Here is a 64687-nt window from a genome sequence, read left to right on the forward strand (position 1 = left end):
TTCATTCATTTCTTGAGTTCCAATTTGATCATGAACGCCCACAAATTATTTTGTGGCAAAGCCATTCATAACTCCTCTTATAATACTAGCAGCTCATCTTGGCAATGAAGGAGAGCTCGGCCACTTTTTGTGTATGAGATGCAAGTACTAGCTAATGATTATGATTTGGGAAAGAAGTGATGATGCCTTTTTTTTCTTGTCTTCGATTATTTCATTTCCCTTTCCCCTTTATTTATTTATTCTCTGATGTTTATCTTTTAAACCGTGCTTTTGAGTTCTACGGTAGTTTTAATGAAAGTCTCAACAAATAATCATTACCATGGTACTAAGGCATTATGCAAAATCCAAGTAAATTGAATAGGTTAATAAAAAAATTCCATACCTGGAGAATTGCGGCACATTCACAGGAAAATCAGAGATAAAAATTGAAGTTTCCCTTGCAAAAGTTATAAAGGCGTGTAACTTTTTCAAAAATTAAAAAGTAGAAATCCTTGCAAGTTTTCTCTAAACAAGAGGAGATGAACAGGCAGATGCATCAGAGGTCTTTTTGCAGGAAACTCATTAAGTTTCCCTACTCGGTCCTTGGCGTCAACATATACAAATAACTTATGCACAGTTAATTTTTTTATCACAGCATGTTGAGATCAGGAACAAATCTAGAAACCGCACCACAGGTGTCTTATGTAACTTCAACAGCTGAAACTCTACTTATTTATAAAGGAAAATGATATTACAAAGAAAACTCACTTTCTATTTACACAATGATTTATCTACATTTGCAGAGAAAAGTATCTGACCTTGGACGGGGGCTTCGGCTTCTTGACCTGCCTCGTGATCTTGATAATGGTTCTTCTATCCTTCCTTTCTGACTGAATAAACAGAAAAATGAACAATCACATACGTGCTTAGATGTTTTAATACACAGATTACTTAACAAAATAGTGTTAAAAGAACTGCAGCCTCAAACAGCTCACATGTTTGATATGATAAAGAGTGATCACACAAACAAAGAAATTAGGAGGATGAATCTTGCATTAAATCGTGGGAACTGGAGGCCAAATGTCATGATGACTCACTAAAATGGAAAAAAAAAAAAAGAAAAAAAAAAAAAAAAAAAAAAAAAAAAAAAAAAAGAGGCACTAACATTCTTTCAGCATTTGGACCATACTTGGCAAACTGGACCATTATCTCCCTGCCATCAACAACCCTTCCTGAAAGAATAGAATAGAACAGATACAAACTGATACTATCGAGAATGAATATTAACATGAAATGTGGAATGATTACAGAAAATCACCATCAAGCTTCTCAACTGCTTTCTGGGCCTCATCGGCATATTTGTATCTAACAAATGCAAAGCCACGCGAATCTCCAGTCCTGAGGGAAGACAATATAAGCAAAACCCCATTTTAAAATAAGAGACGTAATTTTCTGAAAAATGTTTTCAAGTATGATAATATGTATATATCTTAGCATGTGCTTAAGTGATAGACATACAACACACTAGGGCATGCATACACAAATACTTGAAAACCTAATTAGAATAAAATAATGCTGGGAGATGGCATTTCTTCTATAGGAAAGAATAATTGAGAAAATGTATCTATTACAAGATCCATCAAGAAAGAGAGCAGAGGGTAAACGAACCTTCGATCTCTGGGAATAAAAACGTCTACAACTTTTCCATACTTGTCGAATAGGGGAAACAAATCGTCCGCAGATGTTCCTATTGAAGAATCAGAAAAACAGGAATAGATAATGAGGAATAATCCCAAATTAGCAGTAAAAAGAAAAGAAAAGAAAAGAAAAGAAAACAACAGACGGAAGGTGATGTTGAGAACGAGAAGAGAGAATGTGTCTTTGATATCCGGAGGACCGGATCTTCCGAAGTGCGACATATCTTCTGTTAGTTGTGTAGTAAGTGTGGTGTGAGAAAGCTAGGGTTTCTGTCTCCAAGGAAGGAATTCCCGATGATAGATTAAATAGATAGATATCTCTAGAAGAATTTCAACCGATTGAGATTTGTTTATCTTGTTCTCTCCAAATTAAATTATAGTATAACCCTCATTTCAAATTAATAAACTATTATTACTTCTCAAATAAATATTGTTAATTGAAATAAAAACTCAAATAAAACCTTGGATTGTCGAGCTAAAAAGTTTCTCAATGTCCATATCCATCCATCCATCTTTAGACTTTGGTTCGTCGGGCTAAAAAGCTCTAATGTCCATCCATCCATCTTTGGACTTTGGTTAGGTGTTAAGCCCATATCCATCCGAGTTGAATGGCCTCATATTTAGATAATTTCACCCAAAAAAAAAGTATTATCCTTATTTTATTAGTTACAAAGAGTGAAAAAATGGATGAAATAATAAGACCCTTAATTTTAAAAGCTCACGATGATAAATCTTACAAAAATGACATTTTTGTCCTGCGAAATGTTCGTTTTGCCCCCCTCGCGCCCACTTACCGCTCAAAGACGCGAAATAAGCGTTCTCATCTGAATCGTGTTTATGAACTCATGCGTTTTAGATGAAACGCGTGAGTGTTATTTCGCGTTAATGGAAATACTCGATTTACAACTATTGCGATTTATTGTAAACGATTTACCACTATCGCGATTAAACATGTGAGTAATTGTTACTTTGAGCAAAAGTCATAGGGATCCAATTTTCGTGTACGGACAGCAACTAGGACATGAGTACAAAGAAGACCAAATACATAAAATATCCTACAACTACAAGTCATTTCGTGTAAGTTAACTTTAAAATTAGATTCACCGTCATGCACATAAAACTCGAATCGGTTAAGTGGATTGACGTTATACAGTTCTAACATTCTCAGCTTTCTCACGTAAAAACTTTTCATAATATTGAGATAAATATTCTTTGTGATCATTCGTTTTTTCTCTTCTATTATGAACTCATTGTTGTATTGTGAATCTTAAATAGTCAGCTAAGGTTGATATGTGATACTTTCTAGCTTCCCTACTCTAACTATTAAAACTCTCGACGTAATTGTTTGTCATTTGATTGTATCGTTTACCGGTGGAAAATGCACGACTCCATCTCTCTATCCCAATATCTGCCAAATAAACATTGAGACGGTGTCTATCCCAATATCTGCCAAATAAACATTGAGACGGTGTATGCACGAGAAGTCAATTCAAATTATGTGTGACAGTGATCATTTTTAAATTTGGCCATTATTTCACGTCTTTGAACGGTAAGTGAGCGCGAGAGGGGCAAGACAAACATTTCGCAGGGCGAAAATGCCCTCTTTACAATGTTTATCAAGCGTGTGCCTTTTTTTCTTGCCTTTTTTGGAATTAGAGGTCTTATTATTCAATTTCCCTACAGAGTTGATGCAATGCAAACAAAAGAGTTGATGCAATGCAAACAAAAGATGCTGATAAGATAATATATAATATATATTTAAATTATTATTATTTTTAAATGTATCTTCCATTAAAATTTATTGTGTTTTAAATGAAAATCAAAATCTTGAATTTAGTTGAAACTTCTGTAATATTAACACTTATTACTTTTTATTTCTTTAAAATGGTTTAGTCCAGGATGACTAGTGAAAAGATATACTAATTTTCTTTATATACCAAATTTTTTTATTAAAAAAAAAATATTTTTTATAACAAAATTGATATGTATAATAGCATTTATTTTTATTTAAAAATAAATAAAAACAAAGTATTAATTTCTTTGGTTTAATTAAAAATACATAAACATGCCCCACTAGTATTATATAATTGGGTTGGGTTGTTGGTAGTTGATAGTTTAGAATCCAAAAATCGCAATTATACAGTTGGTAGAAGAAATACAATTTGGTCAACCAAGCAAGAATACACTCAAACTCAATAATATTCTCCATGTCTAATCCGCCAATCTTATCTTTCGTCTTTTAAAAAAAAATAAAAATAAAAAAAAGTTAAATATCAATTTTTAATTTTAATAGTAGTTCAGATGATATTTTTTAGCATGAGAGAGGTTTCATTTACTTTTTCCACCCTATTAATTTGGGTTGATAATAGTTTTTTTTTTTTTTTTTTTTTCTGTTTCATATCCTCTTTAACCATCCTATTTAGTTGGAAATATTTAATTCAAATAATATTTTCATCTATTCCATTGAGTTGTTTATTGTTCATATTTTCCAATTAATTGATAATCATTAATGGAATCTTATATTACTACTATTGACAATAGGTGTAAAAGAAGAATGACGAAATTGTTTTCACAAATTTTCAATAAAAAAGTGAATGAAACTAATTTTTATTTTTATTTTTATGTATATAAACTCTTACATATATATATCTTACCATAAAATTTGTATGATTTTGTAGAGATTCATTTGCTTCTGTTCTACTTCAAATTTTGATTGTCACTGAAATCAAATGAGATAGTGATGCGGTGCGAGTCGAAGAGGTGTTTATGCGAAAGTTGCAGCATCCGAAAATATATCGCAAGTGTCAGATTTCGACGATTGCCTAGTGTTTTTCGGGCGGAAACGTTTAGGGGCTCAAAATCGCATTTTTATTAGTTTCGGGTGTTTTTTTTGCAATTTATTAAAAGTTGTTTACTTCTTTTGCAAGCTAGGGTTTGAGTATTTAAAAGAATCTTAAAACACTTTGTGAGGGGAAGATTATTAATTAGAAAACGAGGTTTCCTCAATATCTATCAATTTTCGGTATTCGTAAGAATCAACGAATCTTGATAAAGGTTCATCCTAGCAACGCACGCTGCATCAGTTGGTATCAGTTTCCAGTCGACCCTGAGGTATGCCGCCCCGAAGACAGCCGCGCAACCCTACCCCTGGTGCTGATGATGGTGACCTTGCTGAGTTGCGACGTGAAAACGCTGAGTTTCGCCGTGATAACAACGATTTGAGGCGGCAGGTTGAATGGTTGACGCAACAGATGGATGCATCTATGCACATGCACCACCCTGAAGATGATGTTACGATGACAGATGAAAACCCTCTCGGTGGTCTTCGGAATCGATCCCCTGAACGCCCCAATCATCGCTGGGAGCAGGCTTTCAGGGTGGACATCCCTAAGTTCGATGGTAGTCTACCACCGGAAGAGTTTATTGATTGGCTTTCTCAGGTTGAAGAGATTCTGAATTTCAAGGAAGTTCCTGCAGATCGTCGTGTACCCCTTGTTACGATCCGCTTACATGGTCGTGCACAAGCATGGTGGCAGCAGTTGAAACAGACACGTGTTCGTCATGGTAAGGCAAAGCTCACGAATTGGGACAAATTCAGGAAGCATATTAAGGCTGCGTTTCTACCATATAATTACGAACGTAACCTGTACCAGCGGTTCCAGAATCTTCGTCAGGGTTCTCGTTCCGTGGATGACTATTCCACTGAGTTTTACACCTTTGTGGCTCGTGTTGACCTGTTTGAGTCCCCTCTCCAGTTGGTTTCTCGCTATATTGGTGGCCTTCGCCTCCAGTTGCAGGATATTTTGAATATGTTTGATCCCTTGACTGTTTCTGAGGCACATCAGCGTGCTTCACAGGCTGAGAAACAGCTAGCCAGGCGCGGTTCAGGTAGCTTTGGAAAACAGGTTGTCCCCACTAGTGGCATTGGTTCTTCTTCCCAGCCGGCCCATCCCACCCCAGCCCCCCCTCGCAGCACTACAGCCCCCCCGCAGGGACGTCCCAGTGGCTTGCGTTGTTTCAATTGTGGTGAAGTTGGCCATCGCCAAGCAGAGTGTCGCAACCCAAAGTCCACCAATCGTGGTCTTTTTACTGAGGTAGATGATCCTGACTCTGCTCTTCCTTCAGATTCAGCCCCAGTGTATGATGTTTATGATGATGAGGCAGCGGAGGAGTATGTTTTTGGTGATGTTGGCCCCCTTTTGGTGATTCGTCGATCATGTTTAACCCCTCGTGCTCCTGACAACGAGTGGTTACGCAATAATCTGTTCCATTCCACTTGTACCATCGGTGGCAAAGTTTGCACCTTCATCATTGATGCTGGGAGTTGTGAGAATGTGATTTCTGAGGTTGCAGTTTCGAAGCTGGGTCTGTCCACTGAACCTCACCCCAAGCCTTATCGCCTGTCCTGGCTGAGTCAAGGTACGGATGTTACAGTTTCCAAGCGCGTACTTGTTAATTTTTCCATTGGTTCCCATTATCGTGATGCTGTATATTGTGATGTGGTTCCTATGGATGCTTGTCACCTTTTACTTGGTCGCCCTTGGCAGTTTGATCATTCTGTTATACATGATGGGCGTGCTAATACCTACACGTTCTTATTTCATGGTACCAAGATTGTGTTGATGCCAAATCAGCCCAAGAAGGGTGCTGCCCCCACTCATCATGCGTCCCCCCCTACCACCTTGTTGTCTCGGGGTCCTTTTCAGACCGCCATGGTCGAATCGGGCATGGTGTTTGCTCTATTTTGTTCGCTGATTACCTGTGGTGCTAGTTCTGAGGTGCCTATTCCAGTGCAGCCGCTGTTACAAGAGTTTACAGATGTTTTTCCTGAGAATCTGCCTTGTGCCTTGCCTCCTTTGCGTGATATCCAGCATCACATTGACTTGGTTCCAGGTGCTGCCCTACCCAACCGTCCTCATTACCGCATGAGTCCCAAAGAACATGAAGAGTTGCGTAGACAGGTGGAAGACTTGCTGGCTAAGGGACACATTCGAGAGAGCCTTAGTCCCTGTGCTGTCCCGGCCCTTCTTACCCCAAAAAAGGATGGGTCTTGGCGTATGTGCATTGATAGTCGTGCTATCAACAAGATTACAGTGCATTATCGGTTTCTTATTTCCCGGTTGGATGACTTGTTGGATCAGTTGGGTGGTGCTTCTGTGTTTAGCAAACTGGATCTCAAGAGTGGATACCATCAGATTCGTATTCGCATGGGTGATGAGTGGAAGACTGCCTTTAAGACTCGTGAGGGCTTATATGAGTGGCTGGTTATGCCGTTTGGTCTGTCGAATGCTCCTAGCACCTTTATGCGTGTGATGAACCAGGCTCTTCGCCCTTTCATTGGGAAGTTTGTAGTCGTTTACTTCGAAGACATCTTGATTTACAGTGACAGCGAGGTAGCACACCTCTCCCATCTTCGTGAGGTGTTATCTGTTCTCCGGCGTGACAAGTTCTATGCTGCTTCCTCGGAGTGCACATTTCTTACTGATTCTACCCAGTTCCTCGGTTATGTGGTGTCTCGGGAGGGCCTGAAAGTGGACCCGAGTAAGGTACTGGCTGTCAATCAGTGGCCTCGCCCCTCTTCGATCACTGAAGTTCGCAGTTTTCATGGTTTGGCTTCCTTCTATCGGCGTTTTATTCCTCACTTCAGCAGTGTTACGGCTCTTATCACTGATTGTATGAAGGGGGTTAAGTTCTTCTGGACGGATGATGCCGAGGCTGCCTTTGTTGAGATCAAGCACCGACTCACTTCAGCCCCTATTTTGGTTCTTCCTGATTTTTCCCAGTCATTTGAACTACATTGTGATGCTTCGAAATTGGGTATTGGGGCTGTACTTAGCCAATCTGGGCGTCCTATTGCTTATTTTAGTGAGAAACTGTCTAGCGCTAAACTTCGTTTCAGTACCTATGATATTGAGTTCTATGCTATTGTCCAGGCAGTCAAACACTGGCGTCATTATTTATTTCAGCGGGAGTTTGTCTTATATACGGATCATGATTCCCTCAAGCATCTTGGTGGTCAGGACAAGATTTCTCATCGTCATGCTTCGTGGGTCTCTTATTTACAGCAGTTTACTTTTGTGATTAAACACAAGGCTGGTGTGTCTAATCGCGTGGCTGATGCTTTGAGTCGTCGTCATGGGCTGTTGGCGGAGATGCGTGTCCATGTACCCGGCTTTGATTCGTTTGTGGACCTCTATCGTGATGATCCTTTCTTTTCTCAGGTCCTCATTCGCATCCAACAGGGGGATTCGAGGGACTTTGTCTTGGAGGATGGGTTCCTTTTCCGCGGTGTGCAGTTGTGCATTCCAGATTGCAGCCTGCGTTTGAGGATGATTCAGGAACTCCACAAAGAAGGCCGTGTTGGGCGTGATCGTACCTTCCAGCTTCTTGCAGCTTCTTATTTCTGGCCTTCGATGCGCAAAGAGGTGGGGCGTTTTGTTGCTCGTTGTCGTGTTTGTCAGTTGGCTAAGGGCGCTTCGACTAATGCCGGGTTATACTTGCCTCTGCCTATTCCCACTCAACCATGGTCTGATGTCAGTATGGATTTTGTCCTTGGGCTGCCACGTACCCAGCGTGGTTCTGATTCGATTTTTGTGGTGGTTGACCGATTCTCGAAGATGGTTCATTTCATTCCCTGCAAGAAAACCTCTGATGTTGTGGCTGTTGCACAGCTTTATTTCAGGGATGTGTATCGCCTTCATGGACTTCCTGCCTCCATAGTTTCTGATCGGGACACTCGCTTTGTGAGTCACTTTTGGAGGAGTCTTTGGCGTTTGGTTAATACTCAGCTGAATTTTAGCAGTGCCTATCACCCGCAAACTGATGGCCAAACTGAAGTTGTTAATAGGTCTTTGGGGAACCTTCTGCGCAGTTTAATTGGGGATCATCCTAAGGCTTGGGATCTGAAGCTGCCTCAGGCCGAGTTTGCTCACAATCATGCTGTTAATTGCTCCACTGGTTTCAGTCATTTCCATGTGATTTACGGGCTGTCTCCGCGTGCTCCTCTTGATTTGTTAGCGCTGCCCAGCAAGGTGCGTCCTCATTCCACTGCTGCGGATTTTGTTGGTCAGTTGGCTCAGGTTCATCAGACCACTCATGACCGCTTGGTTGCTGCTACTGCCAAGTACAAGGAGAAGGCTGATTCGAGAAGGCGTGCTGTTGATTTTGAAGTTGGTGACTTTGTGTGGGCTATTCTGACTAAGGATCGTTTTTCAGCTCATGAATATAGCAAGCTTGCTGCTAAGAAGATTGGTCCTGTTGAGATTGTGGAGAAGATCAACCCCAATGCTTATCGTTTACGCCTTCCCAGCCATGTGCGTACCTCTGATGTGTTCAATGTGAAGCATCTTGTTCCTTTTGTGGGTGAGTCTTCTTCTGATGAGGATGATGCGGTTCCAGATTCGAGGACGAATCTTTTCTACCCTGGGGGGAATGATGCGGTGCGAGTCGAAGAGGCGTTTATGCGAAAGTTGCAGCATCCGAAAATATCTCGCAAGTGTCAGATTTCGACGATTGCCTAGTGTTTTTCGGGCGGAAACGTTTAGGGGCTCAAAATCGCATTTTTATTAGTTTCGGGTGTTTTTTTTGCAATTTATTAAAAGTTGTTTACTTCTTTTGCAAGCTAGGGTTTGAGTATTTAAAAGAATCTTAAAACACTTTGTGAGGGGAAGATTATTAATTAGAAAACGAGGTTTCCTCAATATCTATCAATTTTCGGTATTCGTAAGAATCAACGAATCTTGATAAAAATTCATCCTAGCCACGCACGCTGCATCAGATAGTCTTTGGATTTTGAATAGAAAATTTACTTTTGTGATTTATTAATAGAATTGAACATTTAGATAAAATGGTTTGATTTAATTTTGTACATAAAAAAGGCGGCCATAACATAAATGAAACATGAGAAACCGGTGAGGAAAAGAGATATTTGTTAAAAGCGAAGTGTTTGAATGCTCGCTCTACTACACCATTACATTGCATTGCATTGCATTACATTGGTTTCTCATTTAAGTGTGTGAGTCAACTTAGGCAGTTGGCTAATGTACTACACTCTCATCTACTCTCTCTCTCCCTCTCTTCTAACTAACTAAATATATATATATTCAAAAAGCCTAATTTTATTCACTGCATCACCCTCCTCTACCCTTACAGTAGTTGAGAAATTAAACAATCAGTATCCCTCCCATTTTTTTTGGCAGCAGCAGGCACTAGTAATTATTATATTTATTTATTTATTTTTGGTAGTAGTTGGCTCACATAATTATTAATTTAGTCTAGCACCCTCCATCACAATTACCCTTAATAGCTAGCTAACTAGCTAGCTAGTGCCTGTTGCTAGTATTTGGCCCCTATCATTAATTATACAATTAATCTACTTCCTAACTATTTATCTATCTATACTACAATTTCTACAATCTAATCTAAATATCCAACCCTATAACTATATTCAGGCACTCATTTAATAGCTACTATAAGCAATTACAAATTAAATCAAAACAAAATATATCTATGAAACTAAACCCCATATATATAGTAGCACAAGTTACGAAAACAAACAAAATGACATGAATTAGTCAACAAACGTCTAAAACCATCCCAACATCAACCACAAGAGAACCAGCAAATAAAATAAAAAAAAAAACTCAAAAATCATGAGTATGCATGCACTAAAGTCTACATATGCATAATTGTTTGGCCTTTTTGGAAACATTATTTTAACTGTAAGTTTAATTTACAGACAGGAATAATTCACATGATCATGATCATCTATTCAAACAAAACAAAATGATATGTTTTTACTATTAAATTATTGGGCCTGAGATATATAGTGAAGAAATTAATAAGATATATAATAGACTTAAAGTGTCTCTGTCTATTCTCCTCAACATTAATTTGTCACTCATATTTTTTCCTAGTCAACAAGATTGTAAAGGTAAGCAGCACTGATATAATACCAAATTAAGATAATATAATTAATGATAGGGGAGAGCATGCAATTAGCATTAGAATAATTAGTAATTAGTAATTAGTAGTCTAATCATGAGAATATACATTGAATAATATATAATGGTAAACAAGAATAATAATAATATATGATAACTACTACTACTACTACGTACTTACGTAGCAAATTAGTACAAGAAGGAAAAAACATGAAGGGCCTGGCCTGGTGTGTGGGTTGGGTTGGCTGGCTGAGTGAGAGGGTTCTAATTATAACAATATTATTAATTAGATGGAATTGAGAAACACGTTGGTCTGAGATGTGTCCGTCTCTCTCTCTTTCTCTGTGTGTGTATCATGAGATCCTTAAGTTATAAATTAATATTATTGTTATTTAGTAGTAATTAGTAATTAAAAGAGATAAATATGAAATTTAATATTATTAAAAATGGGTTAGTTTATAAATAGAGGAGGAGGAGGAGGAGAAAGAGCTTTTTTTTTTTTTTTTTTTTTTTTTTTTAAATTAAGTTTTCCCTCCTCTCTCTGGAAGTTAATTATTATTTGCCATTAAAGTTTTGTTATATCACTAGGATAGATGATGATAGCACATTCAACACCTTCTTCAACTGCACACACTCCCCTCCCTCTATTTATTTAATACATGATCATCATCCATATTTCATTTCCCCTCTCTCTCTCAAGATAGCTACGTACGTACTTACTCTATTTATTTATATTTATTATGCCACCGCTCTCTCCTCACCGGCCCCTCCAGCTCCCCGGCCCCATGCATAATTATGTTTCCTTATTTATTATATTATATTATATATAGACATACTTCCTTCCTAGCTTTTAATTAATTAATTATATGACACAACAACAACAACAATATGATCAGTCAGTCAGACTAATCAATTACCCGCTAATTAATTTTCATTTATCACTACTACTAATTAATCCCACTAAAAATGAAACAGACAGATCGACAATATATTGTACGTAAGAGAGATCATTGGTAGTAGCTAGATAGGTGGGTTGGAATTAGTTGTGTAACTAGCTAGCTATCTATCTATCTATCTAGTTAGTTTTTGGCACTTGGATGCATACAATGCAATGCAATGTAATGCAATGCAATACAAGGTAACCAAAGAATTAAGTCGACGAACAACCAAAACAATTAATAAATATTAATTGCTAGCTACCTAGAACTAACTACTGATCTACATCTCTATCTTATATCTTATATAAAAGAGCCTTAAATGACGGAGCCCCATGGAGTAGTAGTAGAAGTAATAATATTACTGCCAGCTTCACTTGAGGATCACTGTCATATATATATATATATATATATATATAACAGAGAGAGGTGGGGACGTTCTCACTTTTAAGTTAATTAACCCGCTTTCTCATCTCCTCCATCTATATAAGTTATATAGCTAGCTAGCCCACTCCCCATACAATACAATACAATACAAAAACATCATCATCCTCATCTTTCAAAACTTTAAGCCGGACGAACTTAATTACCCTAGCTAGCAGCAGCAGGATGGTTTCATTTCAAGCTGCAACCCTATCACCATCTTCCCGATCAAGAAGAAATCAAACTCCAGAGCCTGCAGGAAATTCCTCAAGGAAGAGAAAATGGGAAGAAGATCATGGAGACAAAACTGATCATCCTCCTCAACCTGCAGGGATTTCCCTCAACCTGCAGCCCAATTATGCTATGAAATGGGCTAATTTGGATACCCAGCCACTGATCAGTCCTCAACCTGAGCCACTGATCAGTCCTCTCCATATGAGCTTGGACCTCGAGCTCAACTTACCCTGTGGATCCACACAAGGAGGGAGAAAATACCATGCAGGTGATCATCATCACAATAACACTAATCAGCATGGCATTGGCAGCGGCTTATTATCATCAACTCACGATCATCTGTCCTTGAGTTTCGGTGATCATGATCGTCTTCTTCGAAAGAATATAATTAATAATCCAGTACTGGTGTCCGTCGAGAATGGTACTCATGATCATGGGTGGGATCAGAGAGAGATGGTGGCGGCAGTTTGCAAGAAGTGTCACATGCTGGTAATGATGTTCAAGGCTTCACCAGCATGTCCCAACTGTAAATTTATGCACCCTCTTGACCAGAGCCCTCCTAACCTTTTCAAGCGAGGAGGTGGTGGTGGTTTAGCCAGATCTTGTGTTACTTTATGGAACTAGCTATATATATATATATATATATATATATATATATATATATTAATTAGCTAGAAGGAAAAGCCAACTATCCTAGCTAGCTAATTATATATCTAAGGCTAGCTATCTATCTATCTATCTATCTAGCTAATTGACAATTACTTACCTTCTGTATCTTATGAAGTGTACAGATGTCCTATCCTCCATTGTTTAAAGCCATCGTCTTTGCTGTGACGTATAGAAGAGGTCAAGCATATATATGCCATTAATTAATACGTCTTTTGTTCAAGTAGTGGACTGGATGGCGGGCGGGTCTTATAATCATCAGCCGTCCACTTACCACCAGCACCAAAAACAATAGTCTCTCTCTCTCTCTCTCTATATATATATATATATCTTTTTGAAATGCATATAGTATGGTATGAAATGACTAATGAATCAGAAGTTCAATCTCTATCCATATGATGTCACGCCATTTCTCTAGAGGCCTGATTTAAGTTGCAAGATCTAGGGGACAAGAGTTAAGCTACTTTGTACACTTCGCATTCAAGACTGTCTAACTAAAAAGATTATGACCCCTTGTCATTACCAAATTCCTTTAGCACTAGCTAGTTGTTTGGCTTATGTTAAATAACTGTTCTCACCAGTGCTCAATCCATTCCTACTCATAAACATGTTGGCAGCAGTTGAGTGCACAAAATGGGTAATACGTCTTTGGTATGAACTAACTACGTACATACTACTAATGATATCCAGTTAGATACAATATCCCAGATTTGAAAGCAAATTAGAAGAACAGAATTTGCCATCGGTTTCTTTTATCCCAACACCAGAAAAATAAAAAAAAAAATAAAAGAAGCTCAATACCTACAGAAATCCATAAAATGTGCCCTTAATAGAGAACATGTGGTATCATGGGAAAGAAGCGTCTACTCACTTTTCTTAAGAGAAAGAATGTAACGATTTCCTCCCTCTGCAAAAGGCCTGAAATTGAAGGAAGCGATCATTCTCCGGATCTGCCAAGAAGCATTTCTGGGAAGAATGTTCTGAATTATAAGCAATGTATGTGAGACTAGTCAGAGACATTGAGCATAATTAAGCTGCACTCTAGATACTAATTAAATGCTTCATAATATATATCTTTAGATAACAACTGCTTCTACAAGGAATCCGGCAGACTTTGACAGGATGGTTTTTTTTTTTATATTACTATGTGCATATTATGTGGATGGGGTGAGCAACTATTGAAACCGAGTACTTGATGGATATATTGAAAGAAAGCTTCGCTGTGGTAGATCGCTGACTTCCAAAAATGAGTTAAGATGGTTAAAACCTATAGTTTGTTATCCAAAAGCCTCAATTTTCAACTTTCAGAATGTGAACTAAAAATCGATATGCTACTCTATAAGTAGAAAAACACAGAATAAATTACCTTAATCAGATTTCCTGTTGACTGGTCTTTTGAAGAAATTAGTACGTATGTGATTGCAGCTAAGTTGGGCGATAACTCTCTTCATCTTTTTTCTGAAACATTAATTAGGTAAATAAAGTGAAAATTTATACTAAAAACACGAGAGAAGAACAACTCAAAGCGGCAACAGGAAAATTTGTTAAAGCATTTCAAGACACTTCTATAACTCGATTATGACAAGTTCAATATATTGATAAGGGATAATCATGCATCATTAAGTACTCAAAAGGCACCTCTAGTCAAATGCATAGGGGTCATCTGCATATGGATTTAGAGACCCTTCGGTAAACAAATCCCCTATATTCGAAGGATGTGGGTTCCCAACCTTTGCCTCCTGCACAAAGATAAAAAGTACTACACTTAATTTTCAGCATTACTATCTAGTAATGACTGCATAACCCTAATATGCTTCATGTCCAGCATAGGTCAACCAGGCAACTAAAACATTTCTACAAAACAAACTAAGAAAACTTGGCATCATTAGACACCTTATGCACTTCCTTAGGTAGGCCTGCCTTTGGAGTCCTTCTTGAATGTTTTCTCGGCTCCTATTATAAAAGACAAGTGTCAGGAAGTGATACATGCAGATGATACAACAGTGAGATAGTTACTTGAGACGGTGTTTCTTTTAAGAGAACATACATACCCCAAACATAACAGTACTCCTAGTTTTTCTTCTCTTTGTTATTGTCGTTCCATTAGCTGTTTCAACTTCATATTCATGGCGTGTTACCTGACGGATGAAATAAAATTTAATATTTATCATATCTGATAGGATCATTGGGTAGGTCAGTTCTAACATATAACTACAAAAGGTTGTTTTTGTATCAAAGTGAAGAGCATTCCTCTGTTTGCAATAGAAATTGCAAGAAAATGCAATCCCAGTGAAAATGTTCTCAACCTATTCAAGCACTAGCTCCTAGCAGATATATGGCTTAACACCTTTTGATTACTGCTCTTATGCAGAGATACTAAAGTAATTGAACACTACACCACTGGGAACACAAAAATATGCTCCCATTGAATAAAAAGTTACCTTCCTACTATGCTTAGGCATACCCATAGCAGAGTTCCCCTTTTCCACTTTTTTCATTAAGGTTGACACAGGTGTTTGTGCTCCGTGCGAGTAAGGAGAATCCTACAAGACCAACAGATCAAAGTAAGACCAAATCAATCATAAGGGAAAAAGGAATATTCATTAATCACCTTTGCTTCATTCTCGACAGGAAAATGATCATGCTGATTTCTTCTACCACCACCAGAGCTTACGATCTTTGATGACGAAATTTTGTAGTTCTGAGATATTTAAGTGTTACCACATTATATATAAAGCTGTGTTCAGATCCAATAATTTTTCTTAGAGTTTTTATTATCATTGAAAATGCACTTCAAATATTATTGTAGTTCAGGACAGTCAGCTTGCATTATCTTTTGCAAATAAAAAGTGCCATGATTATCCATGCAAATCCCTTTAAAATAATTGTTAGGAAACTAAAAGGAAGGTCTTACAAAATTTAGTACTAGGCAGTGGGGGTTATGCTAGCCACCTCAATAAACCAGGGTCACAATAAAAAAGAAAAAGAAAAAAGACATACTAATAACAGTAAAATCATTGTCATCTTTTATCTCTTTTTTTTTGTACCTCATTCAGTTTGTTTTACTCTGATTTCCTTTGAACTCATGTAACTCCTTTGCCTTTTTATGGCTTTTATTATATTGACGCTACGTCGTCTTTCACAAAAAAAACAGTAAAATTGTCTTTAGATTAGATTTAGAGCCAAAACCGCACAATGCACATGATGTGAAACATGAAATACAAATATTACATGGGGTATGATTTGCCTGACATAACAATGGATATAAGATTATCATAATGGCGTATCTGAACCAAGTTTAATCCACATGTCTCTGAGTAGCACAAGAAGTTAACCCACCAAAAGTCAGAATATTATTTGTTTCATAAACAGGCATGCAAAATATATATGAAAAAACATTCAGTAGAATTCATAGCTTTAGACCAAATGCAAGCAATATTCTTGGCAAACGAGGATTCTAACGAGTAACATAGAAAAAAAGATTAGTTTATAGCACACTGGAGCACAAGTTTATGTATGTTGACTATCTATTAGCTGACATAACTTAAGGAACAATAAAAGAAATCTAACATACAAAAAATGAAATTAATTTTCATATCAATATTTCAAGTTAAGATGTCCACTATTATCATGTGTCTGTCATCTAAGATATCTTAACCAAGTGAGCAGAATAAAACAAGACAATAGAAGAGTAAACTTAAAATAAGAGATGAGCTGCATAATTAGTTAATATTCAATAGTTTGTCCTACTATTAATTTGTTCATTATGCAAACGCAGTCTATTTCATTTGTTTGTCTCTTCCTTTTTCCAAGGACAAAGAACAATCAGTCATAGACAACTATAGTGCCATACCTTTCTTGAATTCACTTCTTGCTCCTCTTGGGGCTTATTGCCCATGACTTTCCATTGCAACTGTAGTAAAGCCCTTTGTCTATCCTCCTGTTATATAGACAACTTAACTAACATTTATTTGTGGACAGTATATTATATCAGCATGTATTCTGATGCACTGGAACTAACTAGGATTTGCAAATCTAGAAACCAATCAATTATCAAAGTAAGCATCCCTAGTTGGTGATGATGGTTATTGATGATTAGGGGTAAGAGGAAACTCCTCCGACATGACTTTGTCTCCATGTGATGATATTGATGGAGTGATTGTGCATACATCACTCTTTTTTGCTTCTTTTCTTTTGATTAACTCATGACAACCCATGTTATGACTTGTACCGATACTTTGTAATTTTCTATAATAGATGCGACCTTCGTGTTGTATCGAAGATTAATTTAAAATATGACGTTTCAAAAAAAAATGTATCCCTAGTTGAACAGCAATTTTCAAAATAGTTTCTATTCACTGCATAATGACAGCAAGATATAGGGAATCATGTGAACAGGTGATAAAGAGGACTGGTTACCTTTGACCTTTGGATCTCCAGCTCTTCCTGGAGTTGCCTGCATTGATCTTCATTCTGAGAATTTAAAGCTTTTATCTGAACTTCATGTTCATTCCTGAGTAATGTAATTTTCTAGAAAATCGTCCAAATTTGGAAGTTAACAATCTCTCTAACACTGATAGTTTCAGACATAAGCATAAAGAAGGAAATATACTTCTCTGAGCTCATTTGCAGCTTGAATCTGAACAAGCTTGAGCTCTTCACTATGCCTAGACTGGATGCTTGATTTCTTTTCCTCATGCTCGTGCTGGATATGGGTGATCTGTATACAAGATTTACATTTCAGACACAAATAACACCATATTCAGTTTATAAATAAACAAGCAGTTGCTATCTCAAAAAAGTTAAATGAAAATGGCATCTTATTTATATCCTTTTCATTGTGGACCTAGAATCCAAATAAAATAAAATAATGTTTCATTCATTTAGGTAAGGGACAGTAATTCCATAGTAAATGGTAACAAAATATGTGAAGAATATATAGCTGCCCTTTTACATTTTTGTTTTCATTACACATTTTCTACTTTAGCCTACTTGATAGTGGCATATAAAATATATATTGTATCATCATTCAGTTTTGGTTGAATAACACATACCATGGCAGCATGTTCCTCCTGTGTACGCATCAGATATAGGCGCGATTCTTCCTTGATTTCTTCCAGCTTCTGTTCGCACTTTCTTTCTACTTCCCGAATGGCTTTTTCTGCCTGAAATTCAATCATGTGGAATATAAAGCTCAGCTAAAAGATCATATGATAATTATGACATGGATTAAATATAGGCAGCTGAATTATATAACAAACCTTTTCTTTCTCAACGTTAACTTTCTGCAATTCTGCAGCCTCAAACTTCCCCCTGATATCATTTATGGCCTGATGCAAACTTTTACAGTGTTGGTAAAAGAAGAAAATTTACTAGCTTTTAAATATTATATGAATTAACTCACCTGATCATTTTTTTGAGATAATTCTTTCAAATGCCTTGATAGCTCTAACTGTTTACTCTCAAGCATCAGGTCATATTGTTTCTTCGCTTCTGAAAGTTTACTTTCAGTGTCAACTAATGAAGCCTTGATCTGCAATAATGTATGGTGTCATACAACTAGGGAAAATCAACTGAGTATGTGACATAGCAAGTTATTTTGAGAACCTCTTCTTTTATATCTTCTAGCTCTTTCTCTTTGTCTTCATGCTTGAGAAGTAGCTTTTCCTTCTCCTCCATGACATATTGCAGATTGATCACTTCTTTCTGCATAGAATCTATTTGTTGTTCATGCTTCTCCATTTCAACTTGCAAGTGATCCACTTCTTCCACTTTATTCTGTAGGTCTGTCAGCATTTTTTCTGTATTACTTTGGTTTTCAGTTTCTAGTGTTGAGATTCTGGACAAAAGATATTGCTGCAAGTTCAGAAAAGAAAAAAGATGAAGATTGATCAGAACAAAACAGTAAGTTACAACTACAGAAGGTTCTGATCCATAAGGACCATAACTCACCATTTTGTTCTCATGAGATTTTGAACTTTCCGATAAGTTGGCTATTTTCTCCTCTGATTTAGTAACCAACAATTCCATTTCAGCCCCCTTAGAGATAAGAGTTTTGGCTTCACATTCTAGTTTAAGAACCTTCTCCTCCGCTAAGCGGCATTCTTCCGCATGTTGTACCATCACAAGTTCCTGGACTTTCTGAAGTTCAACAACCTTATTGATCAGTTCACCATTTGTCAATAGCAGTACTTCTTTCTCTGCTTGCACATGCTGGGATTTCTCAAGAAGTAAATCATATTGGCGCTCAGCAAATTGAGCAGTAAGGTCCATCTCATTCCGAAACAACTTAAAGCAAGAGTCATACAAGGAGATCAGTTGCATAAGCTTGACTGAAAAGTTCAAACTATGTTGGTCCAGTTCACCCAGTCCTGCAGCTAGAACTTCAAGGAAATCTTTAAGATTCTTTATCTCTTGAAATGCTTTGTCTAATTTGCAAGAAAAATTTCTCTCACTGTCCAAAAGATCATCCTTCTCTTTTTGTAAATTTTCTTCTGATATCCTCAAATGCTTTATATCGTCTTCCTTCAACCTCAAACCAAGATCCAACTCTTCCATCTTTGCATTCAATATTTCGGTATCTGATCTATAAATTGCTAAGCTTGCTTCCAAATTTCTGGCCACAGTAACTGCATAAAACAAGCAAAGCATTGCAAAACAAGTTAATTTGCACATGCAGAGCCTAGTGGACTGAAAACAAATTAAATTCAGAAAAAAGGATATCAGCAACCACAAATTCACTAGATCATCTTTAAAGAGTATTTGTTTGAGTATTATACCCTGGTAAGATTATAACAGCAGGAAAATAATCTATCTAATAGTCACCAGCTAGCAGCCAAGTGCATAATATCAACGTCTTTTCCCAGTAATCAAACATTCACCATTAATCAGAAAATATAAAGCTACTTCCTCTTGTCAATATTTGTTATTATAACCATCTTACAAGTGTATTCCAAACTATTATGTCAGTTTCATTTTACTATAAACAAAGTTCAGCTCTGCAAGAGTGCTCTCTTCTTATAGTGATTGAGAACTTCTACTTAAATCTTACTTTACAGAATTCAACTAGATTGCCGATCTAGGCATTAGAGCAGGTATTAAAAATTTCAATTTTTTTTCCTGAAACTATTTCATAGGAATGAATACCTTTTTCTTCCAACAGCTTGGCATCACGAAGCTGTTCCTCTCTGAAAGATTTTTCAATATCTTCTTTCTCCTTTCTGAGTACAGTTAGCCTTTGCTCATCTAATAAAAAAGTAGACGAAAGTAGTGTTAATATTAGTCTAAGCAGAGACTTTGTTGTTTATCAGCAAATTACAGTGCGCTTATCACTGAGGTTTAGTTAAGAGAATTGTATTCGATAATCCTTGTGACACCAGAGTAGTTTCAAGTGAAAAACTGAGGACAACTTACAAATTTGAATAGCTTCTTTGGAGGACTCCAGTTTCACCGACAGTGACATCAGCTGATCTTGCAAGGCATCAAAAGCTGCTGAACTCAGTGATATTTTATCTTCCAGAAACACCTTGCTGTTCTCCGCTGTGGGAAAAGAAAGTGATATTAAGCATATAAATGCAGTGGTTATTGATGATTGATTTGCAGTTGCTCACCATCCTGAACCTGACCAACCAGTAGCTGGAATGTTTCAGTTAGCTGATCACATAATGCTTTGGTTGAAATGAATTTAGATTCCAATCCTTTCCAAACCTTCTCATCTTCTTTATGCTTCACTTTGAGCTTTACATTTTCATTAAACGCATTCTGCAGTTTCTCCTCCAATGAATGAATATCCTCCGTTAACTTCTTCAGCTTGGCATTCTGGAGTCAATAGGTGGTTTTATAAGGTTCTTATTCAGCAGGAATGCGATGGATAAGATTCAAAGCATACATACACATAAATAAATCACTTGAAATGCGTGATTTAGGTATATACGTATATATCAAGAGGGGAGGGAGAGAGAGAGAGAGAGAAAGAATATACGGCGAAATCAAGGTCCGCTTTGGAGGAAGCTTGTTCTTTAATCATTTTTTCTGAAGGCAAGCAAATGAAGAATATAGTTTAGCAAAACTTTTCCATATCTGAAAAGACCTATAAACGACTTTAGGTAAAAAGAAAAGAAAAGAAAAAAACCTGCAGCGAGCTTCAAGTTGCCAAAGCTTCCAGACGAAACGGAATCAGACAATGAGCGAGAAGAGATCACATTCGATTTGGAAGCTCCGAAAGAGGATCCAGGCATCGGCTTGAGGTGATCCAAGCTCTTGATGCCTGCTAGACTCATCAGCTTATGCATTTGTTTGTAAGTGACTTGGAACCTGAAAGATCGTCGTCAGTCGAAGCTCAGGCTGGCTGCACGGTGAAACAAATTTGAGTAAAGCCCTAGAAAACAGTTCATCAACAAGCTTGTTCGAACCGAAGATAGTTGGCCTTTTTCGCTGAACGGGGAAAAGGAATCAAGTTCATAGCTGTAGAATTTGATGAATTTTTTTTCAAGGGATGGATTGATCCGTCAGTGCATTTGATTTGAGCATATAGCTAGATTGCGCGCCAGCCAAGGAAAGACCACATTTCATCCATTTAACTTTTTTAAACATATATATATATATATTCGTCTTTGTGCCGAATAATGTGACGACGGTTACTCAATTTTATTTATTTTGATGATGCAACTCTTCATTAATATTGGCGCATCCATCACTTTTCTTAATTAACTAGCTCCTCCCATTTCAACTCAAACCTTGATCACGCTGCCTGCCATCATCTTCTTTCTTTTGTTAATAATATATATATAATTGTGATGAGGCCACACTCAAAATTCATGGGTAAGAAAGAACTCACACTAGTAAATTGTTTTGTATCAATAATTTTCTTTCTTTTTATTTAATAGTTTGAAAATAAAATAAATGGCTTCCCATTTAAGACTTGAAGCTCTCACTCTCTCGAGTCTCTTTCTTAAGCACCTTCGCTAATACCACCACTCTAAATCAATGAATTATACCCCCACCCAAATATGTAAATGTAATGACTAATAATTAATGATGAACAATAAATAATCTAAAGCTCTCCACCCTCCCCATTATATAGATTTCTCAGTCTCTAGCAACATTAATAATTATAATGGCTTCTTCTTCTATCAGTCAGTTCGGTCTGCAACTCTTGGTTGTAATCTCCCTCTTCCACCACCTCTCGAATATTGCTGCTGCTTCGGCCAGAAAGCTAATTATTATTAGCAGCAACAGCAGCAACAGCAACAGCAGCAGCAGCGATCAGAGCTCTTCTTCTAATCACTACTTACATTACCACAATGGCACTCTCCTCACTGGCCGAATCACAATCCATCTCTTATGGTATGGAAACTTCAAGCCCTCTCAGAGGGCAATCATTTCCGATTTTATAGCCTCTCTCTCCTCCTCACCGGAAAACAACCTGCAGAAACATCCCTCAGTCTCCACGTGGTGGTGGAAGGCCATTCACAATTACTACGATTTTGCCGGAGCCCCGTCGTCCCCCGGCCGTCTCTCCCTCGAGCTAGGCAAACAAATACTGGACCATAACTACACGTTTGGGAAGTCGTTGTCAAAGAATCAAATTGCTCAGCTGGCGGCGGCGGCGGCGAACAAGGACGACAACAACGGTAGAAACGCCGTCAACGTAGTCCTCACGGCTGACGACGTTGCAGTCGACAACGGTTTCTGCCGAAGCAAGTGCGGGACACACGGGTACTCGAATGAAAACAATACAAATTACAAAGGGAAAAAGAAAAACTACTACAAGAAGTCGGCGGCTTATATCTGGGTTGGTAATTCTGAGTCCCAATGTCCAGGTTATTGTGCTTGGCCTTTCCACCAGCCCCCACAAAAACTAAAACAAAAACAAAATCAATCACTAATTACATCCCCGAACAATGACATGGGCATGGACGGGATGGTAGCCAACTTTGCGGGCCTACTAGCTGCGACTGTCACAAACCCTTTTGGAAATGGTTATTATTATTATAAGGGGGGCGAGGGCGAGGGCGACTACGACGATGATGATGATGATGATGGTCCTTTAGAAGCTGCATCGGCCTGCACTGGGGTATATGCTAAGAACGCATACCTAGACTTGCTTGTGGACCCTATTGTAGGTGCAAGTTATAACGCCAATGGCGCCAACGGAAGAAGGTATTTGGTTCCGGCAATATATAACCCCATTACGTCAACTTGCTCCTCCACTCACATCTAAAACTGCTTTTACATATTTTTTATGATGAATTCTAATTATTCAACCAATCGTGTAAACAAAATATATATATAATATAATGTCGTTGATAAATTTGAAAAGGGCACAGGCATGCATCGATTTCACAATTATATATATATCTTTAAGCCCAACCAACCAGGAGGATATTACCGTCAATTTGACTTCTTACAGTTTTAGCTTGCTGAGCTCAATTCTTTTAACAGGATATGAGTATGCCTCGTAATTGATCTGTTGGCCCAGGGAACTCAATTTAGTTAATGTAGTTATCAGGTCAACCTGTAAAAAAAGAAAACAAGAGTATTGAGTTAACATATTTTCGATCTGAATTGTTATCTAGATTATTAATCTTAGGTATGACTGACTGACTGACTGACTGACATGAGATTGTTTTTTCAGTCATTGTGATTTTTCAAAAACATTAATGTAGAATTTTCATATAACTATCCAGCAACTGAAATCCAGGCAACAAACTATTGGCTGGCTGGCTGGCGCTTACCTCATAGTCAGTTTGGGAAACTGTTTCTCGGCTTCTTTGGTATTTTTCAACCCATGGAGAAACCTCCGGATCTGATGCCAGCAAGGTTTCTGTGGCTATTTGATCCGGCCCCAGGAAAGCAGACATCACGGCTAGCTGGGGAAAGTTTTAAATAAAAGGGATTCTTGCAAACATGAGAAATTTGAACGGAATATATAATTAATTACTTGTCAAGCAAGGTACCTGGCGTGGACCAAATCCAACGGCTTTAAACTTATCTTTCTTCTCCTGGACACTAGCTTTCTCCCACAATGGAACCCTCCCTTCTGGATCTGCCTCCTGAGCATCTGATCTCCCAAATTGTTTATCAAACAGGCCCCACTGTAAACATATCAAACAAATGGGTGGAATGTAAAACATGTTAATATAACTCAAGCAACACATCTGTTATTCAAACTCATCTTCTATCTTCATTATTTTTTACACCAAATTTTCTTGGAAGAGGCTAGCTAACATGGTATTGGAGCTCCCCACTTCAATCAATGTTCAACTCTTACCCGGGTGAGATCCTTATTTACGTTACATTACTAATAATCCAGATAAAGTTATGATAGATGAGAGGAAATGATGATATGATTATTTCAAGTCAACTAAGATAACATCTGCAAATTGGGAATTACACTTCAAAATAAGACAATAGACGCTTCAATATCCTGATAAAAATATATTCAGTTAAATCTGCGTAAGTTTTTGAAATGTTTTATTCCTAGTTACATTATGATTTGATTTCTAGTTAGATTAGAATTTACAAATAACTATATACAGATAGAGAGGAATATAATATTTTCATCGTTTATTCCAATTCTATCCAATTAATTCAATGCATATATAAAGTCTTTTGGTTTAATTATCTTCTATTATGGCCGTTTCATACTTTTTCCAACCCGACTCAGGCAATTTCTAGAAGCTTAGTACGTAAATTTCAACTGTATTTCTCCAACTCTGTCACCACCTGTGTCTATAGAACCTGGGAACAAATATTTGTTGTTCTCTTTTTTTGCTAAGAATATTTGTTGATTCTGTTGATCCACTATGGAAGCATATCAAATTTGTACTAGGATGAGAGATTACTCAAATAAAACTATACTTCTTTAAGTCATGCAAGTCACTTAAAATGTGAAAGCTGTAAAATAGAAACTACAATTTCATGTTATCCCCAGTGTTATGTGAATCAATTGAGTGACTTGCAGTGAAAAGTGTGCTCAGAATTCAGCATGCAATTTCTAGGATTAGACTATTTGTGGATAAACCATGTAGAAATGGCAGACAAGAATTTAACCTGCCCACTTGAACCATATGCTGTATATAGTAAGGCTCCCTTCTGTTCATTTCCACCACATTTCCTGATGGCTGAAGCTAGAAAGGTGGACTTTACAGCACTTTGTGCTGCAAATCAAATAAGATAATAGCATGGAAACTTTCAAATGTTTAAGTAACTTACTCTGGTCAAAACCACTTCAAATTCAAATTTTGGCAAGTTGTTGAGATTGTTTCATCAGAGCATCTTGAATGAAGAAACCAGAAATCTTGTTTTCTTATTTCATTGCAACTATTGGGTAAGTTTTTTTCCATCTAAATGGATCAATGAGCACATAACACATTACTCTGCCCTAATGGCATTGGTCATCAGCAAAGAAAAACAAGGATAAATCAAGAAACGAGAAGTCATGTGCTAAACAAAGTGAGCTACCTGACCATGTCCATGCTTCCCTGTATCATAAACATAAGTCTTGCAATAATAGTAACACTTTAAAAATTCATGCAAAATGGTTAACGTGCCTAACCTCCTAACTGGATAAGATCGGAGAATGAAATAGGACCACCCTTGGAAAATCCATCTATCTCTTTTTTTGCTTCCTCCAAAAACGTCAGGGCAGCCAAGAGCCCTTTGTTCTCTGGTCTAGCAATCTCTGAACTTGAAGCGAAAAAACACAAGCAAAACAAATTTTTTAACCAAAACTAACTAGTCCTGAATGCATAAAATTAACTAAGACAGTTGTTCATTAGCATCAATGTAAAATTGACTTGGTAGTATCTTCCATGTGCCTATGGTTGCAGTAAAATGTTGTTTGAGGGCACATGAATAAACTTTAGATAAGACTGTTGTACTAGAAAGCATGAGAATCCATGATTAGATTCTCTAGCACAGAGGAATTTGAAGGAAGTGCTGTAGAAAAGGTACACTCATAATACACACCTGAAGCGAATTGATCCATTAGGGCCTCCAGATTTTGTAGCCTAGAAAGTTATTTAGAAAGGAATCAGCTCCTGAATCTATAGTTAGTTTGATAGTGTCCAAGCAGATAAAAAGAAATGATAACTTCTCACCCACCTTATCATAGGTGATAGCATCATTTAAAGCTAATGTGAGTAAGGATGGTACAACATCTGGAATTTTCTGAAGTAGAGAGAAAGAAGGATCTTAGCTAATATTGGTTACAAAATAGGAGAGAGAGTGTGTGTGTGTGTGTGTGTGTTGAATTGTAGTTTACCTTGATTGCGATTGCAAGATTTTCCTTGATACTTGCTGTATATCACACAGGAAAGTAAATTTGTGTTGGTAAAATTTGGAGTAATATTTAAGCAGAAGAGCAAGAAAAGGATTATAGGTTTTTTGTTACATTGGAACTCAGAGCGCTGTCTGCGTTGTATGAGATCAGCTGCTTTAGCTTCCTCTGCAAATGACCAGGAGCTTGATATTACTTCCTATTAAGAGACAACTGCCAGAGAATCGTCACATTATTCCGATAGCTGATTATTTACTGTCATAATAATAAGAAGAAGAATGCAGGTTATTCTTACCATGCCAACGGTTAGCCCGAAGCACTTAAGCGCCTCTCTTCGGCTGAAATGACCGTCATAGCCTACATCGGCTTCGATTTTGCAACAAATCTTGCTCTGCAGGAAGGAATGATGGAATGAAGGAAGGAAGGAAGGAAGGCACATGAAGCGTGAGGATGAGAGCTGAATTTAAAAAACGGAAACGAAACACAAAACGGCGGCGTTTACCAATGGACGGGAAGAAGTGGTGGCGAGAGATGGCAGAGCTGAAAGCTGTTGAGTAAAAGTGACAGTGGAAATGAAGGATATCATCGCCATTCCAGCGGAGGAAGACGAAGCTTGCTCTTGCTCTTGCTCTTCTTCTTATGATGAATTCGAGAAAGTGAAATCAGAACATCTGGTTTGGGTTTGGTTTGGTTTGTTTGTTGGTTGTGTGGAGACTGGAGACCGCAATATCGGATGGATGGATTGCGTAATCCAGAGACTGGACCCACGGATTCCTCTTTGCATTTTTTATTTTTCATGGTCAAATATTTTAAATAAAAATAATATTATTTAAAATTTTAAATTAATTTTAATTTCTAAAAAATATATATTTAATATTTATGTATATTTTTTAATTTATGAGTAAATAAAGTTTAAAAAACATATAAAATAATAGAATAATGCAATCATATAAATTTTGACAAAATTCATTAAATCAAAAAATAAATTACTTAAAATAAAAATTATTAAATAATTTTAGATTAAATTACCAATCAAATTATATAAAATTCTAATATTTTTTTAATATTCTTTATTATTATACAGTTATTTAAAAAATAAAAAAAATAATCTAACCAATTTATTTATATTTTATATCTATTATGATTTTTTTATTATTTAATAACCAAATTTATAAAATAATTGATATTTAAAAATAAATAAAAATAAAATATAATTAATTGTTTTAAAAAATTAAGATAATTGATAATTGAACAATTTTAAAAAAATTAAAATTAATATATATATATATATATATAATTAAAAAAATATATATTAGCAATAAAATTATTGTATAAATAGTCTTAATTTTTTTTTTATAATAAAAATTTAATATAATAAATAATTAGACAAATATTACAAAATAATTAAAATAAATATAATAATTAAATAGAAAATATGAGTTAAAAAATAGATATATTTTTTTATATTTTTTTTTACAGATGTATGTATATAATAAATGGAAAAAAAATTGTTTAAACACAACGAAAAAACATGATATTAAAAAAATAGTACTTAATAAGTTATTGAGCTCGTAAATCATCGAGAAGAACATCGAATATATTTTTGATTTTGTAAACACTAAAATTTTACCCACCCAATTTATAAACTTAAAAATAATTATTTTGATTATTTTCGAATTTCGACGATTTATTCTTTCTTCCGAGTATCTTCTTCAGGCGCAAGTTCAAAAATGGTAAGTTTTCAATGACGAACAACAATGTTACCGAACAACTTAAACTCTAAAATCATTTTACTTTTCAAGAGAATCAATTTCTTTCACAACTACATCTAGGTCTAATACTAACCGAAGGTAAATTCCCGAACATGATCATCATGTAGTTAGGATTATCCCAAACATGTCCATGTTCTGTATTTAATGTTTGGAAACTTTTTTTTTTATTTTTGTTTCTGATTTTTGGATCTATATCCATTTACAAAATTTTAGTCATACATTTAGAAACAAAAACTTAAATATTAGAATGAAACGAAAACTTAAATATTAGAACTACCGGATATTATTATATTCGGTTGCAGGTTAAAGATTATTGGACTAGAAGAGAGTCTATATATATATATCTCAAAGACTCGCAATCAATATTGTTAATTGAGATTTGAAACCTCTTTTTGGACCTAATACATTCAATAAGATTTTAACACCATAATTAAACTATTTAGTTCAGGACAATCCCCATTAATTTTATAATTAAACCTCTTTAATTATATATATATATATATATATATATATATATATTATTTTATTTCATAAAATAATAATAATACATTTATTATTTAATAGTATTTGTTATCTATATATATATATAATTATATAATGATGTTTAATTTTTAAAGTGTCCGGATTGTCGAGTCGAGAGCTGTGGTTAATTTGGATATATATATAAGAGTAAATGAATACTTGGGTCGGATTGTAGGTTGACCCGCCTTAAACATTTTTACCTTCATATTTTTTTCACGATTTTTAATTATATTATTACTCGTACAACAAATGCACGTGATATATGCTAGTATTTATTAATAATCAACCATCATTTCATTTGATTCATAAATGATAACAGCTTTGTTGTTACTATATATATATATAACCGAAAAAATACATATAATGAAGGTTGTTGAAAATAAAAAAATGAGAAGAAAGATATAACATGTTATTAAAAATATTGTTAGGATTTGAATGTCCTAAATATGACCTACTTAAATTTAAAAAAACGAAAAAAAAAAATAAAAACAAAAAAATACACAAATTTATAGTGATTCACTCAAATAGTTATGTCTATTCTAAACTTCACTATAAATAAAAAAATAATACGTTACACACTTTAACTCTAATTAACTTTTGAAGTTTATAATAAATGTACGTTACATAACTCAACAAAAAGTTGAAGATTAAGAGTAATAAAAAAATTTATTGACAATATTAAAAAAATAAAGTTGAGTGGAGTATGGATAAATACAAAATAAATGATATTTATTATGATATTTGTCATGATTAAGCAAGTAATTTAAAATATATTTTATTTCTAATATTAATATAATCGGGTATCGGGTTTAGTTAAGATTTGAGAAACTCAAATCTGATACCCGACTATATTAATATTAATTAATATATATATTTATTGCTAAGTATTAATGTGATATTTCATATTCTATCATTATCTTTATAATAATTACATCATTTAATTTGATCTTATTTGCACTCTATTCTTCCCTACACTTCATCATTTCATGTACTTCTTTTTTTATTATAAAAAACTTATTTCTTTCTTAATCACTCTTTTATCTTTTCTCTTCATCCTTAATTATCAACAATTATCTCTCTAGTAGTTCTTCATCTTCGTCTCTTAATATTTTTCAATACTTCTTCAATTATAGTAACAACAAAGTTGTTATGTTTTTCGACATCTTATATAGGTAAATAATGTTTCTATTTTTTATATTTTGATATTGCTACTTTATAGTTATTAATTTATTATTTAGTTATTATCCATGTTTTTTTATAGTAAAATATATAAATTTAGACTTTATTCGGGTAATGGGGTATCTGTTGGGTATCGGGTACCCGACGAATCGGGGATAGGGAAGATATAGAGATACTCGTCGGGTTCGGGGTCAGGTTCGGATAGTAAAATAAAAATCGGGTACGGGAATGAGTACTTCACTACCCGACGGGTAGGATACCCGTTAACATCCCTAGTTTCACATGCTCCTCATCTCAAACCCGACCGGGTACTTTCTCTCCCTCCATGCGGGCCGACCCCAAACCCGAACATTGGGTAGGTACCCAATATTTGTTATCCCTGCTCGTTTATCTTGTCTATGAATTCCTATAAATTAACACATGCGACCAATATGTTTTCTCCTCACTCACACACACACAATAAACAACATATAATTTCAACATGTCCTAGTTAGCTTACCTATTTGCATCATTTATAAATGGTCAAATATACAAATACTAATAATAAGAATTTTAACGTTTGCCTGTTTTCACAAGTTAATAATATAATATATATAATCATTCAAACAATAAGAAAAAAAATAATAATAGTTGGTTACAGGAGGTGAAATTTAGTTTAAGAGGAATTATATTAAATAATCCAATGCAAATTAATATATATATATATATTTATCCAACTAATTAAAGTACTATATATTATTATTGTTTGATATTTCCTGGTTGCTGTGGTGGAGGTTGTTTTCGTCGTCCTTTTTCATATTTTCACTAATCTCATTATTATTATTATTATTATTATTATTATTGTCTTGGATAATATTTTCAACTACATTCTCAACATCCTGCACCTGCATATAATTTTAGAATGAAATATTAATTTGAATTGCAAAATGATTTTTACATTAATTTTAAAATTAGCAAGGGGAGTAGATGATATTTCTTTGCTTGCATTGCATATCATTTGCATCATGTGTGTGACTGTCAAATGAATTAATTAATTAAAAAGCAAGTGGGATTATTGTTATATATAATTAATGCTTATAATTAAGTAAGAAGTGGAGAGGTTGAAATAAATAACCTAACCTAACATAACCTAACGGTCCTAGCTGCTGGCTAACATTTTTGGTAGAAATTAATATAATGAATGAATTAATTTGAATGATAATTATTAATTAAAATTAATTACCTGGTCGATTAAGTCTCCTACCAAATGAGCATCCTTAGCAGTTTCTTTGGCGAGAGTTTCGAGAAAGTCAACGGCGTTTCTGAGCTTTCCGCCTCGAGGAAGCTCGTCGGAGATTTCCTCCGCCACCTTCCCCACCGTCTCAGCAGTCTTTTCTATTAACTCCGCCACAGCTTCAGCTTTCTCAACCACATTTTCAACTCTATCATCTGTACCGTTCGCACAACACAACCCAATTATAATTAATAATTAACTCTCCCTCTCCTATATATATATATATATAAAAACAAATAATTAACTTACTTGTTAATAACAACATTAATGATGGTCCAAATTTGTGCCTCAGAAAGGGGAGAATCACAGTTATGGCCATTCCAAGAATCCAACTTTTCCTGCTGGTCAAAACAATTATTCAAAATTAACAATAATAATAATAAGTTTTCAAGATATAGATGGATGGATGGATGAGTACCAATTAGAATGTGGCGGCGGCGGCGGCGGTCCAACTCCGGCAGGATCGAGGCTGCTGTAGACGACTAAATCCCTGCTGCTGCATGATCTGAAGAGATTTGGGTATATTAATTAATTAATTAATTAATTATAGGGAATTAATCCTCAAAAATTAAATAAATAATAATTACGTACGTACTTGTTGTGGCGACGTCGTATCGGCCATGAATAACGTCGACGGCGATGGTAGGTGAGATTGAATTTGCCGAAGCAGATATATGAAGAATTAGGCCAACTCGGCCTTGTTATTATTGGAATCCCATTATTATTAATAATCCGAGGAACAATATTATTATTATTAACATATGATGATGATGATCTGCTTGAGCTCATCATCTCTCTCTTTCTATCTAGATCTCTGCAGCAGCAGCAACAGCAGCCGCCAGCATATATATGGTGGGTTTATATATATATTGTCTAATTAATTAATTTATTAGTTGTATTGTAATTTTCTTTTAAAACTTTCCTTTTGGTCAGCGATCGATTGATTAATCTAGCTAGCTAGCTAACTAGACTACTAGAGTCGCACGTACATATTTGATTTTTCATAACGTAACAAAGTCCATTTCATTTCATTTCCGTGTTTAATTTTACTACGTAATTGATATATATATAAACTTCCTGGAATATTACAAATGATTCCAACTCATATATATATATATATATATATATATATCCAATTCCATACGTAACAACAACAAGTCAAACAGTTTTTAAAAGCAAACACTTCATTAATTCATTAACGTACGTAATTTCTGATCCGAAACAAATGTATTAATTAATTAATTAGATTCAAAGGAAGGAAATCAAGTTGTTGTTAATTTACTCGATAGTAATATGCTAGCTCTTTTACATTATTATTATTATTATTATTATTATTATTATTATTATTATAATATAATAATTTTAGTGTATCATGATGAGTTCAACTCTGGGTACACTAGCTCCATCGGGTCGGGTGCATGCTTCCTAATTCCTCAAATTGATATTGAATTATTGATGCGTGCCAAATGGTTCCAGAAGTTCAAAGGGACTGCAGTTGAAAGAAAGATGATACAAATTATTCTAATATATATATATATATGATTACTAATTAATTACTTACACGATGGTTCCACGATATAGTTGACGCTGATTGTTTTCCATGACATCCAATATGTTACCATTCTCCTCCCATGGCCATCCTCTTGAACAACCAGCTGCTGCTGCTGCTGCTGATGGACTCCAGATCTATATAACAAAACAACAATAATATTAATAATATCAATTATATATATATATATATATACATAATCAATCACTCCCACCTTTATAGTTGCGTCAATTCCACTGGTAGCCACAACACAATCGGATGGATGGCTCTGGATACAGTTCACAACTATATATATATATATATAAACCAAAACTTATAATAATTAATTAAGATTAATTATATATATCAAATGAAATGATGATCAACTAATTAATTAATTAATAATACAATACATACATACATACATACATACATACATACCAGCTTCATCTCCTACAAGCATTCTTATCAATCTACCTGTTCTTTTCTCCCAAATAAACCATCTTCCATCATCACTCCCACTCCCAATATATTCACCTTATTCATTCACAAACATTTATTTTTATAATTCAACAAATATATACATATATTCTTTCACCATGCATCCATTCAATTCAATTCAATTCAATCAAATACCTTTCTGACCAAGAAAACTAGCTTGTTTTATATCAGTTCCCACATTACAGTGCCCTACATATCGCTGCTTCATATCAACAGCTACTTCAGGCAGCTGCAAAGATTAATTAAAACGCTCCAAACATTGTCAACAACAAAAAATATACAAGTACTATGTCTAGCTATCTATCTATCTATCTATCTAGAGATGAAGAACAAAACCTTGTAAGTACTAGTGCGAGAAAATGATGAAAGGGAGGAGGAACTACATGAGCCATTTGCACGACTTCTCACATTTATACTGTCACGTCGAATGTTGTTGGATGATTCAATCTCACGCCCTTCATCGTCGACTTCTCGCAATATTGATGTTTCAAGTTCCTCATCATAATCATCTTGGGAAACATCATCAATATTTGCCTCTGGGTGGTACAGTATGTCACTCAATGATAACCCTCCTCTTCCTTTTCGAGGTCCTGACCTTGGCCCTTCACCATTTTCCTTGTCTTTTGTTTCAGCTTCAGCTATTGAAATGAACCCCCCCGCTAATAAAAATATTCAAATTACTGAGAGGAGAAGCACTAGCTACACTAATTTCTGGTTAAGAACTCAACTATTTCAACTCCATTAAGGGAAAACCTACGTACGTACTCTGAAGAGACAACATAAAGGGATCGAGGGAAGATATGACTTTGAGCAATAAAAATGTACGTATGGGAGAATTAAATTTCCAAAATTGTAAAAGGAGATCGATCATGACTGCAAGTGATGCGCAAGATTGAATGCCAAAAACAACCTGCAGCAAGCTGGGCTTTGATGTTCTCCACAGTTTCTGTAACCGGAGAATCATGTGGTGCTAATGCTTGAGCAGCAAGAGCAAAGTCCAAGGCTTCTTTATGCTTTCTCAACTGTATGCATGCATGCATGAGAGGAATATATTAAAGTCCAAAGACAGTTTACAAGAGACATGTGTTGATATATAATAGAATAGAACTTATGTTATTATAGGTACAAATCCAGGCACCACATGCAATACCTGAAGACTATATATATATATATAGATATTTGCATAAAAAATTCTTATACTATTTCCCATGGCTGCGCAATTGTTTGGAGAGATTAAACTATTGACAATAATACCTGCAACAAGGCTTCCGATTGTAGGTGGAGTGCCCTGTAAGAATAAGAGTCAATCTTCCGTGCAGCATAACAATCTCTTATGGCCATATGAACATCATTTTTCCACTTCCGCTGAAACAAATGGTAATAGTTCCTTATAAATTTCACTACACACATATCTTTAGTATCTAGACAATGACAGTGACAATGACAAAGATCAAATATTATTTTCCAATAACCTTAAGCAATAAAGCTGCACGCACGCATAAACATCTATGCAATAGCACAGCACCAATTCCATTGAAATAACTATCTAAGACTTCATTGCAAGACTCGATACCATAAAAATAGTTTGTGTCCTCGTTTAAGCAATTTTCAGCAAACTCAACCAGCTTTCTGCACTTGTCAAGCTGTAAATAACATTAAGTGATGAGAGTAAACAGCCATGTCATAACGAGTGGGATCAAATGAAGGGAAAAATATGCACCTTATTAAAAACACTGTTTCCTGAAGACATTCCATTCAAGAGCGAGGAAGATGGCAATGACTCTAATTTAACTCCATCGAGTGTGGGACTGTAACTTGTCAACTTTGAACAATCCCTTGAGTTGTATTGTTTGGCATTTCCACTTCCTGAAAAAACGTAGAAGTAAAGATAAGCAAGCATAAATGAATTAATAAATTTGACTGATAGATAATGAAAATGTAGCTTAATTAAAAATATATAGTAGCAGACAACAAGAATAGATCAGATTACCACCAGTTTTTTCTTAGCAAAAAAAAAAAAAAAAAAAAAAAACATTTTCTATTTGAATTTATGACAATTACAAATCCTCTCTGCCCATTTTGTACGTAGAGATGATGACGAAACTAATGAAGATTTTTTATTTGATAATTGTCATCTGGAGGAAATTCACAAAGAGTAGGAATTGGTCATTATCCCTGATCAAGTATTTTGAGATGCACATTAATTTGTTGTTGCAATCTATGCGTAATTGGAAATTTGAGGAATTCTAGAGGCTTAGGAGAAGAATCTATGATCATATTTGGAAGGCAGATTTTGGTCATTTAATTGCAGGATTTTTGATAATTAAGTTATCCAACACTTGTTGTCCCAATTGGTTACGTACTTTGTAATTAAAGAGTGATATGATGATGTTATTCAGCTAGCTAGCTAGCACTAAAATGTTTATGTCTTGGAGCTTTTTTCTTCTCATTAATTAATTATATACACTTTGTAATATTTAATTTATAAAATAATAAAAAATCAAAAGGAAATATACCATGATTCACATCCATCAGGTATACATGTTCGGCACTGTAACTGAGAAGCACTTCGTCTCCTTGAGGACTGAATGCAACGTGAGTGAGATGTAAACTTGAACGATCCTGCTGATTGATTATAAAAATTAATTCAATGATGGCCATATATAATAAACACGTACGTACGTACGTACATAGTAATAAATAAATAATTAATTAATTAAGAACTAACGTGGTGGTCAGATAGATGCATTGGACAGAAGTAGCTGACACAGGGGGGAGGTGGACCCAATTTGTTGTTGTTGTAAGATGACGACGACTCATGTGGTGGTGGAAGCATCCGTCTATCATACAAGCGTGCAAATGCATCACTGGAAACATCCAATATTGCGAAATCATCATCATCATCATCAATCATCATTCATCAAAAAAGGATGTGAATGAATTAGTTACCTTCCACCCACAAGAAGCAAATGAGGTCTAGTGGAGCTAATGTCACATGACTTCAAAGAAAGTAACTGCTTTGGAGGTTCAGCTAAAGACCTCTTTGCTCCGCATCGCAAGTCAAGCTGTACTAATAATGAATTAATTAATTAATTAATTGAGAGAGAGAGAGCAAGAGCATGCATGTATTAAACATCTCAATTACCAAGCAAGCAAGCAAGCAATTATATCCCTATATTCCTATAGATAGATTATAACTCACTAAGACATTGCGGCAGTGTTGATGAGATGATCCAGAAGCAGCAGCAGCAGGAGGAGGACAAGATGAACACTCCCGAAAGTCATGCTGCCTCAACGTTCCATCTTCACTTGCACTCCATACAACGTTAGGGTTTCCATTCTCCACCTATATATTAAATTAAAAGATTGAAAAATAATTAATTAGGAAACAATTAAGATGCATGGAATTACTTACAGCTAACTTTTTAACTCTCCCACGGTGACACTGGAAAAGAGATGATGGATGATCATCCATTAATCCTGACGTTCCTGCTAGTCGGGACAGATTAAAAAGGCGTACCTGACAGAGATAATTAATTAAGAAATGAATCAATATATAATCTATATATATATCTCAAAATTAAGTGAGATGAAATCATGTGTTAGCAGTATGCACCTGGGAATCTCCAGCAGCAGATAGCAGTAAGTGGTCAGATGTTTTAGGAAGAAATTTTGTACAGAAAATGTTTTCTGAGTGACCTGTCTGAATAGTTGAGAGAAGTTTGCGAGATGAATAACTCCATATGTTAATCTGCATGCATGTATGTATTGAAATGGGGGGGAGATTCAATTAATTAATTAATTAATTAATTAATTATGAAGAAATAAAGTAGAAATCTCCAGTACCCACCCGAGCATCATCTGATCCAGAAATAAGGAGTGATCCCGAGGAATTCCATGAAATAGCATTAACACAACCAGTATGGCCCTGTAGTGTAGAAGGAAGAAGAAATTATAATTAAGTTGTTAATAAATAATTAGGTAAGGGTGGTGGTAACTCTGTATCTACCTAGCTAGCTAGCTACCTGTAACTCGGTTTCAAGTGAAAGTCTCCGTAGAAAAGAGGAGTGCATTTGAGGAGTGCGTTCCGGCGGCCCCTACAATTAATTAAAAAAAAAAAAAAAAAAAAGGCATTGATTTGATTGAAACAGATCATAGACAGACAGGTTAAAGTTACTTGCTACTAACTAACTACGTACTACTACTCGGTGGCCAAGAGATCGGCGCTCAATCATGTGGTTGATATTGCCATCGCCAAAACAACACCGTCGTCGTCGTGACTCCTCCTCCTCCTCCTCCTCCATGATAATAAATATTTCACAAACCTGCATACAGATCAGGGGAAGGAAGGAAGACCAGACATTTATTAGGGCTTTCCACGTTAATTAGATTGATTTTGTTAATCTAAAACAACTAATTCCCAAATTAACATGTTCCTCCTTCAACTAACATATTTTTCATTTATTCACATTATAACTCATTTATTTTTTAATATATATATTTAAAACTATTATTTTTATAAATTTAATTATTTATATTTTGATATATATATATATTTATTTATTTAAAACTATTACTTTTATAAATTTAATTATTTATATTTTAATATATATATATACACATATATTTCCATTATTATTTATATAATATAATAAATATTTACTTTACCATTCTCATAAATAATTGATAAATATTAATAAATTTAAAATATTTTAATCATAACATTATAATAATTTAATAATTCATAAAAATATTTAAATCATCCTTCTCAAAATTATTGACGATTTTGTTAAGACATTATTGACTACTATCTAACATGATATTGGTCACACCTCTCACAAATAGTTAATTTTAGATTTTATGTTAGAGTGGTTGGTTGATTAACATTTTTTGTTTAAATTTTTATTATCATTTCTCAATTACTTAATCTCGTAATGTTTGTTTTTGACTTTGTTTGGTGTCACTTCCAACTATAATGTTTGTCATTTTATTTAAACAATTCTCAATTAAGTTAAACATACAAAAATAAAAATTATTATATAAAATAATAATTGAAATATAATTTATAAAATAAATTAATTTGAAAATAAATAAAAAAAGAAGAAGTTAAAATTGGAGAATTGATTCAAACTTAATTACATTGAAGCATATACTTGTTCTAACATATGTATGACAGATATAAATAAATAAAATGAGCTCTCATTCACATTAATAAATAAAAAAATAAAATTTGGAAGAAATGATGATGATGTGACAAATATAATGACGCGTCTCTCTTATTTCCATCATATCACACCTCAAATTTTAACATATTTTATGTAAGATTTTATTATTATTTTGAAGAAGTCTCATTTATACTACATTTAAAAAAAAAATTAGAAATTAAATTTTTATATAATATATTAAAAAATCGTATTATTATAAAATATAAATATATTTATATTTATTTGTGTTGGTAATAAAAGCATTGTATTCTCCGCTGGTGGCTGGGCGAGGAAGGGGGTATTTATGTCTCTCTTTTTTTTTTCTACTATTCTCCCCGAGAGAAAAAGACGAGCACCCGTATCTCGGAGGTGTCAGCAGAGCGACGCGGCGGGAGCGAGACAGACAAAGAGTAACGCTCCGGTGTCTCCGCCGCCAACGTCCTGAAAAGCATATATATATATATTCCTTGTTTGTTAATCGGGCATATTCTTATGATCTGTTGGAATGTCGTCGTCGTCGGCGCTAATCAACCTCCCTCCGGCAACCCAGTTTCCCAGATTATCCATCACTTGTTCTACATTTCGGAATTCTCACTGGACCAATAGGTTCTCCATCACACCGCCTCTACTGACCCATTTCCAGGTACTTACACTTCTCTTTTACTCCCATCATTCCTTCCTTAATCAATTTGTAAAGGGAAGAACAACATAATTGATATGTTTGGATGCAGAACAGTGAATTCCTCCTCACCCCCCTCCCAAAATCTGTTCATTCTAGGAGAAGACTACCTAAAGCTTCAATAGTAGATGAGGAGGGCCTTGCACATCGAACGGATGTCTTTCGCCCAGCTGATATCTTGGTACGAGTACTTCATTTCATCAAACCACACACAATAAAATACTTCAATTCTACTTTTATTTTTAACTTATATGCAGCACAACCCTTTTTTCAATTTCAGGCATATGATCTAATTCAAGGAGCAAATGTAATCATCTTTCTTCCCCCTTTATAATGGATTTTACACCATACAGTATATCAATGTAACACTCATTCCATCATTACGGAAAATTTAATTAGGACAAACGCTAAAGCTGACCTTATTCAATTATCTTGATCCCACATAAATAATTATCAATCTAACAGGTAAGATGGAGTTATATTATGGACAAGTCAGTACCCCATCCTCCAACAGCTGTTCTCGTTCATGGAATTTTAGGCTGTAGGAAGAACTGGGGTAGGTACCCCCTACTTTCCTTCTTTGCATTTTCTTTTATTATCCTATGCACCAAATCTGACATCCTATTATCTCTCTTTTTTTTCTTCTACTAATTTTAACTTCAACCCTTTCAATAAAAGATACTCGAGTCTCCCCTGTATCTATTCTTGTTCCAGCTTACATAACTCTAGTAAATTTTTGAACGTCGCAGGAAGTTTTGCTCGAAGATTGGCGCAAGAATTCCCAAAATGGCAGGTGCATATCTTTGCCAAAGATGATGTTACTCTGTACAGTCCGAAAACTCAATATTGGGCTTGAACTTTTGCACAAGATATTTGAATTAGGACTTGAACTCCATACCATCCAATTATTGCTTGAACTTGCTAAATATCAAATTAGTGCTCAGTCATAACAGCATCAAGATTTTGTTTGAGTTAGCCTCATCCCTTTTTCCTTTTAATCGTTGAACTCATTTACATTGATAGGACTGTCTATGTCATTCATTAATATGCCCATCCAAGTTAGATTCATTCATTAATTAGCCCAACCGAGTTAGGAATCACCTGATGTTACCCTGCATTTAGCACCATCCACTACCATCTAATAAATTAGTTTGATGGCCAAACACTTTCTGCATCCAACTTCATAAAAGCTATATCTGTCAGAAGCCCTTCCGTTTCAGATATATTATCAAATATCAGTTTATTTTCTTTAACGTTGATATAGCATTAGCCCAAATTTCCTTTGGATCCCAATTCCAATAGGATCGTTATTTGCATCATGGTTCTGTTTTTAAGACTTGAGGAATTTCTGAATGATTTGGCAACATAAAGAGTGAATTTTTGTGTTCTTCTTTACCCCTTTGTGGGTTTTTTTGGAAACTAGTATTGTATCACATTACAATTCCATTGAAAAATCGTCAAGGATAAAATTGAAAGTGTCTTTTTTTTGCTTTGTGTTGTTTAATGTGGTATATAAATTATTTTCTAGATCATGATCCAGATTATACTGTATTTTTTTTGCTTCATTTGGTATAGAGTTTTTTTTTTTGTAGATCATGATCAAATTATTTCTTTTGGATCATGATCCAGATTATTTTGTAGGTCATTGTGATTTTTGAAAACATAACAAATATAATTTTTTCCGGATCATGATCAACATGAAAAAGTCTATAACAAAGCAGCCCATTGATTCTGAATCTCACATGTAAATATCTTTTTGTATTTGCGACTTTATGCATGATGCATTGGATGGATGGACTTGGATTTTGGTATAAATGATCGCATTAAAAAGCTACTACAAATAATAGCTTATCTATGAATTCTTATTATCCAGAAAGGATAAGTTAATTATGTCTGCATTTTCCCCCATTCTATCGTGAATCTGCAGTTCCTAATGGTAGACTTGCGCTGTCATGGTGATTCTGCCGCAATTAACAAGAGGGGTCCGCATAATGTTCATTCAGCTGCTCTAGATGTCTTAAAACTTGTGAGTACTTCACATTCATTCTGTATCCTATAACTGCAGATAATAACATGAAACATTATTCGCCCAAAGTGATTAATTTCGAATATGTTAATGTTTTCCCTTTTTAACTGGAGTAGCTAGGGAAACTGAAAATAACGCCTCGTGTTGTAGTAGGTCACAGTTTTGGAGGAAAAGGTACTTCTAAATCTATTATGCTAGAAAGCTAGTTTAATTATAATGAGCATGATGCAGTGAAAATAACGCCTTGCCATCTTTCTTTCGCAGTTGCCTTGAGCATGGTGGATCAAGCCGCAAAACCACTGGCACGACCAGTCAGAGTATGGCCCTAGAAATTCCTTTTTTAGTAGATTTTTAATTGTTTCTAATTTCTGAAATACGTTGAAACAAAAACTTTTACTCAATTATGGAAGTTAGAAATGGTCAGGTAAATGCTCCTTGGAGTTGCAACATCTAATTTCTCAGAATACTAGAAACTAGAAAGACAATGAAAATGGTCTAAAATAATAAGATTCCATAGAAAATTCACAGTTCTTCAAACCCAGAAAACAGATGGAATTTTGGATTCCTCCTAGGATCAAATATTTTTATGCACACTACTACCTCCAAGGGTTACATTATTATATTGAAAGGTCATTACAAGGTGCTTATCCATGATTATGCTATATTATTTACTCCTTATTTATTTTCCCTTGGAGGTATCCTTTTCACCTCGCTATATTATTTACTCCTTATTTATTTTGTTACTTTGCAGGTATGGGTTTTAGATGCGTCTCCTGGAAAAGTCCGAGCTGGTGGAGATGGAGAAGACCATCCAGCTGAATTAATTTCTTTTCTTAGTACATTGCCAAAAGAGGTGATTCTTAATTCCATGATTGAAGAAGCGATCCTATTAAAATTTTATTTAACGTCTAACTGGATTTAATGGAAGCTTGAATGGTTACAATGATGGCAGGACATGTTTGGAAACTTAGAGCTTGTTTGATGTAGTTTTTTTCCTCAAATAATCCGATCTTTTGGAAAAAATCTTGTTTGATGAGATAAGGGGTTGTTAATCCTTCATCAAACAAGGCCTTATTAAACATGAGGAACAATAAGAGATTAGTTTCAAGTTTCAACTGGCCAAAACTCTCAATGTCTTATTAAACACGAGGAACAATAAGAGTGTAGTTTCAAGTTTCAACTGTCCAAAACTCTGAATGTTTTATTAAACATGAGGAACAATAAGTGAGTGGTTTCAAGTTTCAACTGTCCAAAACTCTCAATAATAGGAATCACAGCCCCACTATTAGTAAACACATTGATAAATATTTAGCTTGCTTGGAAGCAGCTTCAGAAGCTGCTTTTGTTGTGGGAGAGTAAAATCAAAAGCAGAAACAACATGTCTGAGTTACGCCGCATCCAAACAAGCTTAATATTAAGGAGGTACTTATATAGTTTTTGGTGCAGAAACAAGAATACTAAATCATTTTGTTATTTACATAAATGTTCTCTAGACTAGGAAATTGCATCTCTATATGTTATGGATACATCTAGTTTGTGAACATCTCCTTTCCAGACGAGAGTGATGAAACACCAGAAGTCCCTTTGTTCAAATTATAAGTTTTTGTTGAAAATACAGACAGACCAGCTATGGTGCTAATGCAATACGAAATGCATATAAACTTTGTGTGTATAACCAATTTCTTCTTAAGTAATTAATGTTGAATATGCATGAATTGTCCCGAATGAGTTAAGAAATGCAAAATAAATGATGATAAAATGTGGAACTAATGTTGGGAAAATAGGTAAAGATTATTTTGCCCGAAATTGATCAATTTCCAGGGTATAAGGTTGTCTTTTAAATGCTCTCACTAGATTACTGAGTTAAGTCATTCATAGCATACTGAATTAAGTAAGATTTTTTAACTTAATTTAACTGAATCTAAACTATTAACTATTTATAAATAACAGTTATGAAATAAACTTAATTTAAATAAGCACTTAATCATTTAGATTAAGGGCTTGTTTGATGTAGGGCTATTGAAAATGATCAATGTTATTAGAAGAAAATCGTGCTTAATGAAAAAAGTGGACTATTGGGGTTAAATGACTAAAATGTCCTTTTTATTTAATATTTAAAATGTTATAAAAAATAAAATAAAAAAAGAGTAATTTGATACTTTGATTGATGAAATGGTTGAGATGATGGGATAATGGGTTTGCCAAATAACCTTTCAACAAACAAGGCCTAAGTGGTGATAAACTATGTTATCAAACACCGCCTTAGTCTTTATTGCAAAATCATGTTTATCAAGAACCTTCTTATGGCAATGTCTATAGATCCAAAAGATTTTTGACTTGAGATGCATAAAATATCTTTTGGATATATATAAATGGTTTTTGTCAACTTTAAAGTATTCTAATATTTCCTCAAGGAAGATTGCTTCAAAGCGGGAGGTTGTGAATTTGTTGGTTGCAGAAGGATTTTCAAAAGATGTTGCACAGGTAAACTCCAAGAAAAACAGAAGTTGCAAGATTGTAATGTGTGGTTATTTGCTTTGAATTTCACATATTGAACTTCTAACACATAATTGTTCTCCCCACGCTTTTCTGCTATTTAGTGGGTCGCAACTAATCTCAGGCCAAGCAGCACGCCCACTTCTTTACCTGGTTTCTCATGGGCTTTTGACCTCAATGGAATTTCTGAGATGTATCAATCCTATGAGGAAACAAACATGTGGTATGAAATATTAAAAAAGAATTGAAAGAAAAAAAAGTGTATGGGCAGGGAGATAGATACATTACATTGATACGTGTGCAGGAAAATAGTGGAAGACGTGCCAAGAGGTGTACATGTTAACTTTTTGAAAGCGGAAAGGAGCTTACACAGGTGGGCTCTTGAAGATCTTCAGAGGATTCATGCTGCTGAGGAGGTGGCAGTTGATGAGGGGGGAGGAGTAGAAATGCATGTCCTTGAAGATGCTGGTCACTGGGTAAGTATGACATGCCATTTACACACCCTAACTTACCCTCTTGCTCTCTTTTTACCTCTCCAAAGAGTTAATTCTTGCTTTTCTCTGGTATGGGTCTCACTGGGAAACTGCCAATATATATATATATATATTTTGCAACCATGGTTTATTCTCTGGAAGAGGAGCCTAGATCCAAAAGTGACATTTGGTATAAATGTGTGTTTGATTAGGATAGAAAGAAAAGAAAAAGGAGTAATAATAGTAAAAAAATAAGCAAGCTAATTAGTTTGAGCAGTTGGTTGATGTAGCTGAGTTGCAAGATATTTATCTTAATTTGCAGGTGCATGCTGACAATCCAGATGGCCTCTTCAGGATTCTTTCTTTCTCATTTCATGGAGTTTAAATTGAGACACTTTTGAGAATGCCAATGGGAATATGACTACAAAAAATTGTACTTTTTGTTAAATCATCATTTTCTCACAAACACCCCCCTCACCCACCAAAAAAAAATGGTCATTAGCATAGATTCATTCTAGGGGTTAAGCGGTTTTGACTTCATCAGAAATTGTTGTGTTTTTCATATTTTTCTACTTTGATAAAAACAACTCAGGTATTACTAGTGCTAATAGTATCAAGATCATCATGGTATCTTTTGAAAATTGTAATTCCTTATTAAAATGTTATATTTTAGTATTGATTATGATATCATAATTGCCAGTAATTGTTACAAAGTAATTTTTATTATCTGGCTATAATTTGGCATTATTTATTCTTTAAAAAATTTGCAAATGCTTTTTTTCTTTTCTTTTGCCAAAAAGAGTATACTAGTTTCCTAAACTTGATTAATACAATCATTAACATTTGTGTTTTTTAATATAAAATGAGATGATAATGTAAGCATTTCAACTATTTTTGTGATGTTGAAAACAGCGTCATATATCTATTCAAAAATTGTCTTTAGTTTTAATAATATATTCCCTTAAAAAGTAAATAAATATTATGTAAGGCTAGTTTAAGTCTTAACATTAAGAATAAATATATATGGGTGTATAACAAATAGGCTGTATAATCTATAATTTTGGAAAACATTTTAATACAAAATTAAAAATATAGTATTATTATTTCTAGCACTTTAATATAATGTAACAAGAATGAAAATAATATTGTTTTTAAAGAAGAAGTATATTTATATATGTAATATATAAATACAAAGGAGAGGAGAGGAGGGGAGGGTGTACGTACGGAGCTGTGAGGCAATTAGGAGGAGGATTGCGTGAAAACTGAAAAGAGGCGCGCCGGTTTTATTTTGAAAGGTTTGCCTTATTTATTTATTTATTATTATTATTATTATTACCCATCCACCGCCAAACAACAGCCTGGCCGCGCGGTGGTCGCAGAGCCACTAACTAACTAACTAACTACTAACTAGGGTTTTGGCAGAACGCCGACTTCCATCACTGGCTGGCTGGCTGGCTGGAAATCCAAGCGGAGAAGAAGTCAGTTTGATGGATCCTTTTCGTAGAAGAAGTCTACCGTCATTATCATCATCATCGATTGCAATTGCAATTGCAGAGAATCTAACTTCACTAATAATAAGAGTTGGCAAGAATCGGTCCAACAACATTAGCCAACTTAAGCAAATCCACGCCCAGATACTCATTAATGGATGTATCAATTCCTCAACCACCCTCCTCACCAACTTCCTCATATCCCATTATCGTTCTCACGGAGGAGGCCCTCACTTCCCTCTCCTCTTCTTGCAATCTCTTCCCAAGCCCGCTGAACCACTGCTGTGGAATTCCATTGTTCGATTCTCTATCGATTCTGATAATTGGTCTGATTTCTCGTGTTTCTATAATGCTATGCGCCTTAATCACTTTGCTCCTAACACGACCACTATTTGTTCCATCCTCAAAAAATGCGTCTCTATAGCTGCTCTTCAATTCGGGGAATCATTTCACTGTCACATGATCAAGCTGGCTACTCTTTTTGACATCGTCGCACAAACAGCCCTGCTCGATTTCTACTCCAAGCTTGGCAACATCACCTTTGCACGCCGTCTGTTCGATGAAATGCCTGAAAGAGATATTGTCGTCAATAATGCTATGTTATCCGCACTCGGTAAAAACGGCTTCATCGGGGATGCACAGAATCTTTTCGACAACATGATGCCTCAGAAGAACTCCTGTTCTTGGAATGTCATGATATCTTGTTATTGCAAATCCGGTCGAATTGAATACGCCCGTTCTATTTTCGACCGCTGCCACCTGAGAGATGTAGTGTCCTGGAATGCCATGATCGACGGGTATTGTAAACTGGGCTGGCTAACAAATGCACAGGAGTTGTTCGATCGAATGGGAACTAGTAAAAATTTTGTTACCTGGAATACCATGATTGCAGGGTTTGTACAAGCAAGGCAATTCAATCGAGCAATTCAAATGTTTCGGGAAATGCAATCCGAGCGTGTGAAGCCCACGGAAGTAACCATGGTTAGCTTATTATCTGCTTGTGCACATCTCGGTGCTTTAGATATGGGCGATTGGCTGTACGCTTATATAAAAAGGAAAAACTTAAGAGTCGACGTTGTCTTGGGTAACGCTTTGATAGATATGTACTGCAAATTGGGGAGCGTAGAAACCGCACTCGATGTCTTTCACGGCCTCCGCGTCAGAAACATATTTTGTTGGAATTCAATGATTGCGGGCTTAGGGATGAACGGATTCGGCAAGCAAGCAGTTACCCTTTTCGGTTCCATGGGAAGCCAAGGAGTGAAGCCAGATGGAGTAACTTTTGTCGGGCTCTTGAGCGGATGTGGCCATTCGGGATTGGTTTCCACGGGAAAAAACTTTTTCTCTCAAATGGATGATGTTTACGGTTTAAAACCCGCGATTGAACATTACGGTTGCATGGTTGACCTATTTGGTCGGGCTGGGTTACTTGATGAGGCGTTAGATCTCGTGAAGAACATGCCGGTTAAGCCAAACGCGATTGTGCTGGGAAGTCTTCTCAGAGCCTGTCAGGTTCATAAAAATACAGAAATAGGGGAGCAGGTTACCCGGCGCCTTTTGGAGTTGAATCCAAGCGATGGAGGAAATTATGTGTTCTTGTCGAATCTTTATGCGTCGCTAAATCGGTGGGAGGATGTGAACGTTTGTAGGAAATCGATGGCGGAGAAGGGAGTGCAGAAAACACCAGGGTGCAGTTCGGTGGAGTTGAATAATACTGTACACGAGTTTGTGGCTGGGGACTTTTCGCATCCACAGTTTTTGCAGATCAACGCATTTATAGATGTTATGGAGAAGGAACTGAAGGTGAATGGATACGAGGCGGATACGGGCTTAGTGTTGCATGACATTGAGAACGAGGAGAAAGAGACGGCGATTAAATATCATAGCGAGAGGATTGCTGTTGCGTTTGGGCTGATGAGCAGTCCTGCGGGCAAGACAATCCGGGTGGTGAAGAACCTAAGGACTTGTAATGATTGTCATTCTGCAATGAAAATAATATCGAGGATATACGAAAGAGAGGTGATTGTGAGGGATCGTCACCGGTTTCACCATTTCAAGAATGGAAGTTGTTCTTGTAATGATTATTGGTGATTCTAATGTGGTTCACTTCACTTCTCGTCTTGATTATTTATCATCCCAAAGTGGGTGGGTGGGTTTGGGGGTTTTCAAGGCACATATGAATGTGGGTGCTCTCAGTCACAAGATCTTACATGTTGGAGGAGTTAAATCGACTGAACCAGTCGACCAGATCTTACATGTTGTGATATATTTGGTAGCCTATAATTAATATTATTACAAATTTTAGCCAACTTGAACTGGCAACCTCTATGACAAATTAAATATTAATAATATTATTGATCTTGTGACGTGTTGAATTTCTTCAGTGTCTTTTTAAAGTGTAAAAGTACTTCTAGTACAAACAGGCCTGAACCGAGCAATTCTAAACACCACCAACTCACAAGTCATACTAACCAACCTAGTTGAGCCATGAAAACTACTCTAGAGCCAACTTTTAAAATTTCAAGCACCAGCGTATGCACTTGACAAATTTATTTAACCACTTGAATGCCATTTTTAGTTCAATTACAAATAACAGTAATCTTGTCGCATTAACATCTTAAATATGTTCCAAAGGAAAAGACTGGTTTTGGCGGGTTCATAGGAAGACAAGTAGTAAGCTGCATCAAAGGAAAAAGACTTGGGATCTTGATGGGGTTCATTCATAGCTGCCACCATCCTCGAAAACTATTTCTTGTTGTCATATGCAGCAATGTTCTGAGGTTCACATTCTGCACTAAAGAGGCGAACCAACAGAGCTGTGGTGGAGCTCACCGTCACAGCTCCAACACCTGCCCATCTGAAGGTCCTAGGAACTGTCATTCTAAAACCTGCATGCATGCATCATCATTGTATTTATTTATTTTTTTAAAGTAAAAATAGACAGAACATTCTGTGTATTCATCTCCAAAGGATAGAAAAAGAACTTGAGACAATGAAGGGGGCGGCAAACAAACCGTAATGCAGACGACAAAGGATCCAAAATCCCATTGCTCCACCAAAAGAATATATGCCAGCAGTGTGCCTCATTAACCGTGAACAGGGTTTACAGTCCGATCGCATGAGCTCCCCATCTGACATTCCCAAGGTGCCCCTCAAAGCCATTTCTTTATTGCACTTTTAACTGCTTCTAGTTTCTACCAAAACGTGCTTGCACTACTATCTCTATTCCAAAATAGAATATTATCTTCGGGTCAGGTTCACACAATCCTACAAGAGATGCAATCATTTCTATTCAACAAGAATCTGAGAATCAAATGTTGTTAAGGTCAACTTCATTCATTATTAGATTGGGTGATCTAGTTCAGTTAAGACTGCAGTTTTCAATTCCAGCTATATGTAGGACCATAGGTACATACATTAGTTTGATACAAAGCAATTCCTCTCCTGAAATTCTTACCTCTCTTGGTAGGATATTCTGCTGTTGCTGCTGCCTCTTTTCTAATAAGTCTAAGTTAAAGTTGTATATTCAATCCATAACTGACTAACTGTCAATACTGAAGATATTGTGTTCATTTGAGCCTACATAAGTGTTAGCTAAGCTCTACAATTGACAAGAACTAACTGGTTCTTTCTTGTTTAAACTATCAATAGAATAGTGTAGTGAAGGTAATTTCTTCAAGGCCCCTAAAGTGCTGATGATACCAAACACACACATATAATAATAATAAAAGTCAGGTCACAGTCCCCTTCCCCTCCTATCTAAGGAAATTTTCATTGAGACATATTTCATAGTTGAAGGTACAAAAGAATTGATTTTGTTCTTTGACATTTTGTCGAACAGCAGCTTGAAGGAAATGAGATTGAGCAGGGCATAAAACAATTTCGTCGAACAGCTTGAACGCAATGACATGGAACAGTGTATAAAAGAGGATACCGAACGGCTAAAACATACCCTAAGCAAACACGGATACATATAGATAAACATGTATAGTATAAAATCGTAGATTACCAGGTTGTTCTTTCTTGATTAAAGAGTGAGAAAGACGGCTGGCGAGGTTGTTCCGGTCGGTGGCTGCGATCTGCGCAGAAGAGGGTCCGTTTTCAGTCGCTAGATCTTCGGGGCCAAGGAGGGGATGGATGACCTACGACTGACTGACTGTGACTGACTGACTGACTACGAGCGGGCGGCCGGCCGGCGGAAGGGTGAGGAAGAAGTCGGGAATGGATTTGGGTGATCTAAAAACTTTAAACATAAATAAAATAATGACCCTCTAAACCTCTTAAAAATAAAATAACATTTTTACGCGTATAAAAAAAGAAAAACAAAAATAAAGGGATGTAAAAATGAATTTCTTCCAAAAACAAAATGAGAATTTTTCTTTTCGAGACAGACAGATAGACAGACATGCATTTCCTCGAACAATAATGAATGATACAACAACAACAACATAGAAGAGAAGTGTAAAAGAATTCCTTTGTCTTTGAGACATTTCCTCGAACAGCTTCAAGACAATGACATACATCTGAATATAACAAGGGTATGAAAGAAGATATAGGCTTTTGGTGCAAAACATACATCTGAAATCGTACATTACCACCCCAGGTTCGTCTTCATTGAAGATGAAGTCTTTCTCTCTCTCTCTCTAATGCTAATTAATAATGCCGGATTAGAGTAAGAAAGACTGTATTAGTACTCAGTAGTATCAATGAAGTCGAAGAAGCATATATATATATATATAAATTCTCTTCACAAACTTGTTTCAACTCCAAAATCATCTGGGTATATCTATCTCCTTCCTCCACCCACCCAACAAGCTAGGTTTGAAACTTTCACTTTTTTTTTTTTTTTTAATCTTCTTAAATAATAATAATGATAATAATAATCTCTGTGTGTTTTTTGCAGGAATCTCAAACTTTACGTTTTTCAAACATGGGGCCGGGGGATGATGGTCTTGTTCTAAGGGTGACGCTTTGTTTGCTCGTGACATTGATATTCTCTTCTTTAACTTGTGTTTCTTCATCATCATCATCATCATCATCATCATCCGATGGGTTAATACGGATTGGTTTGAAAAGGCGAAACTTGGATCTTCAATCTATGGAAGCTTCTAAAATGGCAAAAAGACTAAATGGAAAATCTATGGATGCTGACATAGTTTCACTGAAGAATTACATGGACGCTCAATACTACGGAGAGATTAGTATTGGCGCTCCGGCTCAGACATTTACTGTCATTTTTGACACCGGCAGTTCTAATCTCTGGATTCCTTCTTCAAAGTGTTTTCTTTCTGTCAGTAATTAATTAATTAATTCCCCATCATTCTCAACTCTTTTCTTTTCTTTTCTTTTCTTCATCTAAAAAATTCTCTTCTTCAACAACAGATTGCTTGTTTGGTCCATCCTAGGTACAAACACAAGCAGTCCATTACATATAAAGAAATTGGTATGCCATTTTTTAATTATAACAATTTTAGTCTCACAATAACAATCAATCATCATCCATTTTTCTTTTTCTTTTTCTTTTGCAGGGGATCATGTTGCAATACATTATGGATCTGGATCAGTTTCTGGATTCCTCAGCCAAGATAATGTTATAGTTGGTGATCTTTTGATCAAAAATCAGGTGAGTTCTTCTTAAGAAGACTCTCTCTAGCTAGTCTCTATAGGTTTTGGTAATTGTCTCAAAACATTTTTTTTTTCTTTTTTTTTTAGATTTTTATGGAAGCCACCCGAGAGGGAAGTTTTACATTCGTACTGGCAAAGTTCGATGGGATACTAGGTCTTGGATTTCAAGAGATATCGGTCGGTGATGTTGTCCCTGTTTGGTATGATTTTAGACCCTTTTCTTTATATATGTATTAAATGATGGTTGTATGTTGTTTACGAAAATAAAATAAAATAAAATAAAAAACTTCCCACGAGAATATATAGGTACAACATGATGAATCAAGGTCTTGTCCACGAGAAAGTCTTCTCGTTTTGGCTTAATCGGGATCCAAGTTCTAATGAAGGCGGTGAGCTAATTTTTGGTGGAGTCGATCCAAAACATTTCAAAGGGAAACACACATATGTCCCAATTACTCACAAGGGTTATTGGCAGGTTTGTAAATATATGAAGTATTTATTTGTTTCCATTATTTTCAATTATTAATTTTTTTTTCTTCCTTTTTGCAGTTTGAGATGGGTGACTTTCTTATTGCCAGCCACTCAACAGGTAAATAAATGTTGCACTAAAAGTCACAATTTTAAGAGTGCAAAAAAAAAATACCCACAAACTACTTTAAGAATGGCAAATTTTAATACCCACAAATTTGATAATCTCCTGTTGGCAGGCTTCTGTCAGCATGGATGTGCTGCCATTGTGGATTCTGGGACGTCTTTACTTGCTGGTCCAACTGTAAGTTATATTTGTTGATGAAGATGGATAATTTTGATTTTGATTTATAAATTAATTAATGTTGTCGGGGATTGATTTAATTCAGTCTATCGTGACTCAAATCAACCAAGCAATCGGAGCAGCGGGAGTTGTGAGTACAGAGTGTAAACAAATATTTAATCAGTATGGAGGAATGATATGGGATCTACTTGTTTCAGGGGTATGTATGTTCTTAATTTTAACTACAGATGGATGGATGAGTTTAATTAAATTAATTAATTTGTTTTCTGTTGTTTATATATATATATGATGATGATGATGATATAGGTACGTGCTGACCAAGTATGTGCAGATATTGGGCTCTGTATTTCTACTCCTCCTCCAGCTCCTCCTGTAACTGTTACTGCTCACAACAACGAGAGGTAATTAATTAAACAGCAAGAAAATAACAAATGTGAATTTTCCATAATTGAATTAATGTTGATGTTGTTGTTGTTGTTGTTGTGTTCATTCGTCAGTAGTACTAGTGGCAATAAGATTCAGATGGTTGTGGAAGAAGAAGAAGAAGAAGAAGAGGCTCCATTGGGATCAGTTTCTGCTGTAAACGATGCATTTTGCTCGTCGTGTCAGATGCTTGTTCTTTGGGTACAGAATGAGCTGAGACAAAAGAAAACTAAGGAATCTGTGTTTAGTTATGTCAATCAGGTTGTTAATTATATATATATATATATATGTTTTAATTTCATGAAATATATATATATATTAATATAACAACAACAACAGCTTTGTGAGAGCTTGCCTAGTCCAATGGGGGAATCAGTAGTTGACTGTAATACTTTATCAACCTTGCCTACAATCACCTTCACAATAGGAGGGAAATCCTTTGATCTTACACCTGAACAGGTACTCTTTTTTTTTTTTTTTTACAATTTCATTTCCATTTCCATTTCCATTTCCATTATATATATTTATATATACTAATTTCATTTCATTTCATTTCAATTTCAATTTCAGTATATTATTAAAACCGGAGAAAATCCTGTTACAATTTGTATTAGTGGATTCATTGCTTTGGACGTGTCTCCACCTCGCGGTCCTCTTTGGTATATATATATGCTAATTAATTAACTTGAGAGTACAAGTAGTAATTAATTAATTAATTATTGTTTGTTAAAACTGGATGCAGGATTCTCGGAGACATTTTCATGGGAGTGTATCATACAGTATTTGACTATGGAAATCTCCAAGTGGGTTTTGCCCGGGCAGCTTAGCTTAGCTTAGCTTTCTAGGCTTTTCTGATTTTAATTAGCAAAGAATGGTGGGGGGGTTTTCAAAAATAATCATATTATATTATAGCAACTGTAATGCGCATTATTAAGAACAAAAATGATATCTTCTAATTATACGAAATCTAATCTACCACTTTTGTCAAATAACAGTACTCGCCGCTTATCCATTGTTAAAAGTAAGTGAATGATATTTGTTTATTGGATATACGTGTTTATTTATCTTAAATCGTAATAACAAAAAGATAAAATTAGTCTCTTTTTGTTTATAGTACTATTCATTCATCTTCAATCTGTTCAATTATTTGAGATGATTGATATCTTGTAAATGTTTTCATAATTGACACATTGAAGCAGCGATAAGAATTACATTTAATTAATTAATTAATTAATTGGCTAGGAAGAGAAATATTATTATTAATAATAATAAATAATGGATAGGGACCAATATATTATATATTCCTGTACGAGTTTTGAGTTTCTTACTTTAGCAGAGAATGAGCTAGGCCCTAGGGCATCTTTAAAAGGGGTACAGGCTTTTACATAATTTTAATTAAAATGATTACCTATATATATATATATATAATCTTGTTTAAGAAGATTAAATTATATAATCATTTAAAAACAAAAAGAGAAATTAATTATTTATTTGAAAGTCTGGAATAAATTGATGATCCAAGACCTCAAATGTAATTAAAGAAATAAAGATATATATAGCCTGTTTGATTGAGTCAAGTAAAAGCCTCGTGACAGTTATTACTCTTTACATACACTACCCTTTTACTATTAAAAAAAAGAAACTACCATTTGAAGTTTCAAATGGCCTAGCTTGTTTGCCAGTGTTAATCTCATCATCATCAATATCAATATCAATATCAATAGACACTAATTAATTAATCAAAATATATAATTATATATTAGGACATTTTGGTCACCAAATAATTAATAAAGCACCTAGATAGATAGATAGATACTCGCTCTATATTCCAAATAAGCCTACATAAAATTAAGCAAGTAATTCTAGCTAGATACTTTATAGCCTAGCTAGCTAGATAGGGTTGAATAGAGTGTTATTAAAAGTAAAAGTAAAATAATGGGAAAGGGGGGTGGAATTAAGAAGAAGACGACCAATAAGAAGTAGAGTCGCTTCAATTACTGAGAGCCATTCGTACATGTTCCATAAGATTCTCAATTCTCTCTATAAATACATCGTGCTTCCTTAATTTGTTATTAATTTAAAACAACAACATACATACATATAACACATAACGTGGTGCACCAAACAGTATAATATATATATAGAAATGGGCAACAGGAAGAAGTCGGCGGCCGGTCTGTCTCTGTTTGGGATGTTCAAGTCGAAGAGGACTACGACGACGACGACGACAACTACAACGACGACACAAAGAGTAGATCATCAAGTGGCGGCGGATTCCGGCAAGTCCACGAAGAAGCCTTGCCGGGTGAGCGACTACGATAGAGGGCGGTATGTGGCAGAACCGGGCATTGATAGGAAAGCCTCTGCCTACATTGAGAAGTTCCATAACCATATTACCTTTATAACTGCCGATTGATTGATCATATCTAAATAATATAATAAATAATTAAACCTAGCTTCATCTACCCATTATAATTAATTACCAGCTTCCTAAATCCTACCTAATTAATTAATTCATTATTAATTATATATAGCCAGCTAGTTATAAATTAAGCTACATATATACCCAAGCTATATATATATATATAAGTTCTGTAAATATATTTATTTCACCTACATTTTCATGTACTGTACATACATATATATGTTGTTCAACCAACAACAATCTGTAATATAAATAAATAAATAAATCATGTTATTCAATTATCATTTTCGCTCACTACTATCTGTCGGCTCTGATTTAATATATACAGCAAGAATATATATATATATATATATATATATAGCATAATTAATAATTAATTACCAGGAAACATTTCACCATGCATTCATAGTAGCTAGACCAACATCATAATCAAATATAAACAATTATGACAAACAAAATTTGAAAGAAACAACTCCATCAAGAAATTTATGATGCAAAAAAAAAAAAAAAATTAAGATTTGTGGCCCAAAAAATTAAAATATTTATATTACAATTATATTTTTTTAAATATATATATATATAATAATTATTTTATATATATAAAATCCTAATATATATCAAAATATTAATATAATAAATTGGAAGTTAAAAATATACCATAATAATATGAATGAACATGATAAATGAATATATATTAATATAATATATAATTAATTAATTAGATAATTAAATATATATATATATATTCAAAACTTGGCTAGAAGGGCTGTCTATACCATAGGCATCCCTCGAGGACCAGGATTGGCCTGTGGTGTTTTTGATGTCTTAAAAATCATTTTTACAAGAACTAAAACTACCATCAAAGTAACATTACAGACTGACCATAATTCTTATCGGTAATGCTCATTTTCATATTCCTTACAAAATATCGAACAGTTTCCCAAACTAACCTTGTTTGCCGTTCACTTTCCCAAACTAACCTAGTTTGTTCATTTATTCCCAAACTAACCTAGTTTACTATTCAAACTCAGTTTTTTTATTTTTTATTTTTTTTAAATTTCAAATTTATTATATATATATAGATATATATATTTAAATTATTATTTATATAAACTAAATTATTTATATTTTGATATATATTTTAAATTATTATTTTTATAAATTTGATTATTTATATTTTGATATATAATTTAAATTATTTTTTTATAAATTTAATTATTTATATTTTAATATATATATATATATATATATATTTACATTTCAAATTTATTATATATATATATATTTACATATATACGTGGCAATATGATTTTCATCCCCATAAATTTTTTTTTTTACTATTCAAATTATTATTTATATTTATTGGGTTATCTTTTATTAAAATAATTTTGACAACTTTTCATTCAAAATATTATTTATATTTATTGGGTTGTCTTTTATTAAAATAATTTTGACAACTTTTCATTGTGATATAATTTCACAATAAAAATTGATAAAATTTTTATTGTGTTGTCATTTTAAAAATATATTTTAAGTTAATGAATCATTAAATATTTATATTAAAATATAAATAATTAAATTTATAAAAAATAATAATTTAAAATATATATCAAAATATAAATAATTTGAAATGTAAAAAAAAAAATAAAAAAATAAAAAAAATAACTGAGTGTGAATAGTAAACTAGGTTAGTTTGGGAATAAATGAACAAACTAGGTTAGTTTGGGAAAGTGAACGCTAAACAAAGTTAGTTTGGGAAACTGTTCCAAAATATCGTCCCACGGTATTTACCAGCGGATATAATTTATATATATATTTAGTAGTTAACATCTTTGGTTTCCATGCTTGAGGGATATATAACTGATTTAATTTCTAACTTTCTCTTAATTTGTTTTTATGATATTCAACTTGCTCATCAACCGTCGACTTTGTGTATTAATTTGAATTCCACCCTGTGACCATGACCATAACCATGACGAGACCTCTTAACGTTGCAATCTGACCTTAGAGCATCCCCATCCTTGTACCCATACATAGGTACAAATATGTGCCACATCAGCAGCCACATCACAAATAAATTATACCTCTCAATTTATACCTCTATTCCCTAACCATCTCAAAGACAATTGTGGTTCCACCATTCACATTATCTAATTCATACAATATTTTTTAATTCAATAATTCAAGTAATCTTGTTTTATTTTTTATTATATTAATTTGTTTAAATTAATAAAACTAATATTTATAAATTATATTAAAAAATTTAAAAAAATCAATAATTTTTAAAAATAATTTAGGAAATTATCATCACAATAATACTTGAAAAAAATAGACTACTAAATCATATGTATAAAAAAATTAATATAACGGTCATATTTTGAAAAAACGTTCATATTTTAAAAAACGGTCAATTTTTTAAATAAAAAATTAAATAAAACGATTTATTTTTTAAAATTTTTAAATGTTTGTTTTTTTTCATAAAAAAGTGGAAGTGGGACCACTTTTTTTAACTTTTTCTCATTTGTACTCGTAGCAAAACTTTGCTACTCAATTTTCTCTCTCCTGATTTGTACCCATCTCTCCATTAGTATATATATATATATAGTCAATCTTGTACTTACTTCACATAACATTACTTAGTGAACGACGTACCAAACCTTGTTCCGTGTAAATTCTGTGTGAATGACTTGAGCTAGCTCTCTCTTGTTGCACCTCAATCTTCAAAAAAAGAAAAAAAAAAAGAAAAGGTAATTAGGGTCGCAAACTCTTCCATATATATATATATATATTAATTATGTATTGATGAATCCTTTAATTAATAACAGAATGTTTTATATATATATATATAGATTGTGGTTTTATTAATAAATAATTTTTTTTGTTAAAAATAAAAGTAAATATAAGATGGAAGTTGGAACAAAAATTATTTAGAATGAAAGATACTTGGGAGAGAGAATATGAGCAATAATAGTCCAGTGACTTTGGGAAAATGTAAAAAGAAAAAAAGAAAAAAAAATATTCCCAAGAAGAGGGGTGTGTGTTGCTTCGGGAAGCATTATTCATAACAACTCATGTCCATGTCTCTATGTCCAGTGCTATATATTCAACCCCTTTAATTAATTATCTCAACCTTAACTTATTATTAATTGTTTTCTAATTATAATTAATATATATTCAATTAATTAAGTGCATTCACAATAATATATAAGGTTAAATAAATAATTGAATTTTCAAGAAGAAGATTGATCATGAAGTAACTAGCGATCGATCAGTAATTAATAATTAATTAGTGGGGGTTTAATTAATTAATTAATTATTAGATGTTTCAATTATATGTCATGAACACCTTGTGTGGAAAAGGAAAAATGCAGAATATAACAAGCAATCTACACAAATAGTGTCATTATTCTCTCTTGTCTTTCACTCTTTAATTATCTCACCTTTATTTTAAAATTACTCATCACTCATGCATAAGCATTTTAATATCATCAGTTCTAAGTTTCTAAAAATAACCTAGAAAATCATCCAATTTTTTAATCAATCTAAATATATATATATATATATAAAAGACAATTTAATCATTTTAGCTTTTTTTTTTTTTTTTTAAAAAAAAAGCAGGAAACACTAGCTAGCTAGCAAGCTGTTAAAAGGATAGCCATTAATTGTACGTAATTAATTGTTGAATCGATAAAGCTATCTTTTTGTTCTTATTATTATTATGTCTTTCTAAGATCCTTTACCTTAGTACCATAGGTCATGAGACCTTTCAACGATATGCTTCCACCATGTGATGTGTTTTGCAAATCTTTTAAATTTTTATTAGTGGAGGAAGTGAAATTCAAATTATTAACATTATTAAGCGCGTGTGCATGTCCACCTGTCATGCATTAACTTTGACACTTTTCATTCCTACTTAATTTGGAGGATATCATAATTTTAAATTAATATATATATAGTCATATCATATATTTACTCTGCTTCTAATATATATATTTATTGTGTTGAAATGAACAAACTCTTTATTTAATGGAATACCATTTTAAGGTATGTTTTGTTTTGCAAATAAGTCAGTAACATGTTAATTTACCATATATAATTAATGCCAGTTTAACAAATTAAAGGACATTCTTGTACTTAAATTATACGAACCTGAACCTGACAAATGGTTCTCTCTTTAATTAGTTAGGGGTCGGTTGATTGACATGCATCATGACACTGATCATGAGATTATCACGAATATTATTAATAAATAAAATATTTAATTGGGAGTGTCATTTTTGTGATTAATTAATTATAATTTAGGGTTTATATAATTAATTAACAATAAAGTTATTAATTAATTAGACTTAATTTTAGATCGAGTTTGTATTGAGATATTAATTAGATTACGAGCGAGCACGTGATATATTAATTGATACTATTTGGAAGTTTGTGCATGATTATATATATTTGAAGAATCTAATTAAAATTTGAAATTAAAAGCAAGTAAAAAAAATTCTTAGCATCAAATTGTTTTTTTTTTTTTTTTTTTTTTTTTTTTCTGGGGGATAGAGGGAGGGGGGAAGAATTACTGCATTTGGGATGATTCTTTGTTACATTTAAGTCTAACGTTAGCTCAAGGTTAAACTTTGGTCGATTCTTGTCGTTTATATGTCCTAGCTAGCTAGCTTTCTTTTAAATTAAAATTACATTTTATTTAATATATCAGAACGTGCAGCACTTATTTGTATATTTTGTTAAGAAAACATAACATGCATAATTATAGTTAGGGGGGCGATTGGGGTTTAATTACATATAATTTTGTTTTTTATATATATAATATATGGGTAAAAGCTAGCTAATTGATGAGATTGTGGTCTAGATCAGTTATCTCTACCTAATTTCAAAATTATATGGGTAAAGTAAAATTAATAATTTGGACCGTTCTGATCTCTACGTACCAATTCAAGGTAGGTTCAAGTTCAACCGCAGCATCCATCAAATGATATATTATTTATGACTGTTTGTTCCCTTCGACCGACCGTTTTATATATGTATCCTAGCTAGCTAGCTAGCTAGCTACCACACCACATGATCGATCTAATTAAACATCTCCCTAGCTCCCTGGACCCTGTTCTCTCTCTAGTGATCTTAATTATGTGTGACCTGCAGATTCAGGACCTTCAAAACTCGTTTCATTAATTTTATTTAGATCATAAATAATTGAAACAGAAACTCATGTATATATATATATATATATGACTTAAAATTCAATCTTACATTTTGGGTCACGGTACTCATGTCCACAACTAATTAACAGTTTCCACAAACACTATCATTTTAATTGCTAATTATAAAAGTATATATGTATATATATATATATATATATATATATATATATATATATATATAGTTTTAATTTTCAAAATAAATGTAAATATTTGAATTTGATATTAAGTGTGAAGAAATCTATAGTAATATTTAATTAGTGACTAAATTTTAATTCAAATACAATAATATTTTTCTTCACACTTTTATAAATAATATATATATATATATATATAGTAATAAAAACACAGCAGCATAATAAACTCAAATAATTGAAAAGGTCTAATACCTTTTGGATGGAACTTTTTTTTTTAAGGATAAAAGTATCATTTCAACTATATATATATATATATATATATATGGAACTCAATGTAGAAATCACTTAATATTAACATCCTTAATTAATTATAATTTGAATTTCTAAATTAATGGAAGTTGGTTTTTTATTGAAAGAAAATTCATTTTAAGCAACAAATTTAAAAATATATATAAGAACAAAATATAATAGTTTGAGGCCCCAAAATAGAAGAAATGAAAAAAAGTTATTAAAGTGAGGTCAATTGGATTTCTCTAGAATTGTAATTAGGTCCACAAGCAATATCATGTGATTAAAATAAGAAGCAAAAGGAGCTACAGGTACTGGTACGTAGTCCCCACCAGATAGGATCAGATCGGATCAAATTACTTTTCTCATGTGAAATAAAGGTTGCTCAGTTCATTTAAATCAAATTAATTAAGTATGGGAGAGTAAATTTAAATGTATATTAAACTAGAGTAGCAATATAATAAAAATAAAAATAAAAATCCATCTTGTAATCCTTCACTGATGTATGTACGTAGGCAATAAATACTTATTTTATTTTTGTTTGAAAATAAAGAGAACTAAACCTATCATCAAACAACTATGATTATGCGCTTTCATGCTTCTACTGGGAATCAAACCGGTGGAGTTGTACAACAAAAACTTATAGAAAAAGATAAATCAAATACCAGTAAAAAATTGTGTTTTAACGTCTGAAAATTCGGCCTATATTTACACACTACTATTGTTAATTGAATTCAAATCACTATTTACACTAGTAATAAGTATTTTCTCTTGTAAAGTGAATTATAAAATTTTAATTAAACAACGTAAAAACAGTAAATAATTGTGAAGCGAATCTATAAAACAGGACTATTTACAAAAACAAAACAAAAAAAATATATATAATTTAAAAAAATTATTAATTTAATCAATTATATATATTAATATTGCCATTTTAACCTCAAACATAAATATATTTTAACATTTCTATATATACGAAGTCTATAATTTTAAGAGAAAAATAACTATTATTGAAAATTTGTACAAAAATCATATTTCTCTTCTTTAGCCGTTCACTTTCGTCAACATATTTCTTATACCTAATCATTTCCTATTTAACGACCTTTATCAATCAACTCATTCCCGTTAAACAACAATCTCATTCTCACCAACTTACCAACTCATTTCCGTCAACTAACGTATTCTTTTTTCTCTCTTTATAATTATTAAAAATTTGCATTAAGTGAGATTCAAACTCTCGATCTTTATTATGTATAATGAACACTTAATTACCGCACTTAAGATTGTTGATTAATTTTTATTTATAATTTTATGTATGAATATATAATTAATATGACTAACAATTATATATATGAAATGTTATATATATATATAATTATGAGAATATATATATATATATATATAAATAAATATAAATAAATTATATTGTATAAACAAATTTAAAATATTATTGTTTAGTTTTTTAAAATGTTGAAGTTATAATATTGTTAGAAATATTGTATGTTAGATAATTTTGAAGTTAAATTTAAAATATAAAGTGTTATTGGTGTATCGGATTAAAATGTTATAACTTATAATAAAATTGTAAGTTGTAAGTTTAAACTTTTCGATACTTTAAAATTAAACATTATTATTATATATATTATTTAATTAAATAGTGAAGTTATTGTTTAAAAATGGAGTAGTGGTTAAATTAATATAATTTATTTATTATTTAGTTAGTTTATTAAATACTAGTTTGTAGTTTAATCACTAGAGTGAGTTAAGTAATTATAATAATATGTAATTAATATTATTTTAAAATAAACTTTTGATTTTACTTAATTTAAATGTGAAACAATTTTAAATTTAAGTTTGGTCTAGATTTTGAGTTTTTGACTAATTTAAGACAAAATAAACATTCTATCACAAAATAAATTTTATTTTTTGGGGCCAATATCTTAGGGTCCATAAGTTCCTGTTCTATATATGGGTTTTAAATATTTGGCCCAACACTTTTTCTTTATTTTTTTATAAAAAAAGCACCTGATGAAAATGTGAGAAAGATGTTAAATCATATTAGTGATTAGTAGTATCAAAATAATGATTATGATATTGGTTTATGTTTCTCCTTAAATCGTCCACATGTTAAAACTGTAATAAAATAATTATGAATATTTATTAATCTTAGGTCTACAATTAACATTGGTGCTATCTCTATTATAAAGTAAGAATATATGGCCTGTCACAACATGAATACATGTGATCAAGTTGCACTAATTTTATTATTATATAATATCTTGCACCATTAACCCTTCTTCCTTTTTTAGTTCCCTAACATATATTATGTTTCTTCCCACAATTCACCACAGATAAGTCATGATGTCTCCCAAGAACCTGCATGAATTCCATCAAAGTATATATATTATATAGTTTTTATTAAAAATTAACCATAAAGTCACTAACTAGGTACTTGAAACTTTGATCAAAATGTATTATTGACCAAATGTGAGTTTTTTACATAAGATCATGGGACATGAACTAGGTCCAAATTTTCTTCCACAAAATAACATCCTTAAAAATTACATAACGAAAGAAAAGTAAAAGGTTGTTGGTGGTCTCATTCATGTAAAAAAATGTTTTCAAATAAGTCATCGAATTCAAGTAAGTGCACAAGAGCACACTATATGGCATGCTTATGCCAATTGTCTGTGTGTAGAAGAAGAAGAAATAATTAATGATAATTAATCACGGCAGTGGGCAGCAACATCTACTCCAGTTTCTGACTGAACCATAATAATAATAATAATAATCATCGTGTGATCTGTCAGTGTTTATGAAAACAGTCTGTGTGTTTGTGCAGTGGAGAATGAAAACAGAGCAGTGCTTCTTCTTCTTGGTCCAAACAAGTGGCAAGAAAGAAATATAATGAATATGTCATTTTAGTAATATATAATATATAATATATAATATCCTTTTTGCTCAGTCCATACCTTTCTATCAGAGTCTGAGTCTGCATGCACCACCTTAATTCATCTTTCCATTTTCCTAATTTTATATGAATCATTGGGAGGGGAGCTAGCTTAAATTAATGTTACCACACTCATCAACTTAATTATTATTAATTCCTATTTACCTGCTATATATTTATTTAAACACTTCTCACTTTTTTCTTTTTTTTTTATACTTTTCCATGACAAATAAAAAAAACCCTATTAATGAACATAAGTTTAATTAATATCTATCTATATGGGTTTTCACTTTTATTAAGGAAAATTATAATTAAATAGTTATATAGTCCATAATATCTAAAAACAACTTAATTATTAATATATTATATATTTTAAAAGACTATGTAAAAATATATTTAGTAAAAAATTAAATGTATATAATAATATTTTTTTAGTAAGTTTAAATCATAAATATGAATATATAAATATGAATATGATCAATATATAGATATATGTATAATAATATTGGGGTCTCCCTTCTACTACTAATTGTGACTACTCATGAATCAATTTATGGTCTACATTAATTGTTACAACCAATCAAATATGACTACACATCACTTGGATATAATATAAATAAATCCACCATAGACAATATCACGCAACTAATTAATTAATTAATTTTTACATGTATAATTAATTAGCAACAAAATAAACTTACTTTTTACATGCACATAATAATAATAATAATAATAATAATAATAAGAGTTAGCAAACAAAACAAAGGTATATTATATAGGAGACATGATCATCCATAGGAGCCCCACTTGGATAGCAGGATTCAAAATCCATTACTGATTCATGGATGAAGCCACGTGGAAGCCCATTGTTTCATTATCACAGATTGATGGGGCCCACAAGATAAAATCCCACCCTGGTAATTCACATGTGGAGGGTTTTCAGCCCATACTCAATCCCCCACCCCACCCTTTTTAGATAATATATAATATTCCTAATTCTTTTTTTTCTTTATTTAAGGATCAAACTATTTTTATATTTTTTCTTTTAAATTAATTACAAGTTTAATTATCACACTCACACCAACTTAATTAATTAGATACTACTTATATAAGTTAAGTAAATTACAACACCAAATTAACATCATAAAAAATATATTTACAGATTATGAATCTATGACCATTTTGGAAAAAAAAAAAATATATATATATATATATATATATATATTTATATAGCTTTTTTAATCATGATTTAATTAATATCTAGAATACTTACCATGTTAATTAGTTATTTTGACGCAATTATTCAATGAAAATGACTCATCAGTTCAATTAAAGTGTTTTTAATAAAACACCACTTGAACTTAAAGTCTCAATTTCAAATCATGTCCACAATAAATAAATATATTCACATATTGAGAAATGAAGCATCTTAATTTATATATATTTTTATTTTTATTTTTATTTTTTTTATATGTACAAGTCTTTGACAAGACATAGTGGAGTGTTGGTGGTGTTTTTTCAGTAGCGTCCACCTCCACCACTAATTATTTTCTTCCATC

The 64687-nt window shown here is 33.6% G+C and overlaps 9 protein-coding genes across 16 annotated transcripts in view; 4 read left to right on the plus strand and 5 right to left on the minus strand.

Moving 5' to 3' along the window:
• Positions 1-2024, minus strand: part of LOC124928648 (serine/arginine-rich splicing factor SC35-like) — a 3211-nt gene extending 1187 nt beyond the window's left edge. For 2 of the 5 annotated variants that reach the window (XM_047468891.1, XM_047468890.1), the window contains exons 1-5: positions 1823-2024; positions 1648-1726; positions 1298-1377; positions 1145-1211; positions 798-869 (exon numbers count right to left, since the gene is read on the minus strand). In XM_047468891.1, coding sequence (XP_047324847.1) covers positions 798-869; positions 1145-1211; positions 1298-1377; positions 1648-1726; positions 1823-1898 — 374 coding nt within the window. In that variant the 5' untranslated portion in view covers positions 1899-2024. The remainder of the gene's footprint in view (positions 1-797; positions 870-1144; positions 1212-1297; positions 1378-1647; positions 1727-1822) is intronic. The other 3 variants (XM_047468889.1, XM_047468888.1, XM_047468886.1) reach the window with 2 other exon arrangements.
• An 11547-nt stretch (positions 2025-13571) lies between these two features.
• Positions 13572-21574, minus strand: LOC124932811 (synaptonemal complex protein 2-like). Of its 2 annotated transcripts, XM_047473494.1 has the most exons (21): positions 21288-21574; positions 21008-21223; positions 20858-20907; positions 20487-20694; positions 20290-20415; positions 20023-20121; positions 18829-19505; positions 18484-18732; positions 18281-18409; positions 18138-18206; positions 17931-18041; positions 17489-17596; positions 17296-17406; positions 16730-16816; positions 15488-15577; positions 15318-15419; positions 14928-15014; positions 14770-14829; positions 14515-14615; positions 14243-14334; positions 13572-13856 (listed from the first exon to the last, which is right to left on the minus strand). In XM_047473494.1, the coding sequence occupies exons 2-19, from the start codon at positions 21165-21167 to the stop codon at positions 14517-14519; spliced, it is 2622 nt and encodes an 873-aa protein (XP_047329450.1). In that variant the 5' UTR covers positions 21168-21223; positions 21288-21574; the 3' UTR covers positions 13572-13856; positions 14243-14334; positions 14515-14516. The 2 variants fall into 2 exon arrangements, with proteins under 2 accessions (XP_047329450.1, XP_047329449.1); XM_047473493.1 differs by having other exon boundaries at positions 13572-13842; positions 21008-21574.
• A 378-nt stretch (positions 21575-21952) lies between these two features.
• LOC124932812 (protein PHOSPHATE-INDUCED 1-like) lies at positions 21953-23133 on the plus strand. The gene has a single exon (XM_047473495.1). The coding sequence runs from the start codon at positions 21992-21994 to the stop codon at positions 23096-23098; it is 1107 nt and encodes a 368-aa protein (XP_047329451.1). The 5' UTR covers positions 21953-21991; the 3' UTR covers positions 23099-23133.
• Positions 23134-23145: 12 nt separating this feature from the next.
• LOC124932813 (thylakoid lumenal 29 kDa protein, chloroplastic) lies at positions 23146-26842 on the minus strand. The gene is made up of 11 exons (XM_047473496.1): positions 26661-26842; positions 26454-26549; positions 26273-26357; positions 26144-26178; positions 25984-26049; positions 25849-25889; positions 25436-25566; positions 24931-25037; positions 23835-23972; positions 23613-23747; positions 23146-23392 (listed from the first exon to the last, which is right to left on the minus strand). Exons 1-11 carry the CDS (start codon positions 26748-26750, stop codon positions 23282-23284), a joined length of 1035 nt encoding a protein of 344 aa, XP_047329452.1. The 5' UTR covers positions 26751-26842; the 3' UTR covers positions 23146-23281.
• A 3502-nt stretch (positions 26843-30344) lies between these two features.
• LOC124928741 (protein ALTERED SEED GERMINATION 2-like) lies at positions 30345-37237 on the minus strand. Its single transcript, XM_047468989.1, has 22 exons — positions 37139-37237; positions 36959-37030; positions 36784-36861; positions 36550-36684; positions 36349-36453; positions 36136-36279; positions 35883-35998; positions 35662-35800; positions 35450-35558; positions 34654-34799; positions 34406-34576; positions 34188-34298; positions 33844-33955; positions 33270-33571; positions 33069-33162; positions 32854-32969; positions 32466-32590; positions 31500-31718; positions 31323-31409; positions 31154-31242; positions 30854-31059; positions 30345-30515 (listed from the first exon to the last, which is right to left on the minus strand). The coding sequence occupies exons 1-22, from the start codon at positions 37235-37237 to the stop codon at positions 30360-30362; spliced, it is 2931 nt and encodes a 976-aa protein (XP_047324945.1). The 3' UTR covers positions 30345-30359.
• Positions 37238-38449: 1212 nt separating this feature from the next.
• Positions 38450-44488, plus strand: LOC124932743 (putative esterase/lipase HI_0193). Of its 2 annotated transcripts, XM_047473421.1 has the most exons (13): positions 38450-38780; positions 38869-38997; positions 39097-39123; positions 39282-39372; positions 39566-39609; positions 40744-40842; positions 40959-41016; positions 41107-41159; positions 41594-41695; positions 43261-43326; positions 43443-43561; positions 43643-43814; positions 44134-44488. In XM_047473421.1, the coding sequence occupies exons 1-13, from the start codon at positions 38643-38645 to the stop codon at positions 44194-44196; spliced, it is 1161 nt and encodes a 386-aa protein (XP_047329377.1). In that variant the 5' UTR covers positions 38450-38642; the 3' UTR covers positions 44197-44488. The 2 variants fall into 2 exon arrangements, with proteins under 2 accessions (XP_047329377.1, XP_047329378.1); XM_047473422.1 differs by lacking the exon at positions 39097-39123.
• Positions 44489-45062: 574 nt separating this feature from the next.
• Positions 45063-47453, plus strand: LOC124932201 (pentatricopeptide repeat-containing protein At5g66520-like). The gene is made up of 2 exons (XM_047472819.1): positions 45063-45106; positions 45234-47453. The coding sequence occupies exon 2, from the start codon at positions 45299-45301 to the stop codon at positions 47390-47392; it is 2094 nt and encodes a 697-aa protein (XP_047328775.1). The 5' UTR covers positions 45063-45106; positions 45234-45298; the 3' UTR covers positions 47393-47453.
• A 372-nt stretch (positions 47454-47825) lies between these two features.
• On the minus strand, positions 47826-49554 carry LOC124931074. The gene is made up of 3 exons (XM_047471462.1): positions 49311-49554; positions 48316-48568; positions 47826-48189 (listed from the first exon to the last, which is right to left on the minus strand). Exons 2-3 carry the CDS (start codon positions 48461-48463, stop codon positions 48047-48049), a joined length of 291 nt encoding a protein of 96 aa, XP_047327418.1. The 5' UTR covers positions 48464-48568; positions 49311-49554; the 3' UTR covers positions 47826-48046.
• Positions 49555-49960: 406 nt separating this feature from the next.
• LOC124931073 (aspartic proteinase A1-like) lies at positions 49961-53169 on the plus strand. 2 transcript variants are annotated; one of them, XM_047471460.1, is made up of 14 exons: positions 49961-50120; positions 50205-50591; positions 50684-50744; positions 50830-50924; positions 51014-51126; positions 51233-51401; positions 51476-51515; positions 51634-51698; positions 51784-51897; positions 52005-52099; positions 52196-52382; positions 52461-52580; positions 52692-52780; positions 52864-53169. In XM_047471460.1, the coding sequence occupies exons 2-14, from the start codon at positions 50232-50234 to the stop codon at positions 52946-52948; spliced, it is 1593 nt and encodes a 530-aa protein (XP_047327416.1). In that variant the 5' UTR covers positions 49961-50120; positions 50205-50231; the 3' UTR covers positions 52949-53169. The 2 variants fall into 2 exon arrangements, with proteins under 2 accessions (XP_047327416.1, XP_047327417.1); XM_047471461.1 differs by having other exon boundaries at positions 52199-52382.
• The last annotated feature ends 11518 nt before the right edge of the window (positions 53170-64687 follow it).

Source organism: Impatiens glandulifera, chromosome 3 (genome assembly GCF_907164915.1).
Source record: "Impatiens glandulifera chromosome 3, dImpGla2.1, whole genome shotgun sequence".
NCBI lineage: Eukaryota > Viridiplantae > Streptophyta > Magnoliopsida > Ericales > Balsaminaceae > Impatiens > Impatiens glandulifera.

Bases quoted from the DNA above. Each gene is read 5' to 3' on its own strand.
- LOC124932811 (XM_047473494.1), bottom strand. From the start codon at position 21,167: ATGCATAAGCTGATGAGTCTAGCAGGCATCAAGAGCTTGGATCACCTC. The intron at 18,733-18,828 runs GTGAGTTATGGT...CTGAACTTGCAG, and splicing joins AATCTCATGAGAACAAAATG to CAATATCTTTTGTCCAGAAT. The intron at 18,042-18,137 runs GTTTGTTATATA...ATTGAATTTCAG, and splicing joins TTAACGTTGAGAAAGAAAAG to GCAGAAAAAGCCATTCGGGA.
- LOC124932812 (XM_047473495.1), top strand. From the start codon at position 21,992: ATGGCTTCTTCTTCTATCAGTCAGTTCGGTCTGCAACTCTTGGTTGTA.
- LOC124932813 (XM_047473496.1), bottom strand. From the start codon at position 26,750: ATGGCGATGATATCCTTCATTTCCACTGTCACTTTTACTCAACAGCTT. The intron at 25,890-25,983 runs GTGGGTGAGAAG...ATAACTTTCTAG, and splicing joins ATGCTATCACCTATGATAAG to GCTACAAAATCTGGAGGCCC. The intron at 23,748-23,834 runs GTACCTTGCTTG...AACTTTCCCCAG, and splicing joins TTGGATTTGGTCCACGCCAG to CTAGCCGTGATGTCTGCTTT.
- LOC124928741 (XM_047468989.1), bottom strand. From the start codon at position 37,237: ATGGAGGAGGAGGAGGAGGAGGAGTCACGACGACGACGGTGTTGTTTT. The intron at 35,801-35,882 runs GTAACTAATTCA...GGATGTTTCCAG, and splicing joins TTGCTTCTTGTGGGTGGAAG to TGATGCATTTGCACGCTTGT. The intron at 34,299-34,405 runs GTTATTGGAAAA...CATTTGTTTCAG, and splicing joins GTGCAGCTTTATTGCTTAAG to CGGAAGTGGAAAAATGATGT.
- LOC124932743 (XM_047473421.1), top strand. From the start codon at position 38,643: ATGTCGTCGTCGTCGGCGCTAATCAACCTCCCTCCGGCAACCCAGTTT. The intron at 40,843-40,958 runs GTGAGTACTTCA...TAACTGGAGTAG, and splicing joins CTCTAGATGTCTTAAAACTT to CTAGGGAAACTGAAAATAAC. The intron at 41,696-43,260 runs GTGATTCTTAAT...TCCTCAAGGAAG, and splicing joins TTAGTACATTGCCAAAAGAG to ATTGCTTCAAAGCGGGAGGT.
- LOC124932201 (XM_047472819.1), top strand. From the start codon at position 45,299: ATGGATCCTTTTCGTAGAAGAAGTCTACCGTCATTATCATCATCATCG.
- LOC124931074 (XM_047471462.1), bottom strand. From the start codon at position 48,463: ATGGCTTTGAGGGGCACCTTGGGAATGTCAGATGGGGAGCTCATGCGA. The intron at 48,190-48,315 runs GTTTGTTTGCCG...GCATGCATGCAG, and splicing joins CCTTTGTCGTCTGCATTACG to GTTTTAGAATGACAGTTCCT.
- LOC124931073 (XM_047471460.1), top strand. From the start codon at position 50,232: ATGGGGCCGGGGGATGATGGTCTTGTTCTAAGGGTGACGCTTTGTTTG. The intron at 52,383-52,460 runs GTTGTTAATTAT...CAACAACAACAG, and splicing joins TGTTTAGTTATGTCAATCAG to CTTTGTGAGAGCTTGCCTAG. The intron at 52,781-52,863 runs GTATATATATAT...AACTGGATGCAG, and splicing joins CCACCTCGCGGTCCTCTTTG to GATTCTCGGAGACATTTTCA.